The sequence below is a fragment of the Artibeus jamaicensis genome, unplaced genomic scaffold (assembly GCF_021234435.1).
Source record: "Artibeus jamaicensis isolate MK-2021 breed Jamaican fruit bat unplaced genomic scaffold, CSHL_Jam_final contig_700, whole genome shotgun sequence".
NCBI classification, from domain to species: Eukaryota; Metazoa; Chordata; class Mammalia; order Chiroptera; family Phyllostomidae; genus Artibeus; species Artibeus jamaicensis.
In genome coordinates, this window is record NW_026521930.1 from 6,897,774 (window position 1) to 6,962,257 (window position 64,484).

Here is a 64,484-nt window from a genome sequence, read left to right on the forward strand (position 1 = left end):
GCTGGAGTAAGCTTGGTTATAGATCCTTGCTTTTCATCACTTTGAATATTTTGTTTTCTTAATTTCATTTTTGGATTGTTCACTACAAGTGTATAAAAATACAATTGCGTTTTGTCTGCTGATGTTTCATTCTCAACTTTGCTGAACTTGTTCTTAGTTCAAATGGGTTTTTGTAGAATCCTTAAGATTTTCTATATACAAGATTATGTCCTCTGCAAACATTTCTAATCTAGATGCCTTTTAGTTCACTTTATTGCCTAATTGTTCTGCCCAGAACTTCCAGTACAACAATGAATAAAAGAGAGCAGACATTCTTGTCTTGTTCCTGATCTTAGGGAAAAAACTTTGTCTTTCATCATTAAGTATGATGCTAGCTGTTGGATTTTAACAAATGCCCTTTATCATATAGAAGTAGTTCTCTTCTGATCCAGATTTGTTAAGTGTTTTTTAACAGGAAGTGGTTTTGGGTATTGTCATTTTATTTTCGTATCTGCTGAGATGATCATGTGGTTTTTTGTTCTTTATTCTATTAATATGATGTAGTACATTAATTCATTTTCATATTTTAAACCTACTTTGCATTCTTAATAAATCTCATTTGATCAGAGTCTATGTATTAGATTTTCTAGCATTTTTTGAGGATTTTTATGTCCATATTCATAAGAGAATCTGGTCTGCAGTTTTCTTGTGTTGATTTTGTGCAGTTTTGGTATCAAAGTAATATGAACAAGTTGGGGAATAGGTCCTCTCCTATTTTTTAAAAGAGTTTGTAAAGAGGTGTAAGTTCTTCTATAACTATTTGTAGAATTAACTAGCGAAACTATCTGGATCAGGCCTTTTCTCTGTGGGTAGTTTGCTACATGTGGTTTTTTTTTTCTCTGATTTATTTCACTCAGCACAGTACACTCTAAGTCCATACATATTGTTACAGATGACAAGATTTCTTTTAAGGCTGTCATTATCCACTATATATATTCATCACTTCTTCTTTACTCATTCTTCTATTGATGGACACCTAGATAACTTCTATATCTTGGCTATTGTAGATAATGCTGCAATGAACATATATGTATTGGGTTGGCCAAAAAGGTTTTTTTTTCTGTAAGGTGGCTCTAGTAGTACTTAGTTGTCTTTAACTTCATTTGAAGCAATTTTGTTAGATTGTATTGTACCAGCTGTCATATCAGCATGCATTTTTAAAAAACTAATCAAAATTGGTGAATTTTTGTGTGGCCATTTTAATATTGAAGATGGAAGAAGATACCAAACATTTTCAGCATATTATGCTTTAATATTTCAAGGAAGGTAAAAGTGTGACTAAAGCTCCAAAAATGATTTATGCAGTATATAGAGAAGGTGCTATGACTGATTAAACATGTCAAAGTAATTTGCAAAGTTTCATGCTGGAGATTTCTTGCTGGACAATGCTCCATTGTCTGGTAGTCTAGTTGAAGTTGATAGTAATCAAACTGAGATATTAATTGAAGATGATCAATGTTATACCACATGGGAGATAGCTGACTTACTCAAAATATCCCAATCAATAAAGTTATTGGTGAAAATAAAAAATGTGTCTATTATTTTACGGAAAACACTACAGACTTTCTGGCCAACACAATATGTTTTTTCTTTTTTTTAATATATTTTATTGATTATGCCATTACAGTTGTTCTATTCCCCTCTTCATTCCCCTCCACCCTGCACACCCCCTCCCCCATCATTCCCCCCTTTAGTTTATGACCACGTGTCTCAAGTTCTTTAGATTCTATATCTCCCCTACTATTCTTGCCCTCCCCCCTATCTATTTTTACCTACCATCTATGCTACTTATTCTCTGTACCTTCTCCCCCCTTCTCCTTCTCCCACTCCCCTGTTGCTAATCCTCCATGTAATCTTCATTTCTATGGTTCTGCTCCTGATCTAGCTGTCCTCTTAGTTTGCTTTTGTTTTAGGTGCGGTTCTTAATAACTGTGAGTTTGCTGTCCTTTCACTGTTCATCTTTTTTATCTTCTTTTTCTTAGATAAGTCTCTTTAACATTTCATATAATAAGGGCTTGGTGATGATGACATCATTGAATTTGACCTTATCTGAGAAGCACTTTATCTGCCCTTCCATTCTAAATGAAAGCTTTGCTGGATAGATCAGTCTTGGATGTAGGTGACTTGGATTTCATGACTTGGAATACTTCTTTCCAGCCCCTTCTTGCCTGAAGGTCTCTTTTGAGAAATCAGCTGACAGTCTGATGGGAACTCCTTTGTAGGTGACTGTCCCCTTAGCTCTTGCTGCTTCTAGGATTATTTCCTTCATTTTAATCTTGGCTAATGTAATGATGATGCGCCTTTGTGTGTTCCTTCTTGGGTCCAACTTCTTTGGGACTCTCTGAGCTTCCTGGATTTCCTGGAAGTCTATTTGCTTTGCCAGATTGGGGAAATTCTCCTTTATTATTTGTTCAAATAAGTTTTCCACTCGTGGCTGTTCCTCTTCCCCTTCTGGTACCCCTATAATTTGGATGTTGGAGCGTTTAAAGATGTCCTGGAGGTTCCTAAGCCTCTCCTTCTTTTTTTGAATTCTTGTTTCTACATTCTTTTCTGTTTGGTCATTTTTTTCCTCTTTCTGGTCCACTTGATTGATATGAGTCCCAGTTTCCCTTCCATTACTATTGGTTTCCTGTGCATTTCCATTCATTTCAATTAGTTTAGCCTTCATATGTTCCTGTAAATTGTGACTAAAATCAACCAATTCTGTGAGCATCCTGATCACCAGTGTTTTGAACTGTGCATCTGAAAGTTTGGCTATTTCTTGGACACTTAGATTTATCGGCTCTGGGGCTCTAAGTTCTTCTTGAGCCATGTTTTGATCTGTTTGTGCCTGTTAGGTATGAGGAGCAGAGGCTTAGTTGTTCACCAGGGCGGGGCCACCCAGGTCGCTGGTTTGTAATGCTGCAGGTGGGGGCGGGGTCAGAGAGGGACAATGGCGGTCCCCTCTGCTGCTTCCTGCCACTGGGGCCTGCACGGTCTGTCTCACCGCTCCCTCCTTCATAGGTTTATCTGCGCGCAAATGTGTGACCGTGGTCAGCCCTCAGTGAGTCCGCTGCCCCGTGCCCTCAGGGGGTCCGCCTGCTTCTCCACACCTGGGATCCGCCTACGGCTGCTGGAGCGCCTGGGTCGTGCTCCTGGGTCGGTCCGGTGGATCTTTCCTGCCTGACCCCACTCTGCTGCTGGCTCTGCCCCTCTTACCAGTTTGGGTGAAGGGTTCATTGTTGTCAGACTTCCTTGAAGTTCAACTTTCTGTGGTTTTGGCTGCGTTTTTGTTGCTAAAACTTTGTTGTTTTTAAACTTGGTTGTGGAAGGAGGCACAGTGCTTCCACTTACGCCTCCATCTTGGTGGAAGTCTCATGACATGTGGTTTTTAAGCACTTGAAATAACAGAAATAAAACTTTTAATGTTATTTAATATTAGTTTGTTAAGTATTGGACAGAACAGGTCTGGAAGAGTGGTTCTCAACAGGATGGCACTGCCCCCTATGGTCATTTTGGAAGTCCATGAATGTTTTGAATCTCACTATGAATGGGGGCAGTGCCCTTAGTGGGTGAGGGCCAAACCATCCCACCCTGTGCATTCTCCTATATGAAGAGTAATTTTCCTATGCCTGAGTGGCTTTGCAGTGTCCTCCCTGCCCAGACATTTTACAAAATGGGCCAAGAATCTAACTTTCTTTTAGGCGTGAGCCCAAAGTATACCTTGCTTGGTTTAATATATAATGAATTTTCCAGGAATTCAACTATCATGTACACTGAAGGAAGACTATTTTTGAATTGTTTGGAACTTTCCCAAGAGCTGTTCACTGTATGTGGAAAATCCCCACACTGAAGAAAATACCCATAGCAAACTGCATTGTTTTCTGGCTGGATTGTAGCTACCTTGTTCATTGTGCTTCTAGGTATACAGTTGTCTCCACCCCTTATCCACAGGGGATGCTTCCAAGACCCCCCCTGGATGCCTGAAACAGGAGAGTACTAAACCCCGTATATACTATGTTTTTGCTATACATACATACTTATGATAAGTTTAATTTATATATTAAACACAGTAAAAATTAACAACTAATAATGAAATAGAACAATTCTAACAATATACTGTAATGAAAGTTATATGAATATGGTCTCTCTCAAAAATCTTACTGTACTTACTTTTCTTTTTTTCTTTTTAAAATATATTTTATTGATTATGCTATTATAGTTGTCCCATTTTCCATCCCTTTTTTCCCCTCCGCCCTGTACTACCCCTCCCACCTACACACCTATCCATGGGTCATAATACAAGTTATTTGACTTCTACATTTCCTATACCATTCTTAACCTCCCCCTGTGTATTTTGTACCTACTATTTATGCTTCGTATCCCCTGTACCATTCTCCCCATCCTCCCCCTGCCTACTGATAACCCTCCATGTGATCTCCACTTCTGTGATTCTGTTCCTGATCTAGTTCTTTGCTTAGTTTGTTTTTGGGGTGTTTTTTTTAGGTTCGGTTATTGATAGTTTTGAGTTTGCTGTCATTTCACTGTTCATAGTTTTTTTATCTTCTTTTTCTTAGATAAGTCCCTTTAACATTTCATACAATAAGGGCTTGATGATGATGAACTCCTTTAACTTGACCTTGTTGGGGAAACACTTTATCTGCCCTTCCATTCTAAATGAAAGCTTTGCTGGATAGAATAATCATGGATGTAGGTCCTTGCCTTTCACAACTTGGAATACTTCTTTCCAAGTCCTTGCTTGCAAGGTTTCTTTTGAGAAATCAGCTGCTAGTCTTATGGGAACTCCTTTGTAGGTGACTCCTTTTTTCTTGCTGTTTTTAAGATTCTCTTCTTATCCTTAATTTTGGGTGATGTAATTATGATGCGCTTTGTTGTGTGCTTCCCTGGGTCTAATTTCTGTGGGATTCCCTGAGCTTCCAGGGCTCTCTGGAAGTCTATTTCCTTTGCCATACTAGGAAAATTCTCCTTCATTATTTTTTTCAAATAAATTTTCATTTTCTTGCTCTTCCTCTTCTCCTTCTGGTACCCCTATGATTCAGATGTTGGAATGTTTAAAGTCCCAGAAGTTCCTAAGCATCTCCACATATTTTTGAATTCTTGTTTTTAATTCTGTTCTGATTGAATGTTTATTTCTTCCTTTTGCTCCAAGCTGTTGATGTGAGTCCCAGTTTCCTTCCCATCACTGTTGGTTTCCTGTCCATTTTCCTTTATTTGACTTTGCATAGCCTTCACTCTTTCCTCTATTTTGCAACCATACTCAACCATTTCTGTGAGCATCCTGGTTACAGTGTTTTGAACTGTGCATCTGATAGGTTGGCCATCTCTTTATCACTTAGTTGTATATTTTCTGGAGCTTTGACCTGTTCTTTCATTTAGGCTATTTTATTTATTTATTTATTTTTATTTTTATTTTTATTTTTTTTGCTCTGTGAACCTGTTACAAAGTAAGGAGCAGAGCCTTAGGTATTCACCAGGGTGAGGCAGTGCCTGTGTTGTGGTGCCGTATATGGGGGAGGGGTCCAAAAGAGCACAGTGCCACTTTCTGGGTTCTTGACCGGGTTTCAGTCACTTCCCCTGCTACCCATAAGCAAATTGGGCCCTTCTGGTACTGATTCCCAGATGAGTGGGTTTGTGTATGTTCTAGGACCCTGTGGGTTTCTCCAACAAACTCTCCTGTGAGGATAGGAGTTTCTCCTGCTACCACAACCCCCACAGGTTTTTTCATCCAGAGGTTTTGAGGCTTTATTTTCCCACACTGGAACCCTGTGTCAAGGTCTGTCTCTCTTCCCAGTTGCTCCTCCCAGTTTATCTGCACAAAAATATGGGACTGCCTGGTTTGCCAACTGCCACCTAGCCCACCCAGGTCCTCTAGCCGCTGCCGTCTTGAGTCCTCCTTGCCCCCACTGCCTGTCTCTATCCTTCCTACTGATCTGAATGAATGTTTCTTCTTTAACTCCTTGGTTGTTGGACTTTCATACAATTCAATTTTCTGGCAGTTCTGGTTGTTTTTTGTTTTTAAATTTGCTGTTCTTCTTTTGGTTGTGCGAGGAGGTACATAGTATCTACCTACGCCTCCATCTTGGCTGGAAGTCCAACTGTACACACTTTTCACTCAAAGGAAGCACTTCACAGCTTCTCTATGGCCTATTTGAATTGCCAGCATCACTACACTTGCACCTTGGGGTCCCTATTAAGTAAAATAAGGATCACAAACACAAGCACTGTGATACTTCAACAGTCAATCTGATAACCAAGACAACTGCTAAGCAACTAACAAGTGAATAGCATGTACAGCACAGGATGCTGCACAAAGGCATAATTTAAGTTCCCAGAGAACAGAGAGGGATAACATGAGATTTTAACATGCTACTCAGAATGGCATGCAATTTAAAATTTATGAATTCTGCCCTGGCTGGCATAGCTCAGTGGATTGAGCACAGGCCTGCTAACCAGAGTTCGATTCCCAGTCAGGGCACATGCCTGGGTTGCAGGCCAGTTCCCAGCAGGGGACGCATGAGAGGCAACCATACACTGATATTTCTCTCCCATTCTTTCTCCTTCCCTTCCCCTCTCTCAAAAAATAAATAAATAAATAAATTTTTTTTAAAAATTATGAATTCTTCCTGAAATTTTCTATTTAATATTTTTGGACCAGGATTGACCATGGGTAACTGAAATCATGGAAAGTGAAACCATAGATAAGAGGAGACTACTATATACTCAAAATGCTAAGTATATATACAGGGTGAGGCAAACATATGTTTATAGCTTTGAGTATGTGATACAATTTATTCTTGTAGTATTATTATTTTTTTTAAGATTTTATTTATTTATCTGTAGAGGGGAAGGGAAGGAGAGAGGGAGAGAAACATCAATGTATGGTTGCCTCTGTGTGTCCCCTGCTGGGAGCTGGCCTGCAGGGAACCGGTCTGCAACCTGGTGTGTGCCCTGACTGGGATTCAAATCGCGATTGTCTGGTTCACCGGCCCACGCTCAATCCACTGAGCTACACCAGCCAGGGCTTCTTGTAGTATTATTTATTAATTATTGAACTGTTTTCCATATGAACAACTGTAAACCTTCTTTTGCCCTATCCTGTAAATACTACCTATTTCAAAATGTCAAATATGAAGAACAAAGTCCAACATATTTTCATATTATAATCATCTTCTCATAAATCAAAACTATGTCATTACAAGTGGGTGTAAATCTGACTTCTTTATATCTTCTAGGGCAGGGATACCCAACCTCCGGGCCTCGGACCAGCACCGGTCCAGGCCTGTTGGGAACTGGGCCACACAGTAGGAGGTGAACTTGCATGTAATGCTCTTGAATCATCCCCAAATCATCTCCCACCCCCATGTCCATGGAAAAATTATCTCCCTAAACCATCCCCTGGTGCCAAAAAGGTTGGGGACTGCTATTCTAGGGAAATAATGTCTCAGCAATTATGTACTTAAATATTTTTTTCCATTTAAAATTTTTCCTTTTTTCCTTCACAAATACTCTTAAAGCATGGCAGTATTTACTGAAGCTGAATATATACTTATCCTATGGCCCATTTATTCTACCCAAAAGGATAAGTAGTCATATCCACAAAAGACCTGTAAAAAAATATTTTTAATGATTTTATTTATTTATTTATTTTAGATCTTATTTATTTATCTTTAGAAGGGAAGGGAAGGAGAGACGGAAAGAAATATTAATGTATGGTTGCTTCTCATGTGACCCCTGCTGGGAACTGGCCCCTGCTGGGAACTGGTCTACAACCCGGGCATGTGCCCTGACTGGGAATCAAACTGCGATCTTTTGGTTCACAGGCCCATGCTCAATCCACTGAGCTATACCAGCCAGGGCTGTAAAAAATATTGATATAAGGTTTACTCATAATAGCACCATAGTAGAAACAACCCAAATCAGAAAAAGAATTAATACATTGTGGCATAGTCACACAACTGTAGACCATTCAGCAATCAAAAAAGAAGTGACCACAAGTACATGTTATAACATAGATGAATCTCATAGGCTTCTGAAACAAGCCAGACACACACACAAAAGACATAATTCTATTTACATGAAGCTCAAGAACAGGCAAAACTAGTAGATAGTGGCAGAAGTCAAAACAGTTGGTATACTTAGCTGTATGTATGTTGTCTTTCAATAATAATAACAAGAACACATTGAAAACATACTATGTGATGCATTGAGGGGGATTCTAGGATGCATAAGAAGATACTCTCTTCATGGAGCTCGGGGCAATTTGGGAAAACAAAACACACACAGAATAAAATAGTGTGTGTGTGTGTGTGTGTGTGTGTGTGTGTGTGTGTGAGAAGTTATATTACCTATGAATTCCATAGTGTTTCAAGGTACTCGTTTTTAAAATGAAGCATTGGGTCTTTCAAATTGGAGACCTCAGTTGCTAGTTAAGTGAATAAGAAAGAGCATGGTACCCAGGATTTAGTCCCAGAGAGGAGTCCTAATGACACCCCCATCTCTTTCCCCATGCTCCAGTCTCTGCCTCCTCTCAGTCCACTCCCCTTCCACAATTATGATACATCCTGCTATGGTCAACATTCAAAAATAAAACAATATATCCAGAAAAATCTTTTTTGAATGTTGCCTCTAAATTAGAGGACCTAGTTTCAATCACTAGCTTAACCATCACCTGCCCTTTCAGAGTCTTGGTTTACCCATCTGTAAAACGAGGTTAGTAATAGCTGCTTTTCCTGTGTACCTAAAGTTTGTCATGAGTGTCAAATACCTTTATGCATTTGAAATTGCTATTCAAATGCCAGTAATGACTACTTGTTGGTTGCATTATCACAGGCACTTGGAGAGAAATAATCTGCTAAGGGAAATGTGACGCCCACGTGAAGCAGAGACAGCAGACTGATCAAAGCTCCTTCAAGGTCTGCTTCCTGCTCTGGGAGCATTAGGGACCCCATCAAAATCTTGGCACTGATGAAACTCACCCATTCAAAACACCTATGTTTTGCTTTTTCCAGCCAGTGCTGAGCCATGGGCATCTCTCAAAACAACTGGCACAAGTGACACAAGACTGGGTGTGGGAGAAAGCCCTACCATGAGAAGCAACAATGTCAGCTGGGCATCTGCTGCCAACACTAAGATTGACCCTAGCCACATACACATAGTCTGCAAGTGGGAGGCAACAAGAAGGACTGAGCCTTGAGGCTGGACGTGGGCAAATTCTCCTGGAGCTCTGAGTGTCTTACACACTAGACAGGGATCATTGATGTATACGATACATCCAGTAATGAACTGACTCACACCAAGACTGTAGTAAAGAACTGCATCTTGCTAACTGACAGCACACCTTACTGGTATTGGTCCAAGTGCCACAAGGCACTGCCCCTGGGCTTCAAGACAGAGGCCAGCCTGACTCTTGAGGAGGAAGAGACTTTAAACAAAAACAATTTAAAATTTTTTTCAGAAGAAATGTGAGGAAAGAAAAGAGAATGGCAGTCAGCAGTCTTCTGGAGCTTCTTGCATGCTTTGCTTCAGGACCAGGCCAGGGTGCTGAGCAAGTACTAGAGAGCAAGGAGATAGAGTTCTAGCTGAGGAAAATCAAGGCCCAGAAAGTCAAACAAATCCACCTCCCACCTTAGCTCACGTATAAAGGTGTTTATTGTTCTTTAAAAACACACACACACACACACACACCATGTTCTGCTTGGCTCCAGCTACACAGCCTAGTTATGCTCATGAAGGAAGAAATTATATGGTTTTCTTTACCCTGATGCCCTCATTACCATCCATCCTACTCACAACACCAAGTGTCAACTCAAAATTGTTTAGGGTCTAGCTCTGAAAGACCAAATGTCTCAGTAATTTACATGGCTTTAAAATAATGTTTGGGTGGGAATACAGGCCAGCAATGTAAACTTGGGCAAGTCACCTGACTTCTTAGGCTGTTAGCATCCTTTTTCCTAAAGTCAGGACAATAATACCTGCCTTACAGGATTATTTGTTACAGGATTGCTGTAAAGGTTTTTTTAATTTTTATTTATTGATTTTGAGAGAGAGAGAGAGAGGCATCAGTTTGTTGATCCACTTATTTGTGCATTCGTTGGTTGATTCTTGTATGTGCCCTGACAGGGGATCAAACCCACAACCTTGGTGTATCAGAGTGATGCTCTAACCAACTGATCTTCCTGGCCAGGGCTTTCATAAAGATTTAAAAGAGGAACTCATCAATAAGGGTCTGAGGAGATACATTTTATGGTTCATAATGGTACAATATCTTATACAATACTTGTACAAATCAGTACTATTGATTTCAGGCATCCAGTGGGGGGTGCCTGAACATTCATATGTATTATATGTATTATATAATACATTCATAGGACATTCATATGTATTATAGAGTGCATTGCAAGATATGTGAGTAATAAAATAAGAGAACAACACAAAATATGTTATGATTTGTGTATTAAAAAGGGTGGAGATATGCATATTCTGTCTCTATAAATATATTGTTAAATCTGTTTCTACACATATCAATACATAAAAGTACATAGGTATGTGTGTATGTGTATGTATAATATATAGATAAGAATATATATATAGTTAGATAGATATCAGATATTTATATATAGTATATCTTATTTGGGATATCTGTACACAATAGTGTCCCCTTTATCCAGTTTCAGTTACCCACAGTCAACTCTGGTCCAAGAATATTAAATGGAAAATTCCATAAATAATGTTTTAAATTACACATTGTTCTCAGTAGTGTGATGAAATCTTGTGCTGTCCTGATCCATCTCACCTGGAAACTAACTGTGGAAACTACCCACCCGTTAGTCAGTAGCCAACTAGATGATTAGATCTACTGTCTATCGCAGTGGTTGTGTTCAAGAAATCCTTTTGTTTTTTTAAGGCCCACCTGAGGACATTGATTCTTTGCTTTTAGAGAGAGAGGAAGGGAGAGAGAGGAACATTGATATGAGAGAGAAACATCAATCAGTCGCCTCACATGCCTGGACCTGGGATCTTATATACTCGGGCTGGGGATTGAACCAGCAACCCAGGCATATGCCCTGACCAGGACTCGAAATTGCAACACTTCAGTTATGGGATGATGATCCAACCAACTGAGCCACATCAGCCAGGGTATGTCCAAGTAATCTTTATAGTAGCCTAAGGCTATGTCACAATGCCCACATAGCCATTCACTCACTTCATCTCATCTCATAGGTGCTGAATCACTCACATCACCACAAAAAAAAAATGGGTGATTACAGTACAGTAAGGTTTTAGAGAGAAACAGACCACATTCACATAAGTTTTATTACAGCATATTGTTATATAATTGTTCTATTTTACATTTTGTCGTACATCTCTTACTATGCCCAATTTCTATGCCTATAGATATAAGATATCTATATATAACAAAACACCTGTGTGTGTGTGTGTGCGTGTGTGTGTGCGAGTATATACAGGGTCTGGCACAAATAACACCTTTATATTACAAAATATTTTATTACCAAATCATAAGCATGTGATTCTGTAACATAACAATATCACACTCCAGCACACCATATGACATTTTAGGTGAAATGTTCAAATCAAAACTATAAGTTATTACACCCATATTATTACCACACCAACCACACTCAAGCAGGTCTGCCAGACCCATATATATGGCTCAGTACTATTGATTTCAGGCATCCAGTGGAGGGTCTTGGAATGTATCCCCTGTGGATAAGGGGGGGTATATTCTATATAATCCTTATACATACATACATACATATATCTATATCCTTTTATGTACCTATGTCTATAAAGAAAGACATCTAGAAGATTATACTATAAACTGATCATTGTGTTTGCCTCTGGGGAGAGAAGCTGAGGAACTGGCAGGGGTGGGAAGATTTTCCCCCTGTATATTCTTCTGTATTATTTACATTTTGTAATCATCTACACAGATTATTTTAAAATAAAGAGATCATCATGTGAAGCGTCTGGCAATGCTAGGTGCTTTGAGATCTTTTTGGATGTACAGTGAACCTCGTTCAGTAAGACCTCCATTTACCTAGGATGTCCCAAGTAAGGCAAGAGATATAGTAGGAATGAGGAAGCCCTGAGACACTGCTGTTGTCATCAGTCAGCATCCTGATTTGCAAGAATCACCCTGTGACACCTAGCAAGGAGCCATGCTTGTGCACGAGAAGCTTCAGTTTACTACTGCTTCACTTTTGACTCATTATAATAAATTAGCACCATGGTTTCCTCTCCACCCGCACCCCCACCCCTTGTATGGGCAATCTAGAAGAATTATGAGACCCAATAAAGTCTGCATCCTTTCAGCAGAAGGGGGCCATTCTCTGGTCAGAGGTGGTCCACTCTTGTATCTTGGGAAGTGTACTTTTCTTAATACATCTAGCTTGCTTTGCTGCTTGCTTTGCTTATCCCTGTTTGTGTAATCTGTTCAATTCTTTGTTTGCAACCACCAAGAGCCTGGACTCCATCTCCATCTGCATCTCCAAGTGTATTTTTTATCCTCTTCCAAGGACATGTTTTCATTGCTTTTTTTAGAGAGAGGGGAAAGGAAAGAGGAAGAGAAAGTGAGAAATATGGATGCTAGAGAGAAACACCAATTGGTTACCTCCTGTATGTGGGAATGAAACCGCAACCTAAGTATGTGTCCTGACCAGGAATAAAACTTGCAATCTTTCAGTTACGGGATGATGCTCCAACCTACTATACCACACTGGCCAGTGGTCAAATGTATTTTTAATTTTAGTTTTAAGAAAATAAGCTGGCCCTGGCTGGATAGCTTAGTTGGTTAGAGCATCGTCCTAAAATACAAGATTGTGGGTTCAATCTCCAGTTAGGGCACATACAGAAAGCAATCAATTAATGCATAAATAAGTGGAGCAACAAATAGATGTTTCTTTACCCCCTCTCAATAATAAATCTAAATTTTTTAAATAAATAAAAATTAAAAATGAGCCACAACAAATGCAGTACCACATTAAGTTTTGACAATCCTAGGTGGATTATGTATACATTGCTGTTCATTAAAATTGTCTTTGTTCTTGTCTCTTTATGTGAAATTTTTCATAATGAAGAAATAAAATTTAAAAAGATTGCTGGAGCCCTGGCTGGTGTGGCTCAGTGTATTGAGTGCAGGCCTGCAAACCGAAGGGTTACCAGTTTGATTCCCAGTCAGGGCAAATGCCTGGGTTGTGGGCCAGGTCCTGGTCCCCATTGGAGAATCAATGTATCTCCCACTCCCCCTCCCTTCCCCTCTCTCTAAAAATAAATAAATAAAATATTTTTTTAAAAAAGAAAAGACTGCTGGATAGCAGGACTTCCAGTGAAGACAGAGTAGTAGGTAGACATGCTTCACCTCCTCGTGCAACCACAGAAATAATTACAACTATTTATCAAAAGAAATAACAACCAGAGCCATCAGAAAATCAAGGCATATGAAAGTCAAAAAAACCAAGGATTTAAAGAAGTGACATTCATCCAGACAGGTAGGAGGGGTGGAGTCACAGATATGGGCAGAGAGGTGTGGAGGAACCATGTGGTGCATAGAGGTGGCAGCAGCAGAACAGGCAGTCCCAAATTCATGTGTGGTGGATAAAAATTGGGAGGGACACCTTGGGAGCAAGTGATCCCAGCCCTAGTCCAGACCACACAGCCCAGGGTTCCAGCACTAGGAAAGATAAATCCCCATAACTTATGGCTGTAAAAACCAGTGGGGTTTGGGGCAGCATTAGAAACTGCCAGATTTAGATGAGAGTACATTTAAAGGGCCTGTATGGACCTGGAACATACACAAACCCACCCACTCTGGGATTCACCACCAGGGCAACAGCTGGAAGGGTGCCAGTTGCATACAGGAAGTGGGTGAAGTGACTGAAAATGGGGTGAATGCCAGGTAAACCTCCAGAAGTCAGGCAGCAGCACTGTCCCTTCTCAAGCCCTCCCCCAACACAGATCCACAAAGCAGTGAAGCAGGTTGCCCTGCCCTGGCAATTACCTAAGACTCTGCCCCACACAATTTATAGGTGCCTTTTCTAAGACAGGGAGTCAAAGAAGCTCTACCTAATACACAGAAACAAACACAAGGAGTCTGCTAAATTGAGGAGACAAAAAAAATATGGCCCAAATGAAAGAACAGAACAAAACCCCAGAAAAAGAACTAAATGAAATGGCAATAACCAATCTATCAGATGCAGAGTTCAAAACACTGGTGATCAGGGTAATCAACTCATTGAGTACAGCAAAAACATAAGGGAAAAGATGAAGGTTACACTAAGTGAAATAAAGAAAAATCTACAGGGAACCAACAATGGAGAGGATGAAGCCTAGAATCAAATCAATGATTTGGAACACAAGGAAGGAGAAAGCATTCAATCAGAACAGTAGGAAGGGAAACAAAAAAGCAAAACCATGGATGGGTTCAGGAACCTCTTGGACATTTCCAGATGTGCCAACATCCAAATCATAGAGGTGCCAGAAGAAGATTTAGAGCAAGAAATTGAAAACTTATTTGAAAAAATAATTAAAGAATACTTTCCTAACTTGGTGAAGTAAATAGATATACAAGTCCATGAAGCACAGAGAGTCCCAAACAAGTTGGACCCAAAGAGGACTACACCAACATATCATAATTAAAATGCCAAAGGTTAAAGATAAAGAGAGAATCTTAAAAGCTGCAAGAGAAAAGCAGAGAGTTACTACAGAGGAGTTCCCATAAGACTAGCAGTGGATTTCTCAAAAGAAGCTTTGCAGGCAAGAAGGGACTGGCAAGAAACATTCAAAACAATGAAAAGCAGAGACCTACAACCTAGATTATGCTCTGCAGCAAAACTATCATTTAAAATGAAAGGGCAGATAAAGTGCTTCCCAGATAAGGTAAAACTAAAGGATTTCCAAGCCATTATTATGCAAAATGTTAAAGGGACTTATTTAAGAAAAAGAAGATCAAAACTATGAACATTAAAAGGGCGAATAATTCACAACTATTAACAACTGAATCTAAGAACACAAAAATAAGCAAACAACCAGAACAGGAACAGAATCATAGATATGTAGATCATTTGGAGGGTTATCAACTAGTAGTGAGGAGAAGAATGGGGAAAAGGTGCAGGAATTAAGAAGCATAATTGGGCCCTGGCTGGTGTAGCTCAGTATATTGAGCACAGGCCTGCGAACCAAAGGCTCTAGGTTCAACTCTCAGTCAGGGCACATGACTGGGTTGCAGGCCAGTTCCCAACAGAGGATGCACGAGAGGCAACCATACATTGATATTTCTCTTCCTCTCTCCTTCCCTTCCCCTCTAAAGATAAATAAATAAAAATTTTTAAAAAGAAGCATAATTGGTAGGTACAAAATAGACAGGGGAATATCAAGAATAGTATAGGAAATGGAGAAGCCAAAGAACTTATATGCATGACCCATGAACATGAACTAAGAGCAGGGATTGCTGGAGGAAAGGGGAGTACCAGGCAGATGGGTTGAAGGGGGGGTATTGGGACAATTGTAATAGCATAATCAATAAAATATATTTTTAAAAAGCTTGTTGAAGGGGGACACTGAAAGGGAGCTTGGGTGGGGGTGGTCTGGTCATGTTTCTTGATGTGGGTACTGGTTTCATGGGGGTGCTTGCTTTGTGACACCTCATCAAGCTGTATACTTATGATCTTATGGTCTGTCTCTCATCTACATTAATAAAAAGTTTACTTAAAAAGCCCCTTTTCTATTAAATTGAAATTTTTCATAATGACTTAGTAAAGGATTAGTAAAAAATAGAGAATTTGATATGATTTTTCCTTTGCAAATGATCAGGGTCTTGAGAGTAACAGGAAACCGCTCTAAAATTAGAAGCTTTTCTTTAGTATGAATTTACAGTTTATGTTCAGTGATGTTGATCTTCTTCTCAATCAACCTGCTTTACCCTTTATCTTCGGCTCCCTTGGCAGTTTCAGTCACTCCATGTCTGTATTTCAAGGCGAAGAGGTTGATGTCAGAATCAAGTCAGGATCTGAAGGGAGAGAGGTAGAGAGGAAAGGAGAGAAAGAGTGGGAGAGGAGAAAGAGGAGGAAGGAGAACAGGAGTTTACAGGCCAGGGTGTGTGGGAAAGGCCCTGTCACACTCTAGCCCCAATATACCAGCCACTGAAAGTACCCTGAGCTTTCTTGTCCCCATGATTTTGCTCATACTGTTTTCTCTACCTAAAGCAGCCTCCTTCTTTCCCCTCAACCTGTTAATTCCCACCTTTCCTTCTGGGAGCATTGTGCCTCCAATGCTAAATGTAGGCCCAGACATGCTGAATGAATGAAATCACCACAAAAAGTGTAAAACAGGCCCTGTGCTGCCAACACCCTGCTGATGTTTTCTCCAACCTACCTGTATTTACATCCGCAGGCCTACAAGGACCTGTATGATCATGTTTTGTCTACTTCTATAATATTAGTGCCTTGCTCGTTTTCCTGGTAGCACACTGGCCTTCTCTTTATTTCTAGAACTGGCCCAGCTCATTTCTGCTTGAGGGCCTTCACGCTTGCTGCTCCCCTTCCCTAGAAGAGGAATTGGGAATGTCCTTTCCCTAGATGACCTTCTACGTGGCTCCGTCCTTCCTGCCATTTGCATCTCAGCTCAGATATCGCCTTTTCAGAGACTCTGTCATTTATATCGAAAAGAGTCTTCCTGTATACCCAGTCATTTTAATATCGTTAGGGTGCTTATTGCAATCTGGAATTATCTGTTTACTTGTTAATTGAAGCCAAGTCACTATAATATAAATTCCTTGAGAAATTAGGGAACTTTTCTGTTTTGTTCACTGCTGTGTCCAGCACGTAGGACACTGCTGGTTCATAATAAATGCTCAGTAAACAAGTATTTGTGGAATATTGAATGAATACTAGCTAATTATTTACATTTACTTTGTGCAAGGGACTGTCCTAAATGCTTCACATATTCTAAGTCATTTAATGTTCATAAACCCTTTGAAGTCGGTGTTATTATTGTCATTTTATAGCTTGGGTACACTGAAGCAGAGAGGTTAGCAAATTTGCCTAAATTTACATATCTACAAGTGACCGAGCTGAAATCTGAATTCAAAGTCTAACTGATGCAGTTTGCTCTAAGCCTAGTTCCAAAACGTTGTAGCTCATCAGCATCACACTCCTGGCCCTGAGATTGCCATTCCGCTAGCGAAGGGTGATGCTCGGTATCTGTGAGTAATAAAAGATGAGGACCAGGAGCCGTCGGATCATGGAATCTAGAAGTACCACCATTCCCTTCAAGGTTACGTTGGCTTGTCTCTGACACTGGTACGGCGCGAAGGCCACTGGGAGTTGTAGTTGCCCTGTATACTTTGTCAAAGCCGGACGTGACGTTAAATGCCTCCGCCTTTCCTCGCCGAGTTTCCGCTGTTCGGCGGTGTGAGTCGCAGGCTCAGCCGGTACGTAACTCTTGGGCCGCGTGTTTCCAGTACGAGGGCTTGGGCCGGGGTACGTTCGGGGGACGGTGATGGGTGACGTTCGGGAGGTGGGGGCTCGATTCCCTTCTCGCGGTGCTTTACCCTGGTTCTCCCGCAGATTCGGCTTCGCCAGTCTTAGCTTCTCAACGGCGTCGCCATGTCGCGGTTTTTCACCACCGGTTCGGACAGCGAGTCTGAGTCGTCTCTGTCCGGGGAGGAGCTCGTCACCAAACCTGTCGGGGGTAACTACGGCAAACAGTGAGTTGGCGGGGTTGCGTCGTGGTGACCACTTGCGGAGTGTGGGGTTCGGCAGGCTTGGGAAGGGTCGGGGGAGAATAGAGTTAGGGCGGCAGTGAGGTTCTCAAGGAGGTTGGCGAAAGCGGGTTCTGAGGATGCTGAGAGTTGAAAGGACCGGAAGGGTGTTGGAAGGACAACCTCCACGCTTAGGGTTCTGTGGACTATGGGAGTCCACTCTCCGGGTACCAGGGACTGATTACCAGAGGTTTCCCACTGCCTGGGTCTGTTGCGGCCTATTGCAGCCTGTTGCATCAGCTTCCCAACTGGCCTGCTTGTCCACAGCCTTTGTACAACCTCAGCCTCCTCTCCTCCTCTTGGCATCGAACGCCGAAAGTCATAATTATTCTTACCACCAAAAAGTCTCGCTCACAAAGTGCTTACTTGATATCTGGGCACTCCTTGATGTGGCTCCAAGGCCGAGCCACCTGGTGTTGCGGGCAGGTTCTTAAACATCGGTTTTATTCCTGGCATTTACCTCCGCTTAAAACACCCTTCCTCACTCTGCAAATTAAAATTCTTTTCACCCTTTGAAACAGTGGGATGTTGTTTCTCAAACTTCTGTCATATATGTGGCACGATCATTTTTGCCATATGCCTGTCTATGGTTTAAATACATATGTATACATATATACCCATATGAATATGATTTCATAGCACTGCCACAAGTGGAATACCAACATTATTTGCCATAAAATAGAAAATAATTGATTGCTTACTTCAGCAGCACATACACTAAAATTGGAACAATACAGAGATTAGCATGGCCCAAGGTCTAGGTCATGAAAACATGGATGGCAAAAAAAGAGAAAACAGTTGGGAAAATTAATAAGAAGAGAGCTGTTGACAGCTGAATGCTGTCTGTGGTCTGGTTTCTCATTACTAAAGAAAAATACTGGCAATGGACGTTTTAAAGCCATTAAGTCTTTTTTTTTTTCTCCTTGGCCACAGTGGGACACATGGTTTTTCCGGACCTAGTTCAGGTTTTTTCTTGAACACTTCCCCATTCATTCTAGCCAAAGTACCCCATATCTCACTGTTTAATACTTTTTAGTGACTCTTCACATAATTAGTTTTGTGGTGTAGTAAATAAACACCTTTGTTTACTTTTGAGAGGATGGAGATCTTTGTATATGTTACAGCATTTGACAAAAGGCCTTCCTTGAAGTCAGTTTAAAAGATCGAATTGTATATTTTATAATGAGGCTGTGAAGAGGAAGGATCAGAGGATGAGTGCAATGTGAACATCCTGAGTTACTCAGTTTTACCTGGCCCATCTGAAAAGAAAAATAGAGGTCATTTGGAAAGACTGGAACTAGAAAGGAAGATTAATGGTCTCTGTTCCTTCAGGCCATTGTTGCTGAGTGAAGATGAAGAAGATACCAAGAGAGTGGTCCGAAGCGCCAAAGACAAGAGGTGAGGCCATGGGGAACCTGTACGGTGGGGAGTCTCTGGAGCAGTGGCAGGCTCTATGGTTGTTGACAGTTGTCGACAGTGTTCAATATCCTATTGGGCTCCCAACCCAGGTTTGAGGAGCTGACCAATCTTATCCGGACCATCCGTAATGCCATGAAGATTCGGGATGTCACCAAGTGCCTGGAAGAGTTTGAGCTCCTGGGAAAAGCGTATGGAAAGGCTAAAAGCATTGTGGATAAGGAAGGTGTACCCCGTTTCTACATCCGAATTCTGGCTGATTTGGAGGACTATCTTAATGAGGTGTGACTCCTGTGGGTGAGGGGGGCAAGGTCCAGGAGGGGATTATGGGCCTGGGGCCTGCTTCTAACCCCTTTGCAGGGATCATGTCTTCTCTGGATTGTTTGCCTTACTTACAGTGTCTCCCAGAACACATGGAATAGGGAGATGAGCAAAGAGAGGGACCTTTTTTTAGCCAGGAATTTTTATTGTATTTATTTTTATATTCTCATCTGTGGTTTTATACTTGTAGCAGTGACATGTAGAGCATCTTTAAACAATAACAGGTGTAATTAGGAAGTAGTACAGGTGGTGTGCAGATAGCAAGACTCAAAAATGCTAAAGCCTGAAGTTTAGGAAATACTATTTAGTCTCAGATTCCTGATCTTCCTTTCTTCTCTCTTTTCCTTTAGCTATGGGAAGACAAGGAAGGAAAGAAGAAGATGAATAAAAACAATGCCAAGGCCTTGAGTACCCTTCGCCAGAAGATCAGAAAATATAACCGAGATTTTGAGTCCCATATTACAAATTATAAGCAGGTGGGGGTGCTAGAGGCAGACTTTTTGAACTGTGGGGACAGTGACCTCAGTACTGGGACAAAACATTTGCAAATGGGAGATGTGGTTGGAGAAGGAATCATGACAAAACTCTTGGGTGCAGGAGTAGGATGAGGTGGTGTTTGGCAGGCATCCTTAATTACTCTTTAATTTCCCTCTTTCCAGAACCCAGAGCAGTCTGCAGATGAAGATGCTGAGAAGAATGAGGAGGATTCAGAAGGTAAGAGAGGATACCCTAATTGTAAATGGTGAGGAAATGTAAAGTTAATGGTTCCCTTGGCCTGCTTTCTTGGGGGGCAGGGGAGGCGGTTCTTCAGCTTTGCTCTTCCTTCCAGGCTCTTCAGATGGGGATGAGGACGGAGTCAGCGCTGCAACTTTCTTGAAGAAAAAATCAGAAACTCCTTCTGGGGAGAGTCGCAAGTTCCTCAAGAAGATGGAGGTAAAAGGCAGGGTTATAGCGAGGGGTGATTTGCCTCCCATGGGCCATTCTTGGGTCCCTGGGGAGAAGAAAAGACTCACAGAACCCTAGATTTAGGAGGGGTTGGGTTTAAGGGAGTCTGGTTTGAGAAAATGCTTCCTCTTAGATTAGAGCATTGAGTGAACTAGAATCTGGAGAACTAGATTCTGGGGCAAGTCACCACTGCTCTCTGGTCTTGGTGGTCCAGTCCAGCTCATAATGTCCTGATTCCATGAATGACCACTCTTGGTCTGCTCTTGTAAATCCCTGAAATGTGTTAGGGGGAGCAGAGACACTAGGCAGTCTCTCCATCTTCTTCCTGCTGATCCGTCATCCCACTCCCTAAGGATGAAGATGAGGACTCTGAAGACTCAGAAGAAGATGAAGAATGGGACACAGGTTCAACATCTTCGGGCTCAGACTCAGAGGAGGAAGAAGGGAAACAGACCGTGCTGGCCTCAAGATTCCTTAAGAAGTAAGAGAAGCCATGGTACCTTGCTACAGTGGGAAGAGTAGGATGCTTTTAATCATTTTGAAGGTTGTTGCTTTTTCCATGGAGTCCTTTCAGGGTCAAGCATACTAGTGGGTTAAGCTCACAAAGCTAGTATTTTCTAAGGATGGGATTTGAAGGCTCCAGAGTCAAAATATTTAAACATGACATTATTCAGTGCGCGTGGACTGAGTGTAAATCTCACTTTGGTGACAGTTAGCTGTGCAGTACTGGACACGCTGTTTCACCTCTTCAGTCTCTAGGTTCCTCAGCTGTAAAATGAGGTGCTACTTGACCCTGCCTCTGAGGGTAGCCGCAAGAATACAGGGAGGTGATGTAGGGAAGTGGCTTAGCCCAGGACTGACGTGCTGCATTCTCAGTGATGGTTGCTACTCCTGTCACTATTCCAGAGAACTTACTGGTGTATAGCAAGCCTTGGCTGAATTACACTAGGACGGTCACAGAATTGGAAAGGATTTGGATTTGGATTCTGGTCCCAGCTTTTAGTCTTTTAGTAGCTATATAACTTTGGGTACGTTACTTAACTTTCTCGGGTCTCGGTTTGTTCCTTTGAAGTCAAGGCGGTACCTGCCCCAGCGTATGGCACACAAGTCAAATTTGAAACTCTGGGAAACACTGCTCTTTTAATGGGCAGGACTAGTGCTCTTTCCGTTGCTTTTCTGCTTTTAAAAGTTTGGATTACGTTGCTTCAGGGGTAGGGAGTTCCCTCACACTAGAGGGGTCTAGACAGTGGTGTATTGTTGAGAAGCTTTTTTTCACTGTGTGGGAACACTGGTCAAGTCTGGGAAACATTGCATATCTGATTTATTCATTTTTTTACTCAGAACACTTCTGGTGTGGGTTTTTTCTCACACCAACCATTTCTCCAATTCTCTGAATACCAACTACATGTGTTCATCAATTTGATTCAGTTCTAATACTAACTACCCACAGTTAGTGCAGCAATCCACAAGTTAAAGGCTCGGTCCCAAAACACTTGCCCCCACTTCAGACACCCATTGCAGGTCCCAGGTTCAACACCTGTACTTCTGACCAACCAGCTATAAATTCAGAGTTCCCACAATCCCTTCCTCAGGTTCAATAATATGCTAAAATTGCTCATAGAACTCAGGAAAGCCTTTTTACCAGCCATCAACTAATTGGCTTATCATCGGTTAAAAAAAAAAGTGCCCCCAAGAAGGGTCAGTCTGGACAGAGCAATTAGTATCAGAGAACAACTGTATTTCTTAATACTCTGTGGAGCAACGTGACAGGCTATTTTGGGGTCTACAGGGGCCTGGTAACCTCTGCCTTATTAGACCAGGTTATATTGTTTCCTTCATAAGATTTTCTTGGTGTTATATGGCGACAGATCTTGGTAAGTAGTTTGGCAAAATCAGTGCTTAATAGTCCTTGTTTTGGTTGTAGTTAACTTTAGGTCATTCCTGTAGAGTGACTTAGATGGAGGAATCAGCAGAGGAAAGGGGGTTCGTGGAAGGAAGAAGCCTCAGCGGTAGGAGGTGGGGATGGTCGTTCATCTTCTCCCGTGTTTCCTGGCAGGGCCCCAGCCACAGAGGAGGACAAGAAGGCCGCTGAGAAGAAACGGGAGGACAAAGCCAAGAAGAAGCACGATAGAAAATCAAAGCGCCTAGATGAGGAGGAGGAGGACAATGAAGGCGGGGAATGGGAAAGGGTCCGGGGTGGAGTGCCCCTCGTTAAGGTGAGGATTTTAGAATTAAAATGAACTGGGAGACAGTTTGGGAGGGCACACAGGTGCACTCTGGTTGCGTTGGGAGAAAAGGCAAGAGTGGTTCCCGCTGGCTTGCACATAACAGGATGTGTGTTGCTTAGGAGAAACCAAAAATGTTTGCCAAGGGAACCGAGATCACCCATGCTGTTGTCATCAAGAAACTGAATGAGATCCTACAGGCACGAGGCAAGAAGGGAACCGATCGGTAAGATTTACGGGTCTAGATTGTGGGATTGCAGGGTGAAAGCTCTTTCTCTAAGACACAGGGTAGGGATTGATGGACACATAGTGCTGTTTGGGCAAGATCTGCATGTAGCTCAGTAGAAGGAATGGTATACATGGTGCGTACTGGTCCGTTTTCTGCTGTTTACTACTCTCCATTTGACTTTAAGCCAATCATTCAACCTTTTAGGACTGTTTTCCTATGTATAAAATGGGAGTAATGAACACCTTCTTCGGTCATTTAGTGACCAAAGAGAATGACAGATCATTAGCAGCAATGCTATTTCTGCTTGAAATTTGTAAAGGAGAAGCAAGTGTACAGGCGGCGAAGAGAGAGATTTTCGAATGGAGCTACCTTGCTTGTCTGAAGGAAGCATGTTGCGTGACAGGATGAGACTTTTGACTTGTCTTTGATGCTTCAGCCTGTTCTGTACCCCTTCAGTGCAGCCCAGATTGAGCTGCTACAGCTGCTGGTTCAGATTGCTTCTGAAAACAACCTTGGAGAGGGTGTCATCATCAAGATCAAGTTCAATATTGTCGCCTCTCTTTATGACTACAACCCCAACCTGGCCACATACATGAAGGTGAGGGAAAACAAAAGGAGTATCCCAGGGCTGAGCTGGTGGGTCAGGAGAAGATGCCTTGCTTAAAACTCAAGGGCTGCGGAAGCAGTCTTAGTAGTCGAAGGCCCTGGGGGTTTCTAGTGAAGAGGCTCCCAGGAGGCTTCTGCTTCTGCCACCTGCACATCTCTGACTACTCTCTGATCTCCTGGCAGCCAGAGATGTGGCAGAAGTGCCTGGACTGCATCAATGAGCTGATGGACATCCTGTTTGCAAACCCCAACATCTTTGTTGGAGAGAATATTCTGGAGGAGAGTGAGAACCTGCATAATGTTGACCAGGTAAAGAGAGGAATTTGCAGGCTAATTGGAGAAGTGTATGTTTTCTGCTTTGGGAAAGCTCAGTGGAAACAGATTTGAGGTTTGGGGCTGAGATATGGCCTGATACGTTTATTCCTTCTTTTCAGCCACTGCGTGTCCGTGGCTGTATCCTAACTCTCGTGGAACGAATGGATGAAGAATTTACCAAAATAATGCAAAATACGGACCCTCACTCCCAAGGTGAGCCTCAGCAAGCATGGGCATCAGTGAGAGGAAAAGTGCTAGAAATGAAATTAAAGGTTATACTAAAAATGTTTGGAAAGCCAGTCCTTTATTCCAGCATTCACTCTGGAGGGCTCTGGAGGTCTTAAGATACTGGATCCCACTCCTATAGGTTCTGACTCAGTAGGTGTACATAGAGTCCCAGAGTGTGCATTTCTAACATGTTTCTAGATGATGCTGTTGGTCTGGGAACTACACTTTGAGAATCATTGGGGTATGACCTCTGTTCACTTAGCTCGTGTAGCTTGAATCAGGGGCCTGGGATGCAGAAATACAGGACATTTCCTCAGTAAAATGTGAATGCCTGCATTCGCTCACCAAGTCAAGGGTGTAGCAGTGAACAAGGCAGCTAGAGGCCTTCATGCTCGTGGACTTTTACGTTTGGTGCCGGGAAAAGGCAGTTCAAATAAATGAGGCAGTTGTAGGTGAGATGAAGTGGGAATTAGAAATTGAAATTGGGACCTGTGATAGAATGACTGGATGAGTAGCTGCTTTAGATAAAATGGTAGAACGAAGCACACTTAGGTAGGGGCCTTTGAGGTGAGATCATAATGAGGAGTAGGAAGAGTTCATCGGAGGAGGAGTTAGCAGAAGAGAACACCTAACAGAAGTGACAGAAAGTGAACTTGGTGAGTACCAGGACAGGACAGTTTTTGCAGGGCACTTCCTGGTGGATGCAGAAAACATACAGAGGTAATTGCATTGATCAGGGACAGATGACTGGGAAAGCCTGGGTGCCTGGCTGAGCTGAGAGGGGAGGTGCTCTCCCTGCAGAGTATGTGGAGCACCTGAAGGATGAAGCACAGGTGTGTGCCATCATCGAGCGTGTGCAGCGCTACCTGGAGGAGAAGGGCACCACTGAGGAGATCTGTCGTGTCTACTTGAGGCGCATTCTCCACACCTACTACAAGTTTGATTACAAGGCCCATCAGCGGCAGCTTACCCTCCCAGAGGGCTCCTCAAAGGTGAGTGCTTGTCTGAGTGTCACCCGGGAGAGGAGTATGTCAGGAGTTGATGGCCAGTGTTCCATTCCCTGAGGATTTCCTGAGGTGGAGCAGGGAGGGAAACTTGGGGAGGCTGGGTGAACAAGTTGGGTGGAGTCTCACCCTTGGTTGCTAATGCCTAAGCTCTTTAGGGCCATAGTCTGACGTATCATCTCCTCCTCCTCCTCACCAAACCCCCTGCCTCCCCAGTCTGACCAAGATCAGGCAGAAAATGAGGGCGAGGACTCAGCTTTGCTCATGGAGAGACTTTGCAAGTACATCTATGCCAAAGACCGCACAGACCGGATCCGCACCTGTGCCATCCTTTGCCATATCTATCATCACGCTCTGCACTCCCGCTGGTACCAGGCCCGAGACCTCATGCTTATGAGTCACCTACAAGACAATATTCAGCATGCAGATCCTCCAGTACAGGTAGGAAGAGAAAGGCACTCTGGCTTAGGTGGCAAAGGGAAGCCCAGGCCAGGTCCCTGTCCTCTACTGGGACAAAGTGGGTTAACCAAAGTAGCACCTGTCTAGCTAATTCAGACAACTTGGTCCTTCCCAGTTGCCAGCATTCTCTGAATCCTTTTTTTTGAGATTTTAATTACTTTTAGAGAGAAGAGGAAGGGAGAAAGAGGGGTAGAGAAACATCAGTGTGCAATAGATACGTTTATGGGTTGTGTAGCCCACAGTGCAGCCATGTGCCCTGACTGGGAATAGAGCCAGCAACCTTTTGTTTGCAGGCCTGCACTCAATCGACTGAGCCACACTGGCCATGTTCACATTTAACTGTACTGTTTCAACAGCATTAGAGTGCTTTGGAACAGAGATTTGGGTTCAGCTAATATTCATTATACCTAATATGTTTGTCCTTTGGGACACTGAGAGATCATCTTGTTTAAAAAGAGCCCTGGCTGGTATGGCTCAGTGGATTGAGTGCCAGCCTGCAAACCAAAGGGTTGCTGGTTCGATTCCTAGTCAGGGCACATGCCTGGGTTGTAGCCCACGTTCTCCGCAGGGGGGTGTGAGAGGCAACCACACATTGATGTTTCTGCCCCTCTCTTCCTCCCTTCCCCTCTGTCTAAAAATAAAGAAAATTAAAAGTCTTAAAAAAAAAAAAAAAAAAAGAACCGTTACAAAGTTATCAAACTAATTGGGGAGACAGGGACCCAAATGTAGAATGAAATGTTGGAACAGAATAGTGAAATAACTAATTTTGTATGTGGCTCTATTGTGAGGGATTTCCATATAGGAAGAATATTAAAGTTGTGTCTTTTAAGTGTGTGTTTATAATGATTAATGTTAACGTGTAGAACATTTGGTGAACCTGTCTGGTGGTGGTTTTTAAATAGCATGCTCATTTGTTCTTTTTTATATTTCATTGTATAAAATTTTTTTCTTTTTTCGATTATAATTTACGTTGTTAGATTAGTTTCAGATGTACAACATAATGGTTATACAATCATAGATCACTAAGCATAGATAGTGGTTAGATAATCATACACGAAATGTTCCCCCTAATATTTCAAATACCCCCTGGCACCAGACATATTTATTGCAATACTATTGACTATATTCCTTATGCTGTACTTTACATCCCTATGACTGTTTTTGTAACTGCCAATCTGACATGTAAGTGAAATTATATGGTATTTGTCTTTCTCTGACTTGACTTACATCACCTAGCATAATACCCTGTAGGTCCATCCTTGCTCAGATGATAATTTGTTTTTTTAACTCACTACCTGTGGAAATGGTCAATGATTTTAAAGAGAAGGTAAGGGGATAGAGACAGACAGACAGACATCAACTGGTTGCCTTCCATATACGCATCCTGACTGGGAATTGAACCCGCAACCTTTTTGGTGTATGTTCCACCCAACTGAGCCTCCCAGCCTGGGCCTCGTTTCTTTTTGTGGCCAAGTAATATTCCATTAATAATCCGTTGTATAAATGTACCACAACATTTTTATCTGCTCGTCTGTTGATGGGTACTTGGGTTGCTTCCATAGCTCGGCTATTGTAAATAACACAACAGTGAACATATATACATAGAGATGTATGTATTCTTTTGAAGTAATATTTTCGGTCTCTTCAGATATATCTCCAGAAGTGGAACCACTGGGTTGTAAGGCAAATTCATTTCTGATTTTTTTTTAATTTTTAAGATTTTATTTATTTATCTTTAGAGGGGAAAAGAAGGAGAGAGGGAGAGAAATATCAATCTATGGTTGCCTCTTGGGTGTCCCCTGCTGGGAACTGGCCTGCAACCCAGGCATGTGCCCTGACTGGGAATCGAACCGTGGTTGCTTGGTTCCCAGGCCCGCACTCAATCCACTGAGCTACACCAGCCAGGGCTCATTTCTGATTTTTTGAGGTAATGCAATACTGCTTTCCACAGTGGGTGCCCCCATCTACTTTCCCAAAATCCGTGCATGAGGGTTCCCGTTTCTCCATGTCCTCTCCAACACTTTGTTGACTTATTGATGATGGCCATTGTGACATGCAAGAGGTGATACCTCCTTGTGGTTTAATTTGCATCGCTCTAGTGATTAGTGTAATGTTTGAGCATCTTTTCATATGTCTGTTGACCATCTGTATGTCCTCCTTGGAGAAGTGTCTCTTCAGGTCCTTTGCCCAATTTTTAATTGGATTGTGTGGGAGTTTTTTGTTTTGTTTTCTGATGTTTTGTCATCATTCTGGTGTTGAGTTGTATGAGTTCTTTATAAATTTTGGGTATTAATCCCTTATTAGATGTATCACTGGCAGATATGTTCTCACTGGGTTATCTTTTCATTTTGTTGATGGTTTCCTTTGCAATGCAAAATCTTTAGTCTGATGTAGTCCCATTTGGTTATTTTTTTCTTTTTGTTTCCCCTGACCAAGGAGATGTATCAGAAAAAATACTACTAAGAGAAACATGCAAGATTTTATTGCCTGTGTTTTCTCCAAGGAGTTTTATGGTTTTGAGTTGTACATTTAAGTTTTAAATCCATTTTGAATATACTTTTTTCCAAACTATAAGAGTTTATTTAGAAAATCACTAAGGTAGAAATGAAGAGCTGTAGAAGAAATGAGCTCAGTAAACAAATTACAGAGGCAAACAAGAGTTGGGGACGGTGGGCTTGGAGCCTAGGAGGCGCAAAGAAAACGTGCCTGGGAGAAGAGGTGGGTAAAGGCGTGGGTGTGCTCCACAGAGAGAGCCACCTTAAAAATACGAAATGGTCTAGTTTCATTGTTTTGCATGTATCTGTCCAGTTTTCTCAACACCATTTATTGAATAGACTCTTTAGCGCCACTGTATGCTCTTGCCTCCTTTGTCAAATATTAATTGACCATATAAGTGTGGGTTTATTTCTGGGCTCACTCTTCTGTTCCATTGATTATATGTCTGGTTTTATGCCCATGCCATGCTGTTATGATTACTGTGGCCTTGTGATACAGTTTGATATCAGGTAATGTGATTCCTCCAACTTTGTTTCCATTATATGAATTTATCACAAGTTCTTTTTATTTTTTAGATTTTTTTAAATTTAGTTTTAGAGGGGAGGGGAGGGAGAAAGAGAGGAAAGGAGACATCAATGTGTGGTTGCCTCTTACGTGCCCCCTAACCCGGGCATGTGCCCTGACTAGGAATTGAACTGGTAACCAGGGCAGCACTCAATCCATTGAGCTACACCAGCCAGGGCTTATCACAAGTTCTTGATATATTTTCTCTTGATACATAGCTGGTCTATTTCCAGTTTGGGGCTATTATAAATGAAGCTACTGTGGGCATTTATGTAGAAGTCTTTGTGTAGATACATGTTTTTTCTTTTATAATTACTTACAGAGTGGAATTGCATCATAGTGTAGGTGTGTGTTCAGTTTTATAAGGAACTCAAGTGGTTATACCATTTTATACTCCTACCATTAATGAGTGTTTTCTGTTGATGTTTGGTGTTGTAGGTCTTTTTAGTTTTAGCCATATTGGTGATTGTGTAATAGAGTGTCATGGTGTTAGGTTGTATTTCCCTGATAACCATTGAAGTCCATTACTCTTCTGTTGATGTTCCCGTTATATATCTTTCATGAAATGTCAACTTTCGCCCATTGTTTTTAAAGATTGAATTGTTCATCTTTTTATTACTGAGTTGTAGGAATTCTTTATTCTGGATGCAAGTCCTTTGTCAGATAAAGGTTTTTAAAATATTTCCTTCTATACTGTGCTTTGCAAATTCATTTTCTACACCATTTATTTTGGTTAGATCTGATTTATCAGTTTTTTTTCATTTGTGGTTATGTTCTGGGCCCTAGCTAAAGAAACCTATGCCTACTTGCAATTCATAATACATTCATTTTCTGGTTTTTGATAGTCAGTATGATTTTAGCTTTCACATTTAGGTCTATGATTTTGTATATGGTGTGAAGTCAGGATCAGAGATGTCCTGTCCCCATTGTATTCCTTTGGTGCGTTTATGGAAAACTACATCACCCTAAAAGTGTGGGTGTATTTCTGGGCTCTGTACTGTTCCATTCATTCATGTTTTTGTCTGTCTTTATGCCAGTCTGCCACTATCTTAATTGCTGTGCCATTAGAGAACGTCTCCAAGTCAGAGATTATGAGTACACCAACATTTTTTTTGTAGAAGTACTTTGGATATTCTGTGATTTTTTTCATTTTTACATAAATTTTAGAGTCAGCTGGTCAGTTTCTACAAAAACACCTGGGATTTATATCAGATTTGTAAATCAGCTTTGGGGAGAACTTCTTACATGTTATCTCTTTTTGTTTGTTTTTTTAAGATTTACGTATTTTTAGAAAGAGGAAGGGAGAGAGAAAGAAACATCAATGTGGTGTTGCCTCTCGAGCGCCCCCTACTGGGGACCTGGCCCACAACCTAGGCATGTGCCCTGATTGGAAATCAAACTGGCAACCTTTGGTTTGCGCTCCGGCTCTTAATCCACTGAGCCGAACCAGCCAGGGCTTACATGTTATCTCTTCCTTTATCTTCTTTAGTTTCTTTCTGCAATGTTAGAGGTAATATACATCTTTTAAAAAATTATTTCTGAGTACTTCCAGCCAAGATGGGGGAGTAGGTAGATACACTTTACCTCCTCAAACAACCAAAAGAAGGACAACAAATTTAAAAACAAAAAAATAGACAAAAAACTGTACTTGAAAAATAACTAGCCCTGGCTGGTGTAGCTCAGTGGATTGAGCGCGGGCCTGCGAACCACATGATCGCGATTCGATTCCCAGTCAGGGCACATGCCTGGGTTGCAGGCTGGTTCCCTGCAGGCCAGTTCCCAGCAGGGGACGCACAAAAGGCAACCATACATTGATGTTTCTCTCCCTCTCTCCTTACCCCCCTTCCCCTCTAAAGATAAATAAATAATAAAATATTTAAAAAAAGAAAGAAAAATAACTAAATAAAATTTTTAAAAAATAAAAATAAAAAATAACCAGAATTGCCAGAAAATTGGAACTGCATGGAAGTCTGACAACCAAGGAGTTAAAGAAGAAGCATTCATCCAGACCGGTAGGAGGATGGAGATGGGCAGCCAGGGCAGAGAGGAGTCACACACAGCATAGCAGTGGCAGGAGGACCAGGGCGGGCGAGGTGGAGGCTGGCAGACCAGGAGGAACAACTGGGAAGCGAGACAGACCATGCAACCCAGAGTTCCAGCTTAGGGCAATAAAGCCTCAAAACCTCTGACTGAAGAAACCTCTGGGGGTTGCAGCAGAGGGAGAAACTTTCCCAGCCTCACAAGAGAGTTGGTTGGAGAGACCCACAGGGTCCTAGAGTGTATACATACCCACCCACCCAGGAATCAGCACCAGAAGGGCCCAAATTTGTTTATGGGTAACAAGGGAAGTGACTGAAAGCCAGAGCTGAATAAGTGGCATTGTTCCCTCTCAGACCCCTCCCCCACATACAGCACCACAATGCAGTGATGTGGGTTGCCCCACCCTGGCAACTACCTAAGGCAAAATACTATCCTTATTACATAACAGGCACACGGAGACAAAAAAAATATGGCCCAAATGAAAGAACAGATCAAAGTTCCAAAAATAGAGCTAAGCAATGAAAAGATAGCTAATCTAGTAGACGCAGTGTTCAAAACACTGGTAATCAGGATGCTCACAGAAATGGCTGAATATGGTCGCAGAGTAGAGGGAAAAGTTAAGGCTATGAAAAGCCTTAATGTACAGGGAACCAGTGTTGATGGGAAGGAAACCAGTACTCAAATCAAGGGTTTGGACCAGAAGGAAGAAAAACATTCAACAAGAACAGAATGAAGAAACAAGAATTCAAAAAAATGAGAGGCTTAGGGATCTCCAGGACGTCTTTAAACATTCCAACATCTGAATCTTGGGGGTGTCAGAAGGAGAAGAGGAAGAGGAAGAAATGGAAAATTTATTTGAAAACATAATGAAGAAGAACATCCCCAAGCTGGCAAAGGAAATAGACTTCCAGGAATTAGGACACTCAGAGAGTCCCAAAGAAGTTGGACCCAAGGAAGCACACACTGAGGCACATCATAATTACATTACCCAAGATTAAAGATGAGGAGAGAATCTTAAAAGCAGCAAGAGAAAAGGAGACAGGTCCCTGCAAAGGAGTTCTCATATCAGCTGATTTTGCAAAAGAAACCTTACAGGCAAGAAGGAGCTGGAAAGAAGTATTCCAAGTCATGAAAGGCAAGGACCTACATCCAAGATTGCTTTATCCAGCAAAGCTTTCATTTAGAAAGGAAGGACAGATGAAGTGCTTCCCAGATAAGGTCAAGTTCTAGGAGTTCATCATCACCAAGCCCTTATTATATGAAATGTTAAAGGGACTTACCTAAGAAAAAGAAGGTCAGAAAATATGAACAGTAAAATGACAACAAACTCAAAGTTATTAACAACCAAACCTAAGACAAAAGGAAACTAAGCAAAGAACTATAACAAGAACAGAATCACAAAAATGGAGATAACGTGGAGGGTTATCAGGGAGGGTCGAGGAATGAGGGAAAAGGGACAGGGAATAAGAAGCATAAATGGTAGGTACAAAACAGACGGGGAAGTTGAGAATTGTATAGGAGATGGAGAATCCAAAAAACTTATATGTATGACCCATGGACATGGACTAAAGTGGGGGAATGATGGTGGGAGGGGGTGTGCAGGGCAGAGGGGAGTAAAGGGGAGGACAAAAATGGGAAAACTATAATAGCATAATCAGTAAAATATTTTTTTAATTCCTGAATATTATGTGATACTTGATACTATTTTAAATGCAATTTTTAAAAAATTCTTTTTTAAATAGTTAACTACCAGTATGTAAGAATAAAGGTAATCTTTGGATCCTACCATTTTGCTAAATTCACCAAGCTCTAGCACAGTCATGGGCTGTTTAACAAGAGGAATACATTCTAAGAAATGCATTGTTGGGTGATTTTGTGGCTGTGAGAACATCCTAGAGTGTGCTTACACACCCTTGGATGGTGTAAACTGTACACTGAGGCTCTTTGGCATGTCATCATTGTCTCTGTGGTCTGTTCTTGACTAAAATATTTATACACAGAGATAGTTTTTTTTAAGTCTTTTTTTTATTGTATTTTTCCCATTACCATTTATCCCCTTTATACTCTATTCACCTCTACTCACCCTGCAGTCACCGCACTGTTGTTTCCATCCATGAGTTCTTTTTCAGTTTTGCTTGATCCCTCCAGGCCCTCACATAGCTGCCAGCCTGCTCTCTCTCTATGAGTTTGTTTGCTTGTCACTTCAGTTTGTTATGGGATTCCATATATGAGTGGGATCATATGGTATTGTCTCTCTGACTGGCTGATTTCACCTGGCATAATGTTCTCCAGGTGCATCCATGCTGTAGGAAAGGGTAAATTTTTCTTCTTTTTTACAACCAAGTAGTAGTCCATTATATAAATGTATCATAGAGATAGTTTTATTACTAAACAAGTTCTTTCTTGCTATATTAAATGACTCAGATCTCCAGTGCAGTGCTGAATAGAAATAGTGAGAGCAGACATCTTGCCTTATTCCCATTCTTGGCAGAGAAGCAACCAACATTTCACTGTTAAGTATAATGTTAGCTGTAGTATTTTAGTAGATACCCTTTCTCAGATTGATCCTAGTTGATCAATTGATCCCAGGCTCTTCTGATCCTAACTGGCTGAGAATTTTTGTTAGAATAGATACTAAATTTTGACAAAAGCTCTTTCTGCATCTCTTGAAATGATAGTTAATTTCTCCTTTGTTCTGTTCATGTGGTGAATAACCATGATTTTATCTTTTTATATCAGCCTTTCATTTTTGAAATATATCCTACTTGGTCCTGATATGATCTCTTTTTTCATGTTGCTGGTTTCCATTTGCTAAAATTTCTTTAACAATCTTTGCATCTGTGTTTATGACTTGATACTGATCTCTATATTTTTGTTATCAATATTGTATTGCCTACAATCTATTATTGCTGCAATCTTTCGTCTCTTAATTAGTGGTACCACCATCTTTTCAGTTGCTTAGGCCAGAAGCCTTGGAGTCTTCCTTACTTCCTGTTTTCCCTCACATACTACCTCTCCTTCCCCAGACATTTCCACTCAGAATCTGGACCTGACCACTTAACCACTTTCAGTACTGCCCTCTGGTCTTGGTCTGTCTCTGCTTCTGCCCTTGTGTCCTTTCAGGCTATTCTTAGTATAGTAGCCAGAGTAGCCACATTAAATTAAGCCAGATTGTATCATTTGTTTGCTCAAAACCTTCCCATGGTTTTCCATCTTAAAATCTTTAATATGGCTTACACAGCTCTGTGCTTGCCCATCCTCCAGTTTATGATCACATCTTCTACCTGCCCTAGGTAGTTTACATTCCTTGTTCCTCAGATTCACCTGGCACAATTCTTGCACCAAGGGCCTTTGCATTTGCTTTTGCTTTTTCCTGCAGTGCTGTTCTTCTCCCAGTTACCTACGTAATTTGCTCCTTCTTTTTTTATTTAGGTCTTTATTTAAACATTCCCATCAAAATGAGGCTCTCCCTAATTAGCATGTATAAAATTTTGAGGCACTTCCGCCAAGATGGAGGCATAGGTGGATATCCGTGCCTTCTCACACAACCAAGTTTAGAGACAACTAAATATTAGCAACAGAAAACACAGCCAGAACACAGAAAATTGAACTTTTTTGAAGTCTGTTAACAACAAATTCTTCAGTCTGACCGGTAAGGGGCAAAACCAGCAGCTGGTGGAGCGGGGTTTTACAGGAAAACTCGGTCGGAGGGACTCAGGCGCGCGGAATCCAGGCGCAGGGTTGGACCTAGTGAGCTACCGCGCGAGGGACCGCGGGACCGCTGGGGAAACAGCAAGGGAGCAGGGCTGCGGGTTGACTGTGGTAGCGCATTTGTGCGCAGATAGACAAGTGAGGGAGTGGGTGATTGGACGGGAACCCAGTGGGTCCCCACAGCATGCTGCTGGGAGGGCGCCGCCATTTCCCTGCTCTGACCCCACCTCCACATACAACATCATAACCCAGCGACTCTGAGTGGCCCGGCCCTGGTGAACCACCTAAGGCACTGATCCTCACCCAGCTGTGAGAAACAGCAGAGGGGGTCGCCATTTCCCTGCTCTGACCACGCCCCCACATACAGCATCACAACACAGCCACCTGGGAGTCCAAGACGCGCTTCTCACACTTAAAGGGCGCGAACAGACCAAAAATGGCGCAGGAAGATCTCAAAGCCCCAGAGCCTATAAATCTAAGCGGTGAAGAAATAGCAAAACTCTCAAGACGCACAGTTTAAAACACTGGTGATCAGGATCCTCACAGAACAGGTTGATTATAGCCACAAATTAGACAAATATATGAAGGCGAAACTAACTGAAATGAATGGAAGCGCACAGGACACCAATAGCAATGAAAAGGAAACTGGGACTTAAATCAATGGAGTGGACCAGAAGAAAGCAAATAATGGCCATACAGAAAAGAGTCAAGAAGCAAGAATTCAAAGAAATGAGGAGAGTCTTAGGAACCTCCAGGACATCTTTAAACGGTCCAACATCCGAATTATAGGGGTACCAGAAGGGGGAAAGGCACAGCCACCAGTGGAAAACTTATTTGAACAAATAATAAAGGAGAATTTCCCCAATCTGGCAAAGGAAATAGACTTTCAGGAAATCCAGGAAGCTCAGAGAGTCCCAAAGAAGTTGGACCCAAGAAGGAACACACCAAGGCACATCATAATTACATTAGCCAAAATTAAAATGAAGGAGAGAATCCTAGAAGCAGCAAGAGCTAAGGGGACAGTCACCTACAAAGGAGTCCCCATCAGACTGTCAGTGGATTTCTCAGAAGAGACCTTACAGGCAAGAAGGGGCTGGAAAGAGGTATTCCAAGTCATGAAATCCAAAGACCTACAACCAAGATTGCTCTATCCAGCAAAACTTTCATTTAGAATGGAAGGACAGATAAAGTGCTTCTCAGATAAGATCAAATTCAAGGAGTTCATCATCACCAAGCCCTTATTATATGAAATGTTAAAGGGACTTACCTAAGAAAAAGAAGTTAAAGAAACATGAACAGTGAAAGGACAACAAACTCACAGTTATTAACAACCACACCTAAAACAAAAGCAAACTAAAAGGACAGCTAGATCAGGAGTGGAAACATAGAAATGAAGATCTCAAGGAGGGTTAGCAACAGGGTAGTGGGAGGAGGAGAAGGGGGGAGAAGTTACAGAAAATAAGTAGCATAGACAGTAGATAGAAAATAGATGGGGGGGGCAAGAATAGCATGGGAAATACAGAATCTAAAGAACTTGAGACACATGGTCATAAACTAAGGGGGGGTAATGGTGGGGACGGGGGGTAGGGTGGAGGGGAATGAAGGGGGGGAATAGAACAACTGTAACAGCATAATCAATTAAAAAAATTTTTAAAAAGACTACATATTAAAAAAAAATTTTTGAGTTCCCACCACTATCACCACCATACAAACCCTTTTTTCCCTCCTTTGCTTTATTTTTTTCCTTAGCGTGAGCCACCACCTGTGTAGTATGGTTACTTTCTCCCCCATCTCTACAATGTAAGCTCCAAGGAGGAACAGTGACTTGTCTATTTTGTTGTCTGTCCTAACTGATGAGCCATGTGCTCCGCATATCAATGTAGCATTTGTCGAGTATTTGTATATGTGTTGAGAATGAACAACTGTCTTGCGGATGTCACTTCTGAACTCATTATGCTTTGCTCCCAGATCCTGTACAACCGCACCATGGTACAGCTGGGTATTTGTGCCTTCCGCCAAGGCCTAACCAAAGATGCTCACAATGCTCTGCTGGACATCCAGTCAAGTGGCCGGGCCAAGGAGCTTCTGGGCCAGGGTCTGCTGCTACGTAGCCTGCAGGAGCGCAACCAGGAGCAGGAGAAGGTGGAGCGGCGCCGGCAGGTGCCCTTCCACCTGCACATCAACCTGGAACTGCTGGAGTGTGTTTATCTGGTGTCTGCCATGCTCCTGGAGATCCCGTACATGGCCGCCCACGAGAGCGATGCCCGCCGACGCATGATCAGCAAACAGTTCCATCACCAGCTACGGGTGGGCGAGCGGCAGCCCTTGCTGGGTGAGTGTGCAGCTTTGTAGTAGAACAGACTTCACTTGTTTGTTCCTTACTTTTAACTAAAGAAGCTAATGGAAATAATTTTCTACAAGATGATTCCTTTTGATTTCATGAAATCTTCATGGAAACTAAAGGCATTTTACTTAATAGTTCCTGCAGTCTCTTACCATGGGATATATATTCCTGGCTTACAAATTAAGCTTCTACTTCCTGTTATTGTCCATTACAGTCTGTACCTGTCAGTATTATCTTTCTACCAAATTTATGATGAAGTTCTTCATTGATTACAGAATTAAGTTCAGTCTCCTTGGTCATGAAGTTAAACTCCCATGACCTGATTCCAATGGTGTTTAATATAAATTTACGTAGTGCTTTTGTTCTGCCTGGTATTGTTCTCAATATTATAAATAATTATTTACTCTTTTGGGGTAATAACCATGTGATGTAGGTACTATTATTACCTCCTTTTTCTTGATTAAGTAAACTGAAGTTAAGTGATTTACCCAACTTTGACACAGTTAATATGTGCCTCTCTAACATTTTTCCTCTTTTTGTCCTTCATGCACATTATTTTCAGCCAATCAACTAGACCTTTGTCATTCAAGAATCCAGCATTGGCCCCTTTGATCAATTCTGAAAGATCTGATTGATCGATCACTCTCGGGATTGAGTGGGATGTGATTTCCTGGGAAGGGAATTTGAATTGTGCCCTTCCTGTGGGGTTGGTGCATAGAAGGACTTGGCAAGTTACCCAAACTTACTATTCACAGCCACATCCCCTTACACATTTGTTCTCTACCAGTGTGTGTGTGGTTGTGTTTAAGTGGAGGTGCCCCTTAGGCAAAGTTTGTTTGGCTTATGTGGTAATACTTTCTTATAATTGGAAATTTCCAGCATCTCTTAGTGTTCTCTGGTTCACCATGGTTTCTATTCTGTGTTGCTGCCTGCAGTGGAGCCAAAAGCTGGTTTCTGTTTGGGCTCTGCGTTACTACTTAAAATCTAAATAAATTAATTTTGATATTAAGGGACTTGTACAATCACACACACAGCTGCATAGCGGTGGGTGGGAGAGTCTTCAGGCTGGCTGTTGGCTCTCCTGTCCCTGTGCTCCTTCTCAAACAGTGCCCGGGGGGGCCGGAAACCTTGTCCCAAGTTTCCCTAGGCCCTGCCTCATTCCCACCCTTTCAGGTCCCCCTGAATCAATGAGGGAGCATGTGGTCGCTGCCTCCAAGGCCATGAAGATGGGTGACTGGAAGACCTGCCACAGTTTTATCATCAATGAGAAAATGAATGGCAAAGTGTGGGACCTTTTCCCTGAGGCCGACAAAGTCCGAACCATGCTGGTTAGGTGAGCACAGAGGGAGGCTGTGGCGAGTAGGGACGATGAGACTGGTTGGTCCCCTTCCCTGAAGATCTCTTCTTCCTTTTCCCCATAGGAAGATCCAGGAAGAGTCACTGCGGACCTACCTCTTCACTTACAGCAGTGTCTATGACTCCATCAGGTAGGATGAACCCTGAGGAAGCAGAGGGGCCCCAGCTTTGTGGTCGAGGGTCCTAGTTGCTTCCTGCCTTCTTTCTCCCCAGCATGGAGACACTATCTGACATGTTTGAGCTGGACCTACCCACCGTGCACTCCATCATTAGTAAGATGATCATTAATGAGGAGCTGATGGTAAGGGCCAGGGGTAGTATATGGGCAGGTGGAGTCACAGAATTTAGCCTGGAGGGGTCTGATCTGTGTCATGTTCCTTTCTTTGGCTCACTCCCATCAGGCCTCCTTGGACCAGCCAACGCAGACAGTGGTGATGCACCGCACGGAGCCCACGGCCCAACAGAACCTGGCTCTGCAGCTGGCGGAAAAGCTGGGCAGCCTGGTGGAAAACAATGAGCGGGTCTTTGACCACAAGCAGGGTACCTATGGTGGCTACTTCCGAGGTAAGTGGTTCCATCCCTTCTGTTCCCCCACAGTCCTGGCTCCCTTACTGCCTCTCCCCAGGCATTCACTCCTCTTCCCTTCTCTCCTGTAGACCAGAAAGATGGCTACCGCAAAAATGAAGGCTACCTGCGCCGGGGTGCCTACCGTCAGCAGCAGTCTCAGACAGCCTACTGATCACTTCCGTCCACATAATCCGGACCATTCAATAAACTTTAAGTCCTAAACCACACCCTGGTCATTAAAATTCTATTTAGAGTTGTTACAGTTCCTTTGTGTCTTCATGTTGCCACAGAGGTGTGTTGACACATTCGTTTGCTGATTTTATTTTTTAGTTTCTACCACATGACAGGCATAAGGCTAAGGATGCAGAGATAACCTGTACATATCTCTAACTTGAAAGAGCTTGCTCTTCTTTTGCATTTAACAGAAAATTATAGTATCATGATGAGTTATAACAGAAGTATGAAAAAAAGATGATGGATATATTGGGCAAGATCTGACTATGGGGCATAAATATCAGAGAAAACATAACGGAAGTTGGACCTTGTGGGTGGATGGGTGGCGATTCACCAGGCAGGGGAAAGGGAGGGTTTGCCTAAACTGGTGTGATGTGTGGTCATTGGACTGCATGGTTCTGGAGTTAACCTGTCCGTGACAGAATAGGCACCACAGTCAGGTGTGTGCACTGGGAAACTGCCCTTGCTGTGAGAGTTAAGCATGTGATTGTTTGCTCAACTTGTGTGCTTAGCTTTAAAAGTATTGGTCTACAGTAGATTGGAAACTTAATTAAAAATAATCTACCACATTGAGAAGCTTTGGTGTAGGCAAGAGAATAACAACCAAGTACAGAGGATTGGAGGAGTCCAGGAGCAGTGTGGTTTGTGTGAAGCGGATGTGGGGCACATGCAGGGGACAGAGACTGAAGACGGGCTTGTCCCGTGAAGATTCTATGCTTTAGACTTTGGAAAACAAAACACACAAGTGGACCCGGATTTAAGAATGGTAATGGAGCAGCATTACAGAATGTGGAGTTAGAGGCAGAGAGCCAATCAGAAAGTAAAAAGCATCTAAAGCCAGGATGGTGAAGACCAGAGGTGAGGAAGGGATTGAAGAGGTATGTTTGTAAAAAGCTGGGCTTTCTGTAACCAGTTGAACATGAGGGTAGTAAGAGTTTCTTGACTCAAGAATGACAGAGTCTCCTGACTGGGGATATATAAGTAACAGGACTATTATCAAATAATTGGAATATTCTTTGTGTTCAGGAACATAAGAACAGCCGGTATGCAGGGAATGTCGATACATTGAGTTTGAGGTGTTTGGGGCATGAACAAGGCAGCTGGAGATGGTTTGGGTGTTTGGGATGCATATTAATAAAGCTATAGGCTAAGCTGCTATAACAAAGGGATTCCAAAATAATGATTCAAACAAAGTTGACCCTTGAATGACATGGGTTTGAACTATGCAAGTCCGTTTATACACAGATACCAAGGGACAACTTAAGTTTTAGGACAGAAGGTATACACAGACTTGAAACTGCATGGGGAGTTGGCTCCCCTGTCATGTTCAGGTGTCAACTGTCATTAATTTTTTTCTTAAGATTTTATTTATTTTTAGAGGGAAAGAAACATCAACGTGAGAGAAACATGTATCCATTGCCTCTTGCACACCGAGTCCCCACCTGAGGACCTGGCCTGCAACCCAGGCATGTGCCCTGACCAAGAATCGAACCAACAACCTTTTTGTTTGCAAGCCAGCGCTCAAGTTTGCTGAGTCACACTGGCCAGGGCTGCTGCTTTTTAACAACTCTTAAAATGTAAAATCCATTCTTGTCTAACTGATCACACAAAAACAATCCATAGACCAGATCTGGCCCAGTCCCTGTTTTAGGTACAAGTGGTAGGTGCACTCTGGAATTGTACGTGGCTTTGACAGAGGCCTAAATTGTACTGGATATGCTTTGCCTCTGCTCTGGCCTTTTGAAGAAATGCAAGAGAGATGACCTCTTCCAATGCATACTCTTCAGTTTCTGTGAAAGTTCAAATTCATAGGCTTTTCTCAGAATATTCAAGTGTCCTGAGGAAATAACTGAAACAGCTTTTGTAAACAAAACAAGAAACCTGAAGTTCACAAATTATTCTCCAAAAGAAACAAGACGTTTGAATACATCTTAGATGGAGCATAGTATTTGTAAACAAACCCATCTGCACAAATTTTGGGAAGTATCTTCCCAACCAAATTTAAAAGCAAATTTAGATGAAAACTCTGAAAGTAACTTCTGAACATGAGTTTGAGCATATCTAGCCAAAACCCAGTAATTATTGTGCAAATGAATGCAGATTGAAGAGATCACAAAATTAACTTCTCAAGGTGAGTTAATTGTACCAGTCCAGTGGAACACATTTGAGAGTTCTCAAAATCAACCCCCCAGCAAAACTAGAGGATGAAAACCAATTTTTGTTAAACTCCAAAAGATCACCTCAAAAATAAATGTTTTAGCAAATCTTGATGAAATAAGAATGAAGCATTTGTTGTGAAAATTAAGCTCAGATTCATAAATTCTCAAAACTAACTTCTGCCATGAGGTTGGGCAAATGTAGCTGGCACAGCTGTTTTTGTGAAAGCAAGCTCAAATTCACATTTTCAAATGTAACCTCCCAGCATCAGTTTGACCAAATTTAGATAGAAAACAACAGTATTAACTCATGAAAGTACACATTCATGACTTCTCAAAGTTGCTTTCCAACTTCTAGTGCTGGCCAAGATTTAAGCACACTACACCCTATCGCCCACTGATTACAACTTAAAATTGGAAAAAATAAAATTTCAGTCAAACCTTGGTTCTTGAACATCTCCCATCTCGAATAATTCTGTTCTTGACCAAGTTGTTCATGAAAAAAATCGATTGCCAAACAAAACTTTGGTTGTCAAACTGACAACACTTTCATGCTGATACCTGTATGATCTTTTACACATCGCTCGGGCATCATTCAGTTTTTATATAAGTCCCTTCTTTGATTGATTGTTAAATATTTGCAAATCAGTAAATATAATACATCATATAAACAAAAGCAAAGACAAAAATCACATGATCGTATCAATAGATGCAGAAAAAGCTTTTGATAAGGTACAACACCCATTTATGATAAAAAAACACTCAGCAAAGTGGGAATAGAGGAAGCATTCCTCAATATAATAAAGGCCATATATGAGAGACCTACAGCCAACATCATGCTCAATGGGCAAAAACGAAAATCTTTTTCACTAAGATCAGGAACAAGACAAGGTTGTCCACTTTCACCACTTCTATTTAATATAGTATTGGAAGTTTTAGCCACAGGGATCAGACAAGAAAAGGAAATAAAAGTCATCCAAATTGGAAAGGAGGAAACAAAACACTGTTTGCAGATGACATGATAGTGTACATGGAAAATCCTATAGACGCTACCCAAAAACTGCTCAGCCCAATGAATTTGGCAAAACAGCAGGATACAGAGTCAATGTCCAGAAATCAAAGGCATTTTTGTATACCAACAATGAAAAAGCAGAAATAGAAATCAAGAAAAAAGTCCCATTCGATATAGCAAAAAGAAAAATAAAATACCTAGGAATAAACTTAACCAAGGACGTAAAAGACCTGTATGCAGAAAACTACACAACACTGAAGAAAGAAATCGAGGAAGACACAAACAAACGGAAATATATACCATGTTCATGGGCTGGAAGAATTAACATCATCAGAATGTCCATACTACCCAAATCAGTTTACAGATTCAATGCAATACCTATTAAAGTAGCAATGACATTCTTCACAGACATAGAACAAACACTTCAAAAATTTATATGGAACCATAAATGACCCTGAATAGCAGCTGAAATTTTGAGAAAGAACAAAGTCGGGGGGATCACAATACCTAATACCAAACAGTATTACAAGGCCACTGTAATCAAAACAGCCTGGTACTGGCATAAAAACAGGCACATGGACCAATGAAACAGAACAGAGAGCCCAGAAATAAACCCAACTCTCTACGGCCAATTAATATTTGACAAAAGGGGCAGTAACATAAAATGGAGTAATAATAGCCTCTTGAACACATGGTGTTGGGAGAACTGGACAGCTACATGCAAAAAAATGAAACTCTAGCATCAACTTACACCATACACCAAAATAAATTCAAGGTGGATAAAAGACTTAAATATAAGCTGTGACACCATTAAAGTCCTAGAAGAGAACATTGGCAAGAAAATCTCAGATATTTCACGCAACAACTTTTTTACTGATATGTCCCCTAGAGCAAGGGACATAAAGGAAAGAATAAACAAATGGGATCTCATCAAAATAAAAAGCTTTTGCATGGCTAAAGAAAACAGTATTAAAATAAAAAGAATCAACTGTATGAGAGAACACATTTGCCAATGGTACCTCAGACAAGGGTTTAATCTCCAAAATATACAAAGAACTTACACGACTCCACTCTAAGAAGACAAGCAACCCAATTAAAAAGTGGGCAAAGGACTTGAACAGACACTTTTCCAAGGAGGACATACAGAAGATCCAGAGACACATGAAAAGATGCTCAATATCACTAGCTATCAGAGAGATACAAATTAACAACACAATGAGATACCACTTTACACTGGTCAGAATGGCTATCATAAACAAAGCAACAAACAACAAATGTTGGAGAGGTTGTGGGGAAAAGGGGAACCTAGTGCACTGTTGGTGGGATTGCAGACTGGTACAACCACTGTGGAAAACACTATGGAATTTTCTCAGAAAACTAAAAATGGACCTGCCTTTTGACCCAGCAATTCCACTGCTGGGATTATATCCCAAGAACCCTAAAACACCAACAAAAGAACTTATGCACCCCAATGTTCATAGCAGCACAATTTACAATAGCCAAGAGCTGGAAGCCACCTAGATGCCCATCAGTAAATGAATGGATCAAAAATTGTGGTACATATTCACAATGGAATTCTATGCAGCAGAAGGAAAGAAGACGCTCCTACCCTTTGCAACAACATGGATGGAACTGGAAAGCATTATGCTGAGTGAAATAAGCCAGGCAGTGAAAGACAAATACCATATGATCTTACCTTTAACAGGAACCTAAATAACAAAACAAACAAGCAAGCAAAATATAAACAAAGACACTAAAATAGAGAACAGGCAGACAGGGACCAGAGAGAAGAGGGGAGGGAATTTGAGGGGAAAAAGGGGAAGGATCTATAGAAACTACTATAAAGGACACATGGACAACAACTAAGGGGGGTGGAAATGGAAGGGAGGTGGGGATCACTGGGGGCGTGGGCTGGGATGGGAGTAAAAGACAGAAAACTGTACTTGAACAATAATTAAATTTAAAACATTTAAAAAATAAATCCCTTCTTGAACTGCCTTCCAGAACAAATGAAGTTTGATAACCAAGGTCCCGATGTACCTGAGGACTCTGGAGAATAAAAGCACTCAGATTAGGGAAGAGTCAAAACTTAATCCATACAGAAGTGTTTCCTGGTATTTTTTCCCTTTTCTTTTTTAAAAATATATTTGATTGATTATGCTATTACAGTTGTCCCATTTCCCCCCTTCACTCTCCTCCACCCTGCACACCCCCTTCCACCCACATTCCCCCCTTTAGTTCATGTCCATGTGTCATAAGTCCTTTAGCTTCTACATTTCCAATACTATTCTTACCCTCCCCCTGTCTATTTTCTACCTACCATTTATGCTACTTATTCTCTGTACCTTTCCCTCCTTTCTCCTCCCACTCCCCTGTTGCTAACCCTCCATGTGATCTCAATTTTGTGGTTCTGTTCCTATTCTAGTTATTTGCTTAGTTTTTGTTTTAGGTGTGGCTGTTAATAATTGTGAGTTTGCTGTCATTTTACTGTACATGTTATTATCTTTTTCTTAGATAAGTCCCTCTAACATTTTATATAAGAAGGGCTTGGTGATGATGAGCTCATATAACTTGACCTTACTTGGGAAGCACTTGATCTGCCCTTCCATTCTAAGTGAAAGCTTTGCTGGATAGAGCAATCTTGGATGTAGCTCCTTGCCTTTTATGACTTGGAATGCTTCTTTCCAGCTTCTTCTTGCCTGTAAGGTCTCTTTAGAGAAATCAGCTGACAGTCTGATGGGAACTCCTTCATAGGTTACTGTCTCTTTATCTCTTGCTGCTTCTAGGATTCTCTCTTTCATTTTAATCTTGGCTAATGTAATTATAGTGTGCCTTGGTGTGTTCCTTCTTGGGTCCAACTTCTTTGGGACTCTCTGAGCTTCCTGGATTTCCTGGAAGTCTATTTCCTTTGCTAGATTGGGGAAGTTCTCCTTTATTATTTTTTCAAATCAGTTTTCCATCTTGTTGCTCTTTCTCTTCCTTTCCCTTCTGGTACCCCTATAATTTGGATGTTGGAACATTTAAAGATGTCCTGGAGGCTCCTAAGCCTCTCCTCATTTTTCTGAATTTTTCTTTCTTCATTCTTTTCTGTTTGGTTGTTTCTGTCTTCCTTCTAGTCCACTCCATTGATTTGAGTCCCAGTTTTCTTCCCATCGCTATTGGTTCTCTGTGCATTTTCCTTCATTTCATTTAGTGTAGCCTTCATTTTTTTCACCTAATTTGCAACTAACTTCAACCAATTCTTTGAGCATCCTGATCACCAGTGCTTTGAACTGTTCATCTCATAGGTTGGCTATCTCTTGGTTGCTTAAAAGTATTGGCTCTGGGGGCCTCTGATTTGTTCTTCTGTTTGAGCCATAATTTTTTGGTCAGGTTGCACCTGTTACATATGAGTGGCAGAGCCTTAGATGTTCACCAGGGTGGGGCAACCCAGTCACTGGGGGCAGGGTCAGAGAGGGAACAATGGCACTTGCTCCACTCTCAGATTTCAGTCCCCTCTGCTGCTTCCCACAAGCAAGTTGGGCCCTTCTGGTGCTGGTTCCCAGGTGGGTGGGCCTGCATATGTTCTAGGACCCTGTGGGTCTCTCCAACAAACTCTCCTGTGAGGCTTGGAGTCTCTCCCGGCACCTCAACCCCCACAAGTCTTTCCAGTTGGTGCTTTTAGGCTTTATTTCCCAGCACTGGGGCCCTGGGTTGTACAGTCTGTCTTGTTGCCCGTTTTCTCCTGGTTTATCTGAGCATGAATGTGTGACCATGGTCCATCAGCTGCCTCGCACTCCTCACTGGATTGCCTCCCTGCATCCTGGGTCTGCTAGCTGCCACTTTTTTTTTTTGCCATGACCCCTCTCTGAGGGCCGCTGACTCAGCCACTTCTTCTGGTCTACTCCATTGATTTGAGTTCCACGTTCCTTCCCATCACTATTGGTTCCCTGTGCATTTTCCTTTATTTCACTTAGCATAGCCTTCATTTTTTCATCTAATTTGTGACCAAATTCAACCAATTTTGTGAGCATCCTGATCACCAGTGCTTTGAACTGTGCATCTCATAGGTTGGCTCTCTCTTTGTCACTTAGTTATATATTTTCTGGAGCTTTGATCTGTTCTTTCATTTGAGGCTTTTTTTTTTTTTTTTTGGTCTTGACATCCCTGTTCTGTAGTGAGGGGTAGAGCCCTAGGTGTTCACCAGGGCAGGGCAACCCAGTCACTGGGATGTGTTGCTATATGTGGGAGAGGGGTCCAAGAGGGAACAATGGCCTTTACTCTCTGCTGGATTTCATTCTCTTCTGACACTTTCCCTGAGCAAACTGGGCCCTTCCAGTGCCGGCTCCTGGGTGGGTGGGTGGGTTTGTGTATATTCTAGGACCCTGTGGGTCTCTCCAACGAACTCTCCTGTGAGGCTGGGAGTCTCTCCCAGCACCTCAACCCCCACAGGTCTTTTCAATTGGTGTTTTGAGGCCTTATTTTATTGCCCTGGGACCATGGGTTGCGCAGTCTGTCTTGCTCCCCCAGTTTCACCTGGTTTATCTGCGCCCAAATATGGGACTGCCGGGTCCACTAGCCACCTTGTGCGCCGCATCCCTCCACAATTCACCGCCTCACTGGGTGCACCAGCCACCACTTGTGCACCTGGGGTCCACCAGCCACCATTTTGCTGCAACCCCTCACCGCCTGGCCACCTGACTCTGCCCCTCCCACCAGTCCAGATAAATGTGTCTACTTTAACTCCTTGGTTGTCAAACTTCCATACATTTCAACTTTTTGTCAGTACTGGTTGTTTTTTGTTTCTAAGTTGTTGTTGTCCTAATTTTGGTTGTGTGAGGAGGCACATTGTGTCTACCTACACCTCCATTTTGGCCAGATGTTCGTTTTGGTTTGTGTTTTTTTTCCCATGGCTTTTACCTCTGAGGTCAGGCTGCCAAAACCCCAAAAGAATCTCTCTTAGTTCTGGCCAGATGACCAGGAAAATTATTTTTTCTTTCCCTACCCCAACTTTTGACCTCTGAAGGTAGGCAAAACTGCAATGGTTTGGCCCTGGAAGCTAAAACTGTTTTCTGAGCAGGGGAACCAAGAAAAGGGGACACTTGGAAAGGGTAATCACCATTTTGTCCAAGGGTGAATAGCTATAGTGCTACAGGGAGCCAAAACTTCTGAAGAGCTCTGTCTTTCTGACCAGAGGTTAAATTCTCTGCTGAAACAAAATATTCATGAAGAATCTTGAATCTCACAACACAATATTCAAAATGTCCAGGATACAATCCAGAATTACCATGTGACCAATTCTCAAGGGAGAAGTTCATTGACAGTCGCCAACCCATACCAAAACTATAGAGTAGCTATTGTAACTACTGCACGAAATAATATAAACACTTTAAATGGAAAGGGTTCTTAACATCCTCAACAAAATACAAGTAAACTAAATCCAACAGTGTATGAAAAGGATTATACACCATGACCAAATGGACTTACCACGAAAGTGAGAGTTGAAAATAATAAAATCAATGAATAGACTATGCCACATTAACAGAACAAAAGAGAAATCCATATAATCAACTCAATTCATGTAGAAAAGGCACTTGACCAAAATCCAATGCCCTTTCATTATAAAAACACTAGAAAACTAAGAAAGGAGCTTCCTTAATGTGATAAAGGACACTTAGGAAAAACTAACAACCAACATATTCACTGGTGAAAGGCAAAGCTTTTCCCCCAAGATCAAGAACAAGACAAGGATAGCCATTTTCACCATGGCTATGCAACATGGTACTAGAAGTTGGAGCTCAAGTTAGATAAGAAAAAGAAATATAAACTTAGAACAATAACAAAAAAATAATTTTAAATGGGCAAAGGACTTGAAGACATTTCTCCAAAAAGAATATACAAATGGCCAGTAAATACACGAAAAGAAGCTCAGTATCACTTGTCATTTAGAAATTGATAAGCCACAATAAGATAACTCTTCACACCCATTAGGATGGTAACTATCAAATAGAAATGTAGTGTTGGTGAAGTGGGGAAATTTGAACTCATGTACATTGCTAACAGGAATGTAAAATGGTACGGCTGCTTTGGAACGTATTTTCGTGGTTCCTTTAAAAAAACACCAATTACCATATGGTCCATCAATTTCACTCCTAGGTAAATACCCAACATAATTGAAAACAGAGATTCAAATTGATACTATACACCAATGGTCGTCGCAGCATTCACAACAGCCAAAAGATGGAAACAACCCCAAGTCTCCATCAACAGAAAAATGGATAAACAATGTAGTGTATACATGAAATGTAATATTCGCCTTTCAAAAAGAATAAAGTTCTAATACATGCTACATCATGGATGAACTTGAAAACATTATGCTAAGTGAAAGAAGCCAGACAAAAAAGACAAATACTGTATGATTCCACTTATATGAGGTATCTAGAGCAAGCAAATTCATGGAGGCAGAAAGAATAAAGGTTACCAGGGAGTTGATTAGGGGGAAATGAAGAGTTATTGCTAATGGTTATAGATGTTCTGTTTTGGGTGAGGAAAGAAAAAAATTTTGAAACTAGATTGTGGTGTTGGTTATACAACATTGAAAGTGTACTTAATGCCACTGAGTGCGTGTTTTTAAAATTATCACTATGAACCTATTAAAATGACCAAAATCCACCCTGGATGATGTGGGTCAATAATTGAGCTCCAGCCTGTGAACCAAAGGGTTGCCAGTGCAATTCTCGGTTGAGGCACATGCCTAGATTGCAGGCCAGGTCCCTGACTAGGGGTGTGTGAGAGGCAGCCAATTGGTGTATCTCTTGCACATCAATGTTTCTCTCCCTCTCTCCCTCCCTTCCCTCACTCTAAAAATAAATAAATAATTAAAAAAAAGATTCTGTTATTTTATTGGACTTCACAGTCCAGTACTCAATCCACCAAGCAACACCTGCCAGGGCTAATCTTATAATAAATAAATAAAGTGACCAAAATCCAGAACATTGACAACACCAAATGCTGGCAAGGATGTGGAGCAACCAGAAATGTTATTCATTGCTGGTGGGAATGCAAAATGGTGCAGCCACTTTAGAAGACAGTTTGGCAGTTTCCTAGAAAGCTAAGTATACCCTCCAGTAGTTGTGCTTCTTGGTATTTTCCTAAAGGTGTTTAAAATTTATGTCTACACAAAAAGCTACACATAGGTGTTTGTAGCAACTTTATTCACAATTACCAAAACTTGGAAACAACTAAGATCCTTTGGTAGGTGAATGGATAAATAAACTGTGGTACAACCAGACAATGGAAAATTATTCAGCACTAAAAAAGGAAATTTACTATCAATGCACAACCAGGCAGAGAGAAAACATAAATGCATGATTCCTAAATGAAATCCAATCTGAAATGGCCACATATTGTATGATTCCAACTATTTGAGATTCTGTAAAAGGTAAAACTATGGATACAATAAAAAGATTAGTGGTTGTCAGGGCTTTGGAGGGAGGCAGTGATAAATATGTAAGTGAAGAACAGAATTTTAGGGCACTGAAACTATGGTGTATGGTACTATAATGGTAGATACATATCTTTATACATTTGTTCAAATGCATAAACTGTACGACCTTAATGTCAGCTATGGACCTAAGGTGATGGTGTGTCCATGTAGGCTCAGAAATTGTAGCAAATGTACCACTCTGGAGCAGCTTTTTGGCTCTTCCTTGAATCTGTTTGGTTTGGCCTCCTCGCCTCCATCCCCAGCCTCCACCATGTCTGTAAGGATGACCCAGAGGTCCTTCAAGGTGTCCACCTCTGGCCCTGGGGCCTTCAGCAGCCTCTTGTTCTCGAGTGGGCCCAGCATCAGCTCCTCAGTCTTTTGCTGAGTGAGCAGCAGCTCCAGGCTTGACCTGGGCACCAGCATGAATCTGGCTGTGCGTTTTGGTGGAGCTGGGGGTATGGGGTCCATCAAAGCCACCCAAGTAAGTGAACCAGACACTGCTGAGCCCTGTGAAGTGAGACTCTTCATCCAGGGCCCCAGCATCCAGCCCATGTGCAACCAGGAGAAGTAGATCAGGAACCTCAACAAGTTTGCTTCTTTCATCAATAAGGTGCAAAGCTTGGAGCAGCAGAATAAGATTCTGGAGACCAGTGGACTGTCCTGCAGCAGCAGAAGAGTACTTGCAGTGACATGGACAGTATGTTCGAGGCCTATATCAACAACCTACGGTGGCAGCTGGACACACTGGCCCAGGAGAAACAGAGACTGGAGGTGGAGTTTGGCCACATGCAGGAGCTAGTGGAGGACTTGAAAAATAAGTACAAGGATGAGATCAACAAGTGCACAGAGATGGAGAATGAATTTGTCCTCATCAAGAAGGATGTGGGTGAAGCTTACATGAACCAGGTAGAGCCGGAGTCCTGCCTGCAAGAACTGACCAATGAAATCAACTTCTACAGGCAGCTATATGATGAGGAGATTCATGAGCTGCGGTCCCAGATCTCCCACATGTCTGTGGTGCTGTCCATGGACAACAGCCACTCCCTGGACCTGGACAGCATCATTGCCAAGGTCAAGGCCCAGTGCAAGGAGATTGCCAACTGCAGCCGGGCTGAGGCTGAAGCCATCCATCTACAACATCAAGTATGAGGAGCTGCAGGCATTGGCTAGGAAGCACGAGGATGACCTGCATCACATGAAGATGGAGATATCTGAGACTAATCAGAACATCAGTAGAATCCAGGCTGAGATCAATGGCCTCAAAGGCCACAGTGCTTCCCTGGAGGCCATCATCAAGGATGCCGAGCAGTGTAGTGAACTGGTCATCAAGGATGCTCAGGGCAAGGTGGCTGAGCTGGAAGCCACTCTGAGAGCCGTCAAGCAGGACATGGCCCCGCAGCTGCATGAGTACCAGGAGCCCATGAACACCAAGCTGACGTGGAAATCACCACCTACTGCAAGTTGCTGGAGAGTGAGAGAGCCAGCTGGAGTCTGGAATGCAGAACATGAGTACCCATACCAAGACCACCAGCTGCTACTCAGGTGGGCTGAGCCCAGCTTATAAGAACCTCAACTATAGCCACCTCGACTACAGCCTGGGCTTCCAGGCCAGCATGGGCTCTTGCAGGAGCTCTGGTTCCTTCAGCCACACCAGCACCAGCACCAGCACCAGCACCAGCACCAGCACCAGCACCAGCACCAGCTGTGAAGAAGACTGAGACCCACGATGGGAAGCTGGTATCTGAGTCATCTGATGTCCTGTCCAAGAGGATGACTACTGTAGCCCCTCCTGTCCTCTAAGCAGGCAGGAAAGAGCTCTGCAGAAGAGCAGAAGGCACAGAAGACCCACCTGAGACTCAGCCCCAGGGCTTAGCTCACCCCTGTGGTGGGGACGTTTCCAGAGTGGGACACCACCTCTTACCCATGTCCCTGACTAAAAGCCAAATGAAGTGGGGTTTTTTTCCTCCCAATATAAAGCCTCAGCTGTCTCTGCCAACACCATCCCCCCCCCAAAAAAATGTATGGGTCACTCTGGTCAGGGAGGCTGTAGATGTATGGAAGCAAGAAGTATAATAGGAAATATTTGTATCTTCTGTTCAATTCTTCTGTGAACCTAAAACTGCTCTTAAAAAATAAGTATTTTCAAATGGTAAACTTTATCTTATGTTTATTTTACCACAATAAAATAAAAGTGAAGCTCTGGCTGGTATGGTTCAGTGGGTTAAGTGCAGGCCTGTGAACTGAAAACAAAAATGGATCAAACACAGATATGTGAAGGTTTAATTAGAAAAAACATTGAAACATACTTTGTGACCATGAGTTAAGCAAAGATTTATTAGATATAATGTGAAAAGCATGCTCCATGAAATACATAAAAAGGTAAATTAGGCCTCATAAAAATTGAGAACTTTCATCTTCAAAAGTCAGTTAAAAAATGAAAAGTACAGACTGGGAGAAATATGCAAACCACATTATCTGATGAAAGACTTATCTTGAATATATAAAGAACTCCCAAAACTCAGTAAGAAAACCACCCAATATAAAAATGAGTAAAAGGTTTGGGGAAGCAGACACTTCACCAAAGATATATTTGATGGCCAATAAGCATATTAGAAGGAAACTCTACATCATTGGGTATTAGGAAAATTAAGAAACCATAAGGTACATAATACTAAAATAGCAGAACCACTCTAGAAAATAGTTTGGCATTTTCTTAAAAAGTTAAACATATAGTTACCATATGGACAGAGAAGTCTCAAGAGATTTAAACACTGAAAACACCCAAATGTAATACTTTGTATATCTTGTTTGCTTTTATTTGGCTTGTGACAACCCTGTTGATAGGAAGGACAGAGTGGGGTGGGATATGCTGGGCCAGAACTTGACTGGTTTCCTCTTCCACCACTGCTGTGCGTGTGTGATCTAGGAGCAGATTTCTCTCAACCTCCTTGTGCTTCAGTTTCTTCAGAACCATGGTTAGTTACATCACTGACTGTAAGATTTAACAAAAATGAAAGACCACCTTCTTACACCATGCACAAAACCAAATTCAAAATGGATTAAAGATTAAATGTAATACTCAAAAACATAAACATCACAGAAGAAAACATAGGCAGTAAAATCTTAAAAATCTGGGAACTTCCACCCAAGATGAAAGCTTAGGTAGCTATACTTTGCCTCCTCACACAACCAAAAGAAGGACAACAACAAATTTAAAAACAAAAAAATAACCAGAACTGCCAGAAAATTGAACTATATGGAAGTCAGACAACCAAGGAGTTAAAGAAGAAACATTCATCCAGACCTGTAGGAGGGACAGAGACGGGCAGCCAGGGTGGAGCGGACTCCTGGTAAGGCAACATCTGGAGGACTGAGGTGGGCAAGGTGGTGGCTGGAGGACCGGTGTGGGTGAGGCAGCAGCTGGCAGAGAGGGCAGTCCCACATTGGCACGTGGATTAACCAGGAAAAACAACTGGGGAGTGAGACCATGCAGCTCAGAGTTCCAGTACAGGGCAGTTAAGCCTCAAAACCTCTGTAAAAATCTATGGGGGCTGCAGCAGCAGAAAAAACTCCAAGCCTCACAGGAGAATTTGTTGGAGAGACCCACAGGGTCCTAGAATGTACACGTGCCCACCCACCCAGGAATTTGCTTGTGGGTGGTGGAGAAAGTGACTGAAAGTCCACTGAGAGCCAGCAAGCATCATTGTTCCCTCTTGGACCCATCCCCAACACACAGCAGCACAATGCAAGCCACATGGGTTGCCTTGCCATAGCAAGTACCTAAGACTCTACCCCTTACTAGGTAACAGGCACAACAAAACAAAAAAAATATGTCCCAAATGAAAGAACAGATCAAAGCTCCAGAAAAAATACAACTAAGTGATTAGCAGATAGCCAACATATCAGACGCACAATTCAAAACACTGATAATCAGTATGCTGACATAATTGGTTGAGCATAGTTGCAAAATAGAGGAAAAAGTGAAGGCTATGAAAAGTAAAATAAAGGAAAATGTACAGGGAACTAACAGTGACAGGAAGAAAATCAGGACTCAAATCGACAGTTTGGAGGAGAAAAATGAAATAAACACTCAACCAGAACAGAATAAACCAACAAGAATTCAAAAAACCGAGAAGAGTCCCTGGCTAGTGTGGCTCAGTAAACTGAGGCTGAACCAAGTGTTGCCAGTTCAGTTCCCTGTCAAAGCATATGTCTGAGTAGCAGGTTCCTGCTAGGGGGTGTGTAAGAAGCAACCACACATTGATATTTCTCTCCCTCTTTCTCCATCCCTTTCTGTCTAAAAATAAATAAATAAAAACTTTAAAATAAAGAAAACGAGGAGAGGCTTAGGAACAACTTTAAACCTTCAACATCTGAATCAAAGTGATACCAGAAGGAGAAAAGGAAGAGCAGGAAATTGAAAACATAATGAAGGCAAACTTCCCCAATCTGGCAAAGAAAATAAACTTCCAGGAAGTCCAGGAAGCTCAGAGAGTCCCAACAAAGTTGGACCCAAGGAAGCACACACCAAGGCATATCATAATTACATTAGCCAAGATTAAAATGAAGAAGAGAATCCTAGAAGCAGCAAGAGAAGAAGAGACAGTTACCTACAAAGCAGTGCCCATAAAGACTAGCAGCTGATTTCTCAAAAGACACCTTGCAGGCGAGAAGGAGCTGGAAAATAGTATTCCAAGTCATGAAAGGCGAGGACCTACATCCAAGATTGCTCTATCCAGCAAAGCTTTCATTTAGAATGGAAGGACAGATAAAGTGCTTCCCAGATAAGGTCAAGTTCAAGGAGTTCATCATCACCAAGCCCTTATTATATGAAATGTTAGAGGGACTTATCTAAGAAAAAGAAGATAAAAAATACAAACAGTAAAATTCACAACTATCAACAACCAAACCTAAAAAAAAAAAAAAAAAACTAAGCAAAGAACTAGAACAGGAACAGAATCACAGATATAGAGATCATGTGGAGGGTTATCAGTGGGGAGGGGGAGTGGGGAGAATATGGGAAAAGGTACAGGGAATAAGAAGCATTAATGGCAGGTAGAAAACAGACAGGGGGAGGTTAAGAATAGTATAGAAAATGGAGAAGCCAAAGAACTTATATGTATGACCCATGGGCAGCAACTAAAGTGAGGGAAGAATGATGGTGGGAGGAGTGGTACAGGGCAGAGGGGAATAAAGGGGAGAAAAAATGGTAAAACTATATTTTTAAAAATCTGCCCTGGCTGGTGTAGCTCAGTGGATTGAGTGCGAGCCTGTGAATCAAAGGATCGCAGTTCGATTCCTAGTCAGGGCACATGCCTGGGTTGCAGGTCAGTTCCCAGCAGGGGACGCATGAAAGGCAACCATGCTTTGATATTTCTCTCCCTCTCTCCTTCCCTTCCCCTCTAAAGATAAATAAATAAAATATTTTTTTAAATCTTAGACATTTATGGAACCAATATTTTTTTGATATATTGCCTTGGGCAAGGGAAATTTAAAAAATTAACAAATGAGACTACGTCAAACTAAAAAATTTTGCACAGGAAAAGAAACCAATAAAATGAAAAGACAACCCACTGAATGAGAGAACATATTCACCCATGATACATCTGAGAAGATATCAGTGTCCAAAATTATTAAGAACTTATACAACTCAACACACACACACACACACACACACACACACACATACACACAAACTGAATTCTAAAATGGACAAAGAACCCTGAATAGACACTTCTCCAAAGAGGGCATACAGATGGCCAATAGACATGAAAAATGCTCAATGTCACTGATAATCAGAGAAATGCAAATTAAAACCACAAGGAGCTGTGGCTGGTGCGGCTCAGTGGATTGAGTACTGGTCTGCAAACTGAAAGGTCACCAGTTGGATTCCCAGTCAGGGCATATGCCTGGGTTGCAGGCTAGGTGTCCAGGTGGGGGCATTTGAGAGGCAACCGATCAACGTACAGTATCTCTCGCACATCGATATTCCTCTCCCTCTCTTTCTCCCTACCTTCCCATCTCTCTAAAAATAAATAATATCTTTTTATAAAGATCACCTCATACCTCTCGGAATGGCTATCATCAAATCAACAAACAATAAGTGTTGGCGAGGATGTGGAGAAAAGGGAGCCCTTGTGCACTGTTGGTGGGAATGTAAACTGGTACAGCCACTGTGGAAAGCAATCTGGAGTTACCTCAAAAAATTTTAATGGAAAAAATATTTAAAAATTGTAATGGATACTGGCTGAGTGGTTCAGATGGTTGGAGCATCATCCTGTACACCAAAAGGTTGCTGGTTTGATTCCTGGTCAGGGTGCAAGTGAGTGTGACCCAGATCTGGACACTTATGATTCCCGGTCCCAGCATGGATCCCAGTCTAGGTGTGTACGAAGGCAATCAATCCATACTTGTCTCCCATCAATGTTTCTCTCCCTCCCTTCTGCTCTGTCTCTAAAAAAGCAAATGATCAGTGCTATGATGGAGATGAATATATTTCTGTAACAGAGAATAATAGAGGAAACCAATTTAGAAGATATTGCCATGAAAATTTCTTTACAATGATATTCAAGGGAAAACCTAAAGAATGAAATGAAAACAGACATCAAACCAGGAGAAGAATGACTCAACTAGCAGAGGGAAGAATAAGGGCAAAACATCAGGAGAGATAAAATATTTGTAAACCTTACTGGTTTTCACCCCTTTTGTCATACTTCTTGTATCTGAAATACCAGTTCTCATACTCATTTATTTTCATTTGCTCATCTATTTGATTTTAAACATTGTCACTTACCATGTGCCAAGTACTATTCTAGATGCTGTAATCATGAGTAGAAGAAGTTGAACACTCGCTTTCATGCCATAATAAAAGATTGCAATTGTTAAGGGTCATAAAAGAAGGAAGAAGGGTCACAGAAACATGATACAGGTTATGTCTTGGCATGTTTTTAAAATTTTTAAATTTGCATTAACTCTCATCATGAATTTCTGTTATTTGTACTATTTATGTATTTTGACTCTTTTTACATAGAATTCAGAAATATGTTGTATGTTTCTTTTAATTTGTATGCTATTTAATGAAATACTTTCTTTATTTGTAATATTCCTAAGGGATTTCCAAGAACTTTCTTAGTTATTTCAATAAAAAGACTTTGGTGGACACTAGCTAATGTGGCTCAGTGGATTGAGTACCGGCCTGCAAATCAAAGGGTTTTGACAGTTACATTTCCAGTCAGGGCACATGCCTGGGTTATGAGCTAGGTCCCCAATGGGACAAGTGCAAGAGGCAGCCACATATTGATGTTTCCCTCTCTTTCTCCTTCTCTTCCCCTCATTCTAAAAATAAATCAATAAAATCTTTTTAAAAAAAGATTTTGCTGGTATTATCTCAAAAAAAAAAGCAAATAAAAATGTCCTCAAGTGAGGATTAAAAAAAATAAAAAGAATATATGCACCCCTAATGTTCATTGCAGCATTATTTACAATAGCCAAGATTTGGAAGCAGCCCAAGTGTCCATCAGTAGATGAGTGGATAAAAAGTTGTTCTACATTTATACAATGGAATATACTATTTGACCATTAAAAAAAAAAAGAAAAAGGAGAAGAAAGGAAATCTTACCCTTTGCAACAGCATGAATGGACCTGGAGAACATTACGCTAAGTGAAATAAGCCAGTCAGAGAACAACAAGTACCATATGATTCCACTCATACGTGGAATCTAATGAACAAAATAAACTAACAAACAAAATAAAAACAGACTCATAAATAGAGAAGAGACTGACAGCTGCCAGAAGGGAAGTAGGGTTGGAAGGCTGGGTGAAAAAGGCGAAGGGATTAATGGGAAAAAACACCTCAAAGAGACAGACAACAGTGCGGTGATTACCAGAGAGAAAGGGGGATGGGAGGAGGTTATGGAGGGTAAAAGGGGAATAAATGGCAATGGAAGTAGACTTGACCTGGGGTGGTGAGCACGCAATAAAATCTAGTCTATGTATTATAGAATTGTACACCTGAAACATATATAATTGTATTAACCAATGTCACCCCAATATATTTAACTTTAAAAAAATTTAACAAGACCTGTGATAGTATGGTTTGTGAAGACTGTTTAAGCATTACACATGTTGCCATGAACATCAGAGAGTTTCAATTAGTTGCTTGAGGCCACACAGTTAATAAATATAGAAGAAATGTATGACGCTAGACCTCAAAGAGAGTTTCAGGGTGTGGTAGTCAGCTTCCCACATTTGCCAGGTGAAATTAAAATACAACAAGAGAGATAAAAATAATAGGAAAAAGGGAACGAAAGAGAGAAAAACACAATAAAAATAAATAAATAAAATGCAGCAAGAGAAAGTGATTTCCCCAAGGTCTTATGCCTCCCAATTTGACTCCCACCAATGCTCACCCCATCACTCCTCTAGCAAAGAAACTCAGCCCCAAGATGTTTTTTTTCCTGTTACAAATTATGGATGCATCCCCTGGAAGCTCTTCTGTAATTCCTGGAATGGGGTGGCATCCCCCGGAAAACAAGCAAGACAGACTATTCTAGCCCGGGTCTTAAAACATCTCAGCCTAAGAAACAAATTCTAGAGCCACATGGTGTGTTGAGGTCAGGCAGAGAGAGAAAAAGGCTAACAAATGTCAAGCTACCTCGTGGGTTCAGGCCAGCCTGTGGAGCTACAGGAGGCTGTGGTACAAAGGGGGCAGGCAGTCCAGAGGTGTGGCAGACCCACCAATAACTCCTACGTGCAACCTGAGTGATATTTCAAAAGAAATTTTTCTCACTATAAAAGTAACTCTTATTGTGGGAAACTTGGAAAATACTAGAAAGTATAAAGACAATAAAATAAACTTTAATTTAAAAATAAGCCCTGGCTGGTGTAGCTACACTAGTGGATTGAGCTCGAGCCTATATCAACCAAGGGATCGCGGTTCAATTCCCAATCAGGGCACATGTCTGGGTTACAGACCAGTTCCCAGCAGGGGACGTACCAGAGGCAACCACACATTGATGTTTCTCTCCCTCTCTCCTTCCCTTCCCCTCTAAAGATAAATAAATAAAAAATCTTTATTAAAAAATTTTTTAAATAAAATTAAAATTAAAATAAGCACATATTCCACTATCTATGGGAAATAACCACTGTTAACATTTTGATGCTCTTTTTCTGGTATATGTATATTAATTTATTACGAGATTGGAACTATCCTAAAAGTTCATCACTTTGTATGTTGCTCTTTTCCTCCCTGGACATAACTTCCTTTTTATGATTAATATTTCATTTTATGTATATCCCAGAATTTGTTTTGCCCATTCATTCATTGATGGACATTTGGACTGTTTCCACTGTATATTATCTAATTTTATCCATTACCTCTTTTTATTCTCACTAAAACTCATTTTTAACAAGGTGGAAACCAAGGCTCAAAAAGGTCAGGTGATTTGCCTAGGGTTCCTAAGGGAAGTTAGAAAAGGAGCCGGGGGTAGAGCTGGGGATGACCACCAGGGCTGGTGGGCCCACTGCACTGTCATGTCACGGTGAGGCCTGAGTTTCTGATGAACACTGATGGAATTGTGGCCCTGGGTGATGAGGGACAGCTGACCATGGAATGTTTCCTGGAGTGTGTGGAATCTGAGTCATAGTCCCTGTGATGAAGGAGAGACAGAACTCCTCGCTCCAGGTCTGCTGAGCCAGGATGGGTAGGGGCCCAGGCCAGCGGGTAGAGTGAATCAGCAGGAGGGGCTTGGTACACACATGAGTGTGTTCTGTCAACCTCGGGGGAGCAGCCACTGGACCTTTCCAAAATTCCTGGCTTGTCTATGGGGATTATTTGCTCTGAGTCAGGTTCATTTTAAAGGCAATCTTGTTTCCTTGAGACCTGGGGTAACAGCCTTTGGAATTGACATATCACTTCTCAGTCAGTGTCTTACTGGGGGGGTCCTTAGTTCTAGTCTAGGGATCATGACCCAATGCCTGCAGAGGCCAGAAATGAATAAGAATAAGATCAGCGAGAGGGATTTCTGGCCAAGATGGAGGCGTAGGTGGAAACATTGTGCCTCCTCGCACAACCAAGTTTAAAGACAACAAAGTTTTAGTAACAAAAACACAGCCAAAACACAGAAAATTGAACTGTACAGAAGTCTGACAACAACGAACCATTCATCCAGATTGGTAAGAGGGGCAGAGTCAGCAGCGGAGCAAGGTCAGGCAGGAAAGACCCAGGAGCTCAGGGGCGCAGGAGCGCAGGCAGCAATTGGTGGATCCCAGGTGTGAAGTGACAACATGCGGACCCAGTAGGGTGCAAGGCGGCTGGCTGACCACGGTCCCACATTCGCACGCAATAAACCAAGTGAAGAAGCGAGAAATGAGACAGACTGTTCAGGTTAGGGCCCCAGAGACGGGAATTAGAGCCTAAAAGCACCAATGGGAAAGACTTTTGGGGTCGAGGTGCCAGGAGAAGCTCCCAGGCTCACAGAGAGTTCATTGGAGAGACCCACAGGGTCCTAGAGGGTGCACAAGCCCACACACCTGGGAACCAGCACCAGAAGGGCCCAATTTGCTTGTGGGAAGCGGCAGAAGGGACAGAAATCAGAGAGAGAGCAGAACAAACGCCATTGCCCTCTCTGACCCCGCCCCCACATATAGCATCACAACCCAGCAACTGGGTCAACCCACCCTGGTGAACACCTAAGATTCCGCCCCTCATACGTAACAGGCATGAACAGACCAAAAATTATGGCTCAAACAGAAGAATAAATAAAAGTCCCAAAGCCAATACTTTTAAGTGACCAAGAGATAGCCAACCTATCAGATGCACAGTTCAAAACACTGATCAGTATGCTCACAGAATTGGTCGATTTTAGTCACAAATTAGAGGAGCAAATGAAGGCTAAACTAATTGAAATGAAGGGAAATGCACAGGAAACCAATAGTAATGGGAAGGAAACTGGGACTCAAATCAAGGGAGTGGACCAGAAGGAAGAAAAAAATGACCAAACAGAAAAGGATGAAGAAACAAGCATTCAAAACAATGAGGAGAGGCTTAGGAGCCTCCAGGACATCTTTAAACATTCCAATATCCAAATTATAGCAGTACCAGAAAGGGAAGAGGAACAGCCACAAAGTGGAAAACTTATTTGAACAAATAAGAAAGGAGAACTTCCCCAATCTGGCAAAGGAAATAGACTTCCAGGAAATCCAGGAAGCTCAGAGAGTCCCAAAGAAGTTGGACCCAAGAAGGAACACACCAAGGCACATCATAATTATATTAGCCAAGATTAAAATGAAGGAGAGAATCCTAGAAGCAGTAAGAGATAAGGGGGTAGTCACCTATAAAGGAGTTCCCATCAGACTCTCAGCAGATTTCTTAAAAAAGATCTTACAGGCAAGAAGGGGCTGGAAAGAAGTGTTCCAAGTCATGAAAGGCAAGGACCTACATCCAAGATTACTCTATCCAGCAAAGCTTTCACTTAGAATGGAAGGACAGATAAAGTGCTTCTCAGATAAGATCAAATTCAAGGAGTTCATCATCACCAAGCCCTTATTATATGAAATGTTAAAGGGACTTAACTAAGAAAAAGAAGATAAAAAATATGAACAGTGAAAGGACAGCAAACTCGCAGTTATTAAGAACCACACCTAAAACAAAAGCAAACTAAGAGGACAGCTAGATCAGGAGCGAAACCATAGAAGTGAAGATCACGTGGAGGGTTAGCAACAGGGGAGTGGGAGAAGAAGGTGGGAGAAGGTACAGAGAATAAGTAGCATAGACGGTAGGTAGAAAATAGACAGGGGGAGGGCAAGAATAGTATGGGAAATACAGAATCTGAAGAACTTGTGACACATGGACACAAACTAAAGGGGAGGGATAGTGGGGGAGGGGCGCAGGGTGTAGGGGAATGAAGAGGGGGAAAATGGGACAACTGTAATGGCATAATCAATAAAATATATTTTTTTAAATTTTTTTATTGATTATGCTGTTACAGTTGTTCTATTCCCCCTTTCATTCCCCTCCACCCTACCCCCCCATCCCCACCATTACCCCCCCTTTAGTTTATGTCCATGTGTCTCAAGTTCTTTAGATTCTATATTTCCCATGCTATTCTTGCCCCCCCCATCTATTTTCTATCTACTGTCTATGCTACTTATTTTCTGTACCTTCTCCCCCCTTCTCCTCCTCCCACTACCCTGTTGCTAACCCTCCACGTGATCTTCACTTCTATGTTTCCACTCCTGATCTAGCTGTCCTCTTAGTTTGCTTTTGTTTTAGGTGTGGTTCTTAATAACTGTGAGTTTGTTGTCCTTTCACTGTTCATGTTTCTTTAACTTCTTTTTCTTAGGTAAGTCCCTTTAACATTTCATATAATAAGGGCTTGGTGATGATGAACTCCTTGAATTTGATCTTATCTGAGAAGCACTTTATCTGCCCTTCCATTCTAAATGAAAGTTTTGCTGGATAGAGCAATCTTGGTTGTAGGCCTTTGGATTTCATGACTTGGAATACCTCTTTCCAGCCCCTTCTTGCCTGTAAGGTCTCTTTTGAAAAATCCGCTGACAGTCTGATGGAGACTCCTTTGTAGGTGACTGTCCCCTTAGCTCTTACTGCTTCTAGGATTCTCTCCTTCATTTTAATTTTGGCTAATATAATTATGATGTGCCTTGGTGTGTTCCTTCTTGGGTCCAACTTCTTTGGGACTCTCTGAGCTTCCTGGATTTCCTGGAAGTCTATTTCCTTTGCCAGATTGGGGAAGTTCTCCTTTATTATTTGTTCAAATAAGTTTTCCACTGGTGGCTGTGCCTTTCCCCCTTCTGGTACCCCTATAATTCGGATGTTGGACCGTTTAAAGATGTCCTGGAGGTTCCTAAGACTCTCCTCATTTCTTTGAATTCTTGCTTCTTGACTCTTTTCTGTATGGCCATTATTTGCTTTCTTCTGGTCCACTCCCTTGATTTGAGTCCCAGTTTCCTTTTCATTGCTATTGGTGTCCTGTGCACTTCCATTCATTTCAATTAGTTTCGCCTTCATATATTTGTCTAATTTGTGGCTATAATCAACCAGTTCTGTGAGGATCCTAATCACCAATGTTTTAAACTGTGCATCTGAGAGTTTTGCTATTTCTTCATGGCTTAGATCTATTGGCTCTGGGGCTTTGAGATCTTCCTGCGCCATTTTTGGTCTGTTCGCGCCCTTTAAGTGTGAGAAGCACGCCTTGGACTCCCAGGTGGCTGTGTTGTGACGCTGTATGTGGGGGCGTGGTCAGAGCGGGGAAATGGCGACCCCCTCTGCTGTTTCTCACAGCTGGGTGAGGATCAGTGCCTTAGGTGGTTCACCAGGGCCGGGCCACTCAGAGTCGCTGGGTTATGACGCTGTATGTGGAGGTGGGATCAGAGCAGGGAAATGGCGGAGCCCTCCCTGCCGCTTGCCTCGGAGACCCACCGGGCCGGTCCAACCGCCCACTCCCTCGCCTGTCCACCCGTGCACAAATGCGCGACCACAGTCAACACGCAGCCCCGCTGCCCCGCTGTCTCCCCCGAGGTCGTTCGCCTGGTAGCTCGCTCGGTCGCTCACTAGGTCCAACCCTGCGCCTGGATTCCACGAGCCTGAGTCCGTCTGACTGAGTTTTCCTGTGCAACCCCGCTTCACCAGCCACTGGTTTCGCCCCTTACGGGTCAGGCTGAAGAATTTGTTATTAACGGACTTCTGAAAAGTTCAATTTTCCATGTTCTGGCTATGTTTTCTATTGCTAATATTTAGTTGTCTCTAAACTTGGTTGCGTGAGAAGGCACGGCACATCCACCTATGCCTCCATCTTGGCGGAAGTCCCCAATAAAATATATTTTAAAAATAAAAAATTAAAAGAAAGATCAGCTAGAAAGGGCAGCTGATACTCAACTAAGCAGCAATAGGGAATGGCACGGGTAGTGTGACAAACTGGAGAGCTTATGCTTTTTCTCAGGAGGCAGCCCCTGCAGAATATAGGCCCGGTGTTGCTGGAGCAGACTTTTTCAAGAGAAACAGAAATCTGGACCTCAGTATGTGTGTGAAATCTCTTTTTTGTGTGTGAAATCTGCTAATCTCAGTATGTGGCATTTTTATAAACACTGTATCACCTCCTCCTTCCCCCTTTCCCCTCTAAAGATAAGTAAATAATAAAATCTTTAAAAAAAAAATAAATAAATAAAAAACACTGTACTGATCAGTACTTTGAAGGACAAATAAAACATTTTCTAGCTAGGATGGGCCCCAGTGACTTCTGTTTGATAGTTCTGCTCTCATTGAAGTCAGAGACTTTATTAAAGGTCAGTTAAACATTCAAGCACAAGTTATTGAGGATTTCATGCAGGACTTTGTGGAGGGGGAAGGTTCAGTGAATGACATTCATCAAACACTCATTTATTGTGCACTTTCTCTGTACTGGTCCCTGATCTGGGCCACAGGGACACATATGAAGACAGCCTTACTCTCAAGAAACCAGGAGAAGGAAATGTCATCTTCATGCTCTGGAGAAAGATCTGTAGTACGAAGGGTTGATAAAGAGATTGTGAGGACAGTCCGGATGGTTGTCACAGAGCAACACTTTGCTGTCCTGTTCAGGGCACAGGATGCCCTGATATCCAAACACCAGGCCCTGAGTCCCCCAAGTTTGAGTGTAGACAGGCACATTTTGCTGCCTTTTAGTCCTCCCTCTGACATCTTTGACTCAGGCTCTATCTTTATCCTCCAGGCCACCTTCATTTCCCTGGGACGCTATTCTCTCACAGAACACCACCCAAGGCCCACTCCTCTCTTCTGATAGAGGCAGCAAAAGGCTATCACAGCAGTGTCTGTGTCTTTAACCAACCCCCTCTCCCTCTCATAACCTTTTTCCGCCTTCCCCATCAGCAGGTCTTCATATTCTCAACACTCTCTGGAAACAGAATTCCTTGGGAGGCTTTAAAAAATACTAGTGAACCCAGAAATAAACCCACACCTTT

At 42.0% G+C, this 64,484-nt stretch overlaps 1 protein-coding gene and 1 pseudogene across 3 annotated transcripts; both read left to right on the forward strand.

The window, feature by feature from the left end:
• Positions 1-17,433: 17,433 nt before the first annotated feature.
• LOC119040953 (eukaryotic translation initiation factor 3 subunit C) lies at positions 17,434-38,868 on the forward strand. 3 transcript variants are annotated; one of them, XM_037134055.2, is made up of 21 exons: positions 17,434-17,485; positions 17,622-17,761; positions 19,148-19,213; positions 19,324-19,513; positions 19,903-20,028; positions 20,212-20,266; positions 20,382-20,485; positions 20,851-20,978; positions 22,554-22,713; positions 22,845-22,948; positions 23,408-23,549; positions 23,741-23,866; positions 23,992-24,085; positions 24,902-25,092; positions 25,321-25,545; positions 36,343-36,706; positions 37,892-38,051; positions 38,140-38,205; positions 38,288-38,375; positions 38,476-38,638; positions 38,731-38,868. In XM_037134055.2, the coding sequence occupies exons 2-21, from the start codon at positions 17,661-17,663 to the stop codon at positions 38,811-38,813; spliced, it is 2,736 nt and encodes a 911-aa protein (XP_036989950.1). In that variant the 5' UTR covers positions 17,434-17,485; positions 17,622-17,660; the 3' UTR covers positions 38,814-38,868. The 3 variants fall into 3 exon arrangements, with proteins under 3 accessions (XP_036989950.1, XP_036989952.1, XP_036989951.1); XM_037134057.2 differs by having other exon boundaries at positions 17,452-17,534; XM_037134056.2 differs by lacking the exon at positions 17,434-17,485 and adding an exon at positions 17,488-17,514.
• Positions 38,869-49,779: 10,911 nt separating this feature from the next.
• LOC119040942 (keratin, type II cytoskeletal 8-like) lies at positions 49,780-51,308 on the forward strand (annotated as a pseudogene).
• Positions 51,309-64,484: the final 13,176 nt, after the last annotated feature.

Excerpts from the sequence above, each read along its gene's own strand:
- LOC119040953 (XM_037134055.2), top strand. The coding sequence starts at position 17,661 with ATGTCGCGGTTTTTCACCACCGGTTCGGACAGCGAGTCTGAGTCGTCT. Across the intron at positions 20,486-20,850 it reads AGTTCCTCAAGAAGATGGAG|GATGAAGATGAGGACTCTGA; the intron begins GTAAAAGGCAGG and ends CCACTCCCTAAG. Across the intron at positions 22,949-23,407 it reads GGCAAGAAGGGAACCGATCG|TGCAGCCCAGATTGAGCTGC; the intron begins GTAAGATTTACG and ends GTACCCCTTCAG.